General features: G+C 33.3%; 3 protein-coding genes and 1 long non-coding RNA gene across 5 annotated transcripts; 1 reads left to right on the top strand and 3 right to left on the bottom strand.

Annotated features, from left to right (window-relative positions):
• Positions 1-2: 2 nt before the first annotated feature.
• On the top strand, positions 3-3,588 carry LOC132721716 (uncharacterized; the record flags this gene model as incomplete). The annotated part of the gene is given in 4 exon segments (XM_060706089.1): positions 3-116; positions 372-491; positions 969-1,106; positions 2,636-3,588. Coding segments are annotated over 4 exon segments (588 nt in total). The 3' UTR covers positions 2,858-3,588.
• A 17-nt stretch (positions 3,589-3,605) lies between these two features.
• LOC132721717 (uncharacterized) lies at positions 3,606-5,943 on the bottom strand. The gene is made up of 2 exons (XR_009624503.1): positions 5,792-5,943; positions 3,606-3,737 (listed from the first exon to the last, which is right to left on the bottom strand). It is a non-coding gene; the product is annotated as an uncharacterized LOC132721717 (long non-coding RNA).
• Positions 5,944-16,437: 10,494 nt separating this feature from the next.
• LOC132721718 (uncharacterized) lies at positions 16,438-21,011 on the bottom strand. Its single transcript, XM_060706090.1, has 6 exons — positions 20,852-21,011; positions 19,737-19,863; positions 18,709-18,921; positions 17,947-18,095; positions 16,664-16,772; positions 16,438-16,442 (listed from the first exon to the last, which is right to left on the bottom strand). Exons 1-6 carry the CDS (start codon positions 20,852-20,854, stop codon positions 16,438-16,440), a joined length of 606 nt encoding a protein of 201 aa, XP_060562073.1. The 5' UTR covers positions 20,855-21,011.
• A 5,992-nt stretch (positions 21,012-27,003) lies between these two features.
• LOC132721715 (uncharacterized) lies at positions 27,004-52,206 on the bottom strand. Of its 2 annotated transcripts, XM_060706086.1 has the most exons (15): positions 52,089-52,206; positions 48,307-48,467; positions 46,907-47,014; positions 42,048-42,110; positions 40,465-40,588; positions 39,527-39,700; positions 36,487-36,596; positions 34,622-34,691; positions 32,954-33,190; positions 32,391-32,630; positions 31,376-31,612; positions 30,691-30,777; positions 30,383-30,484; positions 28,711-28,806; positions 27,004-28,338 (listed from the first exon to the last, which is right to left on the bottom strand). In XM_060706086.1, the coding sequence occupies exons 1-15, from the start codon at positions 52,114-52,116 to the stop codon at positions 28,199-28,201; spliced, it is 1,977 nt and encodes a 658-aa protein (XP_060562069.1). In that variant the 5' UTR covers positions 52,117-52,206; the 3' UTR covers positions 27,004-28,198. The 2 variants fall into 2 exon arrangements, with proteins under 2 accessions (XP_060562069.1, XP_060562071.1); XM_060706088.1 differs by lacking the exon at positions 30,383-30,484.
• Positions 52,207-55,052: the final 2,846 nt, after the last annotated feature.

Raw genomic sequence — 55,052 nt, 5'->3', positions numbered from 1 at the left:
AGAAGATCATGGAAGAAATTCCGTACAAGTTCCGTATTCAGGTGTGCCTTTCATTTGTCCTCAGTTGTGACATGAGAGAGTGCATGTATGGGCCGAAAAGAAAAAGGCCAGAAAAAGTAAATATGAGTATGTTTTACTAAAACATAGTATAGGAACACTTTGTAATAAAATTTCTGAGTTAATTTGTAAAAGTATAATGCACTTGTTTCATATTTTGAACTAGTTATTAGCAATAAAATCGGTGTGTATGTGAAATAGTTTCGGGTTTATGACAAATTAATAAAAGAAAGAAATCTTTTCTTTATCATGTTAGAGGAATTTTTAGTATAAATATTTTACTTCAGTACGATAATAAACCATTAATTTTATAGCCATTGGTACATGATGACCATGCATTTTCAACAAACAGGCGCCTCATTCAGCCTTCCAGGAAAATGGGGTGTTGTGCAAAAGTGAAGTTGAGGCGGATTGTTAGTTTTCCTGAATACAAGGTAAGGATTTAACTTTATAAATGAATTGTCTTATAATAGCAGATAAATATGATGTAAATTACAAAATATATCTTAAAGTTATAGTCTCTATAAAAAGTCATCAGTAAAGAATACCGTATGTAAAGTAGGCAGAATTAATGAAAACTGTTCCATAGATTTTTTTGGTGTTGCTTGCTAAGGAGAAGTTGAGACACGTCCAGACTACTTCTCTTTTACTACTTACACAATTTAAATGAAATGTTACATTATTGATGGTTACTTCAACAACTGGAGATATTCTCCGGAAGTGTTTAGCATCAACAGTTAGTTAATTTTTTCTCTACATTAATAAAAAAACAATAAAAAACACTCTGTATGGTCATCTAAACAGTCCATTTTCATTTCCAATATTATTTCCAAGTCACATTGTTATTGTTTTTAGAACTGTCCATATTAATCCATATTAATCTGTACATTGAAAAGATTGCGTTTTATTAGATTCAGGGCTGTGATAGTAAATGGAAGCGAAGAGCTATCTCGGACAAGTTAAGAGATGAATTCAACAATCGCACCAGCCAACAATATTGTATTTTCATACAGTTTGTTGGCATTCATACCAACCATGTGTCTGGAATGGTAGGAAAAATATACTTTAGAGACTTTGAAACTTAATACTGTTTTACCAGGTATAAGCATTTCATTGACTGTTACCATGATTTATAGCTCATATGAGCTTAAAACCTCGTAGATGAATAGATCATACTGAGGAGGAGTGCAGTGCACAAGAATGATAACCTTACCATGCATAATTTTTCAGTGTTTGCCCTTTGTTATTTCTCAAATTTAATTTCTGTCCAGAGATATCATCGTGAAACTTCATAGGTGGTTAGATCTTATTGAGGAGGAATGCTGTGCACAAAAGTGATAACTATTCCCTTTATATTTTTAGCTCACCTGTCACAAAGTGACAGGGTGAGCTTTTGTGATCGCTTTTTGTCCGGCGTCTGGCCGGCGTCCGTCAGTCGTCTGTAAACTTTTACTTTAAATGACAAACTTTACAGGAATGTTCCTTTGGTGGTCACCTTTAATAATTGTTCAAAAAATTTTAATTCCAAGCAGAACTCTGGTTGCCATGGCAACCAAAAGAAAAAACTTTAAATATCTTCTTTTAAAAAATCCTAAGAGCTAGAGCTTAGATATTTGGCATGAAACATCTTCTAGTAAGTGTCTACAAAGTTTGTTCAAATAAAAGCCCTGGGGTCAAAATTGGCCCCGCCCCAGGGGGTCATTGATTTTCCCTATATGCATATAGTAAAAACTTAAAAAATCTTCTTTTAAAGAACTCAAAGAGCTAGAGCTAAGGTATTTAGCATCAAACATGTTCTAATAGGTGTCTACCAAGTTTGTTCAAATAAAAGCCCTGGGGTCAAAATTGGCCCCGCCCCGGTGGGTCATTGATTTTCCCTATATGCATATAGTAAAAACTTAAAAAATCTTCTTTTATAAAGCCCAATGAGCTAGAGCTTAGATGTTTAGCATGAAACATTTTCTTATGGGCGTGGGGGGGGGGCTATATACAGGTGAGCGACCTCAGGGCCATCATGGCCCTCTTGTTTGAGTTATTATCCTTTGTTATTTTTTATACTTTTTGTCTGGAGCTTATCTCAAAAAGTGTTAGAAGTATCAACTTGAAACTTCATAGGTAGATAAAAATCTCATTGACGAGTGCAGCACTCAAGAATGATAACCTACCCTGCATTGTTTTTCAGTTATTGCCGTTTGTTTATTTTCAGCCATCAGTTTTCATACAGGTTTCAAATCTGTAAACATTTCAGTCATCAGTTGTCATTACCAAAAGACCTCTTAAAATTGAATTATTCTGCTCTACAATATATACATTCTTCCAATGACCAAACAAATTCTACAGGGGATGGCCATGTAAACATGGCTCTTGTGTCTTCAGTTGTTGTGTTAGTATTAACCAGTACTATGGCTTGTTTAAATTCTTATTGTTTCACTTTTAAAAACAAAAAAGTCAACCTGGTGACAGCAGTATAACTTGTAAAAAGCTATAAATTTTGTTAAACAGTCTTCTTTGTTATCTTGATATATTGAGAATAATGTGAAATATTTTTTTGATAAATGATTTTAACTTTTTCATTCAGGCTGCAAAGTACTGTAATTCTTTGGATAAACGGATAATAAAAAACATAAAGTCACAGGTAAATGATGGCTCAATGAATGTAGATGATATTCAGAGAAGGAGTGAGATGTTTGGAAAAGAATTAAATGAACAATGTGAAGCTACCAAAATAGATACAAGATTTAAACCCAAAAGGAAAGATGTGTATAACCATATTTACAATTCGGTTTCAGATTCAAGGTAGAGAAACTTGCCAATAAATCATTTAATATATTAAAAAAAAAAGTTAAAGATGAAAGGGCATCAGCAGTCCGTCATTCTTAAAATTTATGGTTTATAAATGTGATATATAGTTGCCAAGTCCTGGACGGACAATTTAAAACTATTTACAGTGTATTACAGGTCATTGATTTTCCTTATATGTACACATCTTTTGGAACTGTTGTTTTCCCTTAGTAATAGCATATTATGTAATGTTTTTACACATGCACTTTTTATACCCCCGCACAACAAAGTTGTAAGGGGGGTATACTGGAATCAGCTTGTCCGTCCGTCCGGCCATCCGGCCGTCCGTCCATCAGTTTTTTTCTTGTCCGCCCAATAACTTAAGATTCCTTTGACCCTAAGTCTTCATATTTGGCATGGAGGTTAGTCATGATAAGTAGATGACCCTATTGATTTTGAGGTCACTAGGTCAAAGGTCACAGGGGCCTTGACTTCAAAAAGCTTGTCCGCCCAATAACTTAAGATTCCTTTGACCTACAGTCGTCATATTTGGCATGGAGGTTAGTCATGATTAGTAGATGACCCTTATTGATTTTGAGGTCATCAGGTCAAAGGTCAAGGTCACAGGGACTTTGACTTCAAAAACTTTGTCAAAAGCTTTTCTTCTCAATTGCTAAAGAATGTCCTGTCCGCAATGTATTGATTTTGACATTTTCACATTTGAAGCATGTAGAATACATAACTTAGCAATGCACTGGCTTAGTTACCTCAGATTTGGCAGGGAGGTTGTCCTTGAGCTCTAAATGGCCACTGTTGATTCTGACAAAGTGGTATGCGGGGGTATTCACGCCATGATGGTGGCAGTTCTAGTTCAGATAAAAATATGAACTTTGTGATATCTGTAAAAGATTTATATTTTATATCTGCTTTTGTTTATAGTTTTCAATATTACTTGTATAGTTATAGTGAATAAGCATTTTGTATGGAAGTCAAAATAATGCTTTGTTTAAATTTTGCTACTTTTATGACCAATTTTTTTACATATATCGCTACCTTTTCAAGTAACAAGCATCTTACATACACTAAAACCATCATTTAAACAGTATAACATTAATGTTTGCCCTTTCAAAAGAAGTGATCATTTATTTGTTTCTGAGGCATAATTTGATTTTCTAATTATTGCACCTATATGCATCTTAATAGGCCATTTACATAAAACAAACAACTATTTGGTCCTTTCAAACAGTCCCAGTTCATGTTAGGTCATTTACATAAAAGAACTGTTTGGTAATTTACAGCAAACTCTTTTCCTGTTGGTCCCTTTCATAAATTTAAAAGAAAGAAACAACAGCTACATGGTAATTAACAGCAACATCAGTTCCTGTTAGATTTTTTTCATTTAACAAATAACTTTTTGGTAATTTACATCCGCATTGGTTCATGTTAGGTCATTTACATAAACAAACAAAAATTTGGTAATGTACAGCAGGCTCAGCTCCGGTTATTTGATTATTTACGTAAAACAAACAACTTTTTATTTATAGCAAACTCAGTTCTGTTAGAACATTATATCAAAATAAGTTTGTGTAAGATTATTTATTATGTCATGTTAATTACACATGCACTATTTCAGATACAAGGTTTGTGATATCAGTTTGAGATTTAGATTTTATAACTGCTTTTGTTTATAGTTGACAATAATAATAACACATGGGTTTGTGGGTAACAGTAAAAATATCATCCCGAGAAAAATACTGTTGCCGAGGGTAACAGTATTTTTACGAGGGATGATATTATTACTGTTACTCACAAACCCATGTGTTATTTATTTTATTACCCCGAACAAAAATATTGCGATGATCTGAAATTGTCGAACTAAATCTAACTGTAACAAAAATAAACCAAGAGTAACAATAACTAAACTGTCCTTACTTTTTAAGTTTTAAGTGTACTTTAGGCCTACTTGAGAAGTTTTCTTTTTCTTTATTCTTTAAGCAAGTGATGATATATACAAATCATAAACATACAATAAGCTAGGTTTTATTTAGAAAACAAAACACTAACCCATTTATAAGGTTATGATCTGTGAAATCCGGGCCGGTGAAATCCGATCCTTCTGTTTCCAGAAAATTCTTAGCATGGTTTTTAACAAAAGAACGATGATATCCTTTGTCTGTCCACTATATCTGAAACGTTTCACTTATTAAAAATGTTACATAATCCTTTGTTTCATGCTTAAATCGTCTGCTTGTTCCAGTTTGACACATACTTATTTACATTGCCATGACTTCCATTGAAAACGGATGTTCACTTTTTGACTATTCAACAAAAAGATATTTTATACGCGAAAAGCACCCTAGGGTGCAAACAACTAAACTTTATGAGTGTACTAGGTACTCCAGAGAAGAAATTGATGTCGTATCGGGGTTTAACGTCGAAAATAAGAATGGAGCGAGAAAAAAATGGCGGCCACTTTATTTAATTTTATTTAGAAAATACATGTAGACCACATGACCAGATATTATACTGTTAAAAATACTGTTACCTATGTAACAGTACAAAATTCTTAGTCACGTGGTACACTTGCTTTAACAGTGAATATAACACCCAAAGGCCTATGGGAAATTAGCATTACGAAAAAAGTGAGGGGTAATAATATTAGTTGTTCCTTGTCATGGAAAGCTAGATGAACTTACCATCATGCCCTTTTGTAAAATGTTGCAAGTTCTCTAGGGTAACTTAAAACAACAGGAAGAAATTCTAGACATATAAATCACTGCTATTTTAACTGCTGTGTTGCATAGAAAACAAATATCTCTCTGATTAAAAAATTAAAAAAAATATTAAAACCCAATTTTATTTTTATTTTAAAAAGGAAAAATGTGAAAGCCATTCAGGGGAACATATGAACAACGTTATATTTTTAAACTCCATTGTTCTCCATATAACTTACTTGTATATAAATCACATAGCATCATATTTACGACAACTGACGGACGCTCGTCTGGATGAAGTTTGGACAACACGCAGTATCCGGTATCGAAACAATATGAGAACGAATTGCACACCCAGGATTGTTGTGTTTACACACGCAGACGCACAGTCGTCAATTTTGCAATACCGGTTCCCAGAATTGGGCGTTCGTCGTAGCCGGGAATGTTCTTGTTGATTTGCGTGTTGAATTGATTCATAAGAGACTCTGTGTATTACAATTTATAAATTCATTCAGATATTAATGCGCCATGTACACTTTAAACATTAAGTTTGTCTAAATTCCACTCGAATAGATCTTACTATAAAGTTAAAACCTAAAGGTTTAAATTGTTAAAGATTTAATTATCTTATCATAACTTGTGTATAAGACATATATACATACGTGTTGTAAGAGTACGCTGGGCATTTTGTATAACGTTATCATCTATAGTACCAGCAGTAAATGTTGCTGCCTAAAATACAAACATGTTTAAATCACCTCAAAATTTCAAAACCGTTTTAAAACATATAATGTATATTATTACCCCTCACTTTTTTCGTAATGCTAATTTCCCATAGGCCTCTGGGAGTTATTTTTACTGTTAATGCAAGTGTACCACGTGACTAAGAAGTTTGTACTGTTACATAGGTAACAGTATTTTTAACAGTATAAAAATCTGGTCACGTGGTCTATTTTCTAAATAAAATGAAATAAAAATGGCCGCCATTTTTTTTCTCGATTCATTCTTATTTTCGAGGGAATGGGGCATCACCGAAGTAACTTTTAAACTTTCTTTAAAATTTAGTTCTTTGAAACCTTTTGGTTGATTTGGGTAAAAATATTTTTTTGTTAAAATAGTAAAACCGGGAAAACATCCGTTTTTCAACGGAAGAAAATTTTTTAAGGGTAAAAAAATTTTTGTAAAATGAAAAATGCAAAAGGGTTAAAAAGAAAATGAAACCCAAAGGAAATTTTAAACAATTTTAAAACCAAAAGTAAAAAGGGGAACAGAAAAAGAGTTGGGGGGACAAAGACATTTTTTTTTTAAGGATATCACGAAAATTTTCAAAAATCCCTTTTGGTTAAAAAACCCTTTGGGGGAAGAATATTCGGGATGCAAAGGTTTCAAAATTTCACAGATCAAAACCCGTTAAAGGGGTTTAAAGGTGTTTTGTATTCAAATAAAAACCTAGTTTATTGTTTTTGTTTATGATTTGTAGATATCATTTTTGTTTAAAAAGAATAAAAAAAAAAGGAAAAATTTCCCCAAAAAGAAAAGGCCCTAAAGTACACAAAAATTTAAAAAGGTTTAAGGGGAAAACCAGTTTATTAGGGGGTTTCCTTCCTTGGGTTTTATTTTTTGTTTGGGGTTAAAAATTTTAATTTGGACAATTTTTCAGACAAAACGGGGATTTTTGTTTCGGGGAAATTTAAAAAAAAAACACAGGGGTTTGTAAATAACAGTAAAAATATACCCTCGTAAAAAAAACTTTTACCCCCCGGCTACGCCTGGGGGATAACAGTTTTTTCCCCCTGGGGAGGGAATTTTTTACGGGTTCCCAACCCCCCAAATTTTGTTTTTTTATATACTGTTGGTAGTTAAATGTTTGCTTTGGGGAAACCCAAAATTTAAAAACCCTTTGAAAACCCCAAACCCCAGAAAATTTCATGTTTGCTCCTAATTCAAAGCAGGGTAAACGCAGTACTGAAGTCGTAAATTTCTATCTTGGTAATGGACAGTCTAAAAATGAAAACTGGACATATTCATTTAAGAAATACCAACATACCAATAAATGGGTTGCGTTTCATATCAAAGATTTATTGTTTATTTATTTTACACACACCATAAACTTATGGGAGCAACGTTCACAAATCCAATTCAATATACTACAATTACTAGGCAAAATATATATGTGAGTTAATTAAAATACTGACCTGTCCATTTATATTGACCTTGATTTGAAAGTTACCAGTAAGCACGTCGTTTTTTATGTTCACCCAGGCGTTATCGAGTGCTAAGTTAAAATTTGACGTCTGCGTCGTACCTGTACGATAATTAAAATAAAACACGATTATACGTCATCAACAACAACCACAACAACAACAACAACAATAGAAAACAACAACAACAACAATAATAATCATAAAATGAACAAAACAACAGTATGAACAGAAACAACAACAACAGCAACAACAAGGGGAGCGGTGGACTAGTTGTTTAAGTGCCTGCCTCTCAACCCGAGGATCATTGGTTCGAGCCCTAATCAGGTCACGACGAAGGTTTTTTTTTCATATGACACCAGTACTGGTTGGTTCCAGGAAGAGGACTCGAAAATGATTAAGTTGCAAGAACTTCTTTCGCAATTGAGCTTGAATAAGTACGTTTAAATTTACTATATAAAACAACAACAACAAAGTGGTTACGAGTGTAGACCGACCGTACAAATGATAAGAATAAATAATTTAAAGGGGGTGGTTCAGCATTATAAAAGTAAAATTGTGTAGATTCCATTTTAAACTCAAATTGTCATACTTATTTTTCCTGTCACAAATTTTCAAAACACTGTACCTAAAGAAATATAAAACTTACAGTTATTCCCTATACAATTACTAACTTGGCTAATCATTTTGAAAGTTGAATTAACTTTGGCCTTTAATGAGATTAATGTTTATTGTCAACTGATTAAACATACAATCAAATTTTTAAATCCTTAAAAATATGAACGACTTTGCTTCGATCATTAATATACCACGTGTCTTCTCTTATAAAAGAGGACGCCATTGTGAACACCGGTCTTACTGACCGATAAACCGGTGTGTATACAATGAAGCGGACCTTTTAAAAGTTTACAATGCATGTATATATGTATATAAGTACTTACGGACGTAGTGGTCACATTGTCCGGAAGATGTTACAATAGCAACCCCGTCCTCAGTGTGAGATTTACTTAGACCACACAGATTTTGGAAAGCGCAGTAATCAAAACTGTTACATTGTCCTAAAGTACCCGGATCATTACATTGGCGGGCACAATCAGCAGCACTCGATACTGTTACAGACAAGTCGTTTGTGAATTGCCGGAAACGACCTGTAACCTTTCTGAAATAAGCTGAAAAAGAAGGAAACACAATTGTAAGAAGACCAACATAGACGATGTACGTGGTAAATAAAACTCAATTAGTCAATCTTAATTCAATACTCCTACATTATATTTTTTTCTTTATCATTAAAGACGTTTTTTTTTTGACACGATGGGAATGGGTTTTGTTTTCTAGATAAATATTCTATCTGATGTAGATCTAAGTCTGAACCAATCACTTGTGTGAAAAATTTCAGATCATTCGCTCTTTCCGTTCTTAAAGAAAAAAATAATCCATAATTATGTGGAAAATGACCCAAATCGAGCTAAAAACAGCACAAAATATCAATTTTCAATTATTTACTGAGTATATTTCTTTATCATCTTTTACATGTTTTTCTGTTTTTAGTTCCAAAGTTGCAATAATTTCAAATCATGTTTTCTTTGTTGTTATTTATTTTTATTTTTTGACCTCGGTGAAGTTCCTTTTAATAAAATTATTTTATCTATATTCGGTATGAAGATAAAAAAAAGTTAAGTTACCGATAGGTGGTGGTAAATCTAGAAGTGTAGCAACAAAGTAGAACTGGTCTGATTCTAACCCGGAACTGAGCGTTCTGTACCCGTATATGAGAGATACGTGCCGACAGGTAGCTAGTCTGTTGGTGATTTGTGTAATAAATTGATTTTGGTATTGTAACAGACTGTTGTCCCATGAGCCTGAAAAACATAACAAATATACTGTGACTTTTATTTTTCCTAAAAAAAAAAGAAGCGTTGAGCAACGTATTTAGTTCTTTCACATAAATTTAAACACAGTCTGTCCCAATTTTATTGAGAGATATCACAAATTTCCTTTACGTGTTTGTTTTTGGTGTTGTTTGTAAACATGTTATCAACAATGTTTGAAAAGGTCCAAATTTAAACGTATTTCCAATTGCCTCTAAACTGTGTGTAAGAATGGATCTTTAATTTCGACTGTCTCATTAGTTGCATGTCTAAAATTTTAAATTCAAAGATTATAGCAAATATTCAAGTACTGGAAACTCTAGAATGACGCCTTCTTCGAGAAGTCATCGTAACAGTTGGCGATGGTCTGTTTATAAGACGGGTCCTCGGAATCAAAATTGTGTGTAAATATTGTACGTAGCCTGGTATCCGACCGAATGTAAATCAAAAGAAACTGAAAGCACAATGACAACTTGTTGAAATTGCGGGAATGAGTATGGTCAGGAAATAAAGACATACAGAGGATTAAGTTTAAAATAGTGTGTGTAAAGCACCATTGAAAACACCGCATATGGATGAAATACATAGTATGTAAACATCTTTCAACACTGACGATTCGACGCCTTTCGGTCCAGATATATGTTGTTTTTATCTTGAAACGCTCATTTATTTCAAACTTTACTGTTTTTGTAAATACATCATTTACGCAGTGGTAAATTAGAGAAATTTCATATATTAGAAAATTGACAATATCCGAAAATAATGTACACATATAGTTTTATAAAGACTGACATACACTTTTCTTTTGCATACTTTAAATAATTTTGCCTGCAAAACACGCTGGGGTTAGTAGTTCCTCGTGTCATATTCAGAGACGTGTTTTTTAAACAAAGTTAGCATACACATACCTTTACATATCTTAACATGTCGTCTATTTAACGGATAGGTGATTTAAATTGAAGTTGTTAGAAAATTGATGGAATGAATTAATTGAAGTTTTAAATAAGTCAGACTGTTTATGGTATGTGCTGAGTACAAAGTTGACGCGCTGTTTAACCGAAGTTAAAACATTGTCATTGTAAAAATATATTTCAAAATAGAGTAAAGTAAAGTGTAAATTATGACGAACTTACCCAGTCAGCTGCTGTAATTCGTAGTTGAACTGGAATGTTTGTATTTGTTTTGGATTTAGCACCGAGAAGATGTACTTGCTGTCCACTGGTTCTGAATTACAATATAAAAATTACGTAAACAAAATTATAGTAAAAAATGGAAGGGCGTGACTTTAGAAATTGTGTTAAAATCCATATATGATTTTTTCATAATCAACATAAATTTTTATTATAACTGCACTTATTTTCCTTTTTAAGCGAAGTCACGAGGACTTTAGTGATGAATTAACAAAATAAATTTTGAAGTTGAAACAAACCTGGCTATTCTTCTACGGTCTTATGACAGATAATCAGTAAGACACTGTTCGCGATAGGCTGTCCCTAAATACTTTGTGCTTGTACATATCAGTTTCCGAAACTCGTTTTTAAAGGCAAAGTAAACCCCAAAAATGACATTTACCCTTGAGAAAGGTTTATACTCTTTTATGATGAAATTTATAGGATGTTTGAAGATAATTACCTGTAGAACGTAGAAACACTGAATGTGAAATAATTTGTATTAGCCAAATGTAAAGATGTGGTATTTTGACTTTCATACAAAATACTTATTCACTGTAACTTTACTTAATTACAAAATGAAAAAGAAACAACAAATAGTTCAGCTGTTATAGATAGAAATGAATAACTCTTAGGAAGCGATAAACAGGACACCGAATATATAAAGTTTTTGAGAAATAAAAATAATATCAATTTAGGGTTTAATTGGCCCTATAAGACAACTTTTCTTTAGACTAGATATCTCTTTTAATAAGCGTGTCAAATATACCTAACTGATTTCATTATAACATTTGGCTTACATTCATAAAGTAAAACTCGAATGTAGATGTGAAAGTATTGTAGTTTGGCAAGTGGAAAATCAGTACGATTTGAGATAAATACGTCACAGAGTATACCTCGCACCATTCTCTGAAAAAAGTATAATAATTATCTACATAATATCATGAAAATAGTTCATAAAGTAAAGTAATTATATACCGGATGAAAATACTAAGTACTAAGGTTGTTACGAAAGGAAAAAGGTAAAAGAAACAGTTTTAATACGAAAAAGGAAACAAAAAAAAACACCACATGGGAATTATATCCTTTAACTAATATGGAGAGAGCTATGTATAAATAAGAATTATCTTAATATATGTATAAAGATAATCGGTCGAAGTAAACGTTGCTTGATAATTTCTGAGTGCTATATTAAAATGAAGGAATATTATTAATAATTAGCAAAATTGTAAAGCACAACGAGTTGCCTTCTGTCAAAAACCGGAAAAGGGATGGCAAAAGCACGTATATTTACCAACCGACGGACTACGGTTTTGAAAACAGATATTTTTTTTTTTACCCGTTCCTTCGTAAGTTATATGGATGTATTATCGAGGATAGAAGAGCTGGGATGGAGATTTCATTTGAAATATAGGAATTGTTGACTCTGGTTAGCGTTCACAGAGAGTTTGACGGGACGCGTCGAATGTCGTGTTTTTGTAATGGGGATCATGGAGCAATTACCCAAATTTAATTGTCGATAGCCGTAGGCAATACCTGAAAATATATCAAACATAATTATTGATATACGTGAATGAAATGAAGATCAAAAATATCTTTATCAATTTTGTTTTGTAATTTTTCGATGTCTTACTTTTTCTAGTGTATACTCAGATTTTGTTTAATATTATTTAGAACTGAATGTTTTAATGAGTTTTAAGTGTAAAATTTTTATTACGTGTTTTAAAACCAGGGCATGCATGAATTAAAAGAACCCTAACAAGTAGTGAAATCTGAAACGAAACTGGTTTAATGAAAGTCAAGGGGAAAAACGTAAACATATATGATGATTATTATTTAGTTATATATTTTTTTTGAAAGGTTATATTTTGGGGCCCTAAAATAAGAACATTTTGTTTGTATATAATAACCCGAGTCGTTTATATAAAAATCCTTTTTATAAATAATAGAAAGGCACCGAAACACCGGAGGCTAATCTGATTTTGTACGATTTGCCGAGTGTTTTGGTTTCTTTCTTTTTTGGGAAATTAATAAAGTCAAAACATGACAGAAACGTACCCTGTTCTAAATAAATAAACCCCTAAGAAAAAATTTTAAAAACCAATGAACGAGTTTTGGGAAAATTTTGATATTTCTCCCCCTTTTCCCCCTTTTCTCTGCCGTCAAAAATAATTTTAAAATAAGAAAACCCCAGCAAAAAAATTGAAAAATTCAAGGGGCATAATTGGGGATGGGGGGTAACTAATACCTGCACTCAGTTAACCCCGGGCACTGTGAAATTGAAATATTTTTTACTTGTATAAAGGGTTTGGGGACCTTTTCTTTTAAAAAAAGTTTTCAGATTTTAAAATCGTATACTATACTTTTGGGCCACAGTGCGGAAACCCTCGAGTGCGGGACCCCAATTTCCCCCGGGCATTTCCAGATAAGCCCGTTGTTTGGTTCTTTTTTTGCGGGGGTTTTACATTTGTGACGGCAGGGGAAAAAGGGGGGAAAGGGGCAAAAAAATTTTCCATTTTAAAAATGCCCCCTCTTTTTGGTTTTTTTTTTCGGGGTTTTTTGGGGAAGTGCTGTTCATTTTTGACTTTGAAACAAAAAGAAAAAGGGAAACCCAAAAACCCAAAAAAAACCTTCGCCAATCCTTGATTTAAACTCCGGGGGCAAACCCCCCTCGTACAAATCAGATAGCTTCGGTTTCGGGGGCTCTTTCTTTTTACATAAAACCTTTTATGAACCCACTTTTTAACGTTTGATATTTCCCAAACTTTTTTTTATAAAGAAAAAAAAAAAAATTTCATAAATTGGGGACTGCGCGTTATAAAAGGATGATAAAAAACGCCAAAATTTTAATTATTTTAATAAAAAATGCCCGTTTTAAAAACAGGTAATATAAAAATTAAATGTCCTGTATTTATAATTATTTTTAAATTTTTCCTTTGTAGAATGTTTTGTTTTTTCACGGGAACAAGGGTTTTTGTCCCCATAATAGGGTTCTAGAGGAAGGGGGGCTTTTATCAAATCGAAAACCAGATTATATGTATAATCTTTGTGACCTTTTAACTTTTTTAAATTAAATCTTTAATTTTTATAAAAAGTTTTCCTTTAGAAAAAAATAAAAACTTAAAAGATTTAATTGGGGTTGGAAAAAAAAAATCAAACCCTTTGTGTTTTTTAAGCAAAAGGTAAGGGTCTAGTTTTGTAAAATAGAATTTTTTGGGGTTTTTTTTTAAAAATTTTGGTTTTCCCGGGGGGGGTTTTCCAAAATTAATTATGTTAACACTTTTGTTTGAGGACTTTCTAAATGAATTGACACATTCGGGGAAATAGTTTTGATATAAAAAAAAATTTTAACTTTCTGTTTTCGGGAAACGCCTCTTTTAAATTATTTTAAAATTTCTTCTCTATAGAATACTGTCCGGATAGTACTGGAACCTTTCTAGTCTGAGTTCTTCCTGGACAAACCATTCCTTGTGGTGTCTATAGTTGGTGACAATAATAATATATTATTAACATTTCAAAGGTGGTTTACCTGATACGGCGCATTCATACCAGTATCCACTATAATATTTATACAAAGTATGAACGTTACACACGTATGGTCGAAATGAGTTACACGTGAAACACATGATGTGATTTTGTATAAGTAGAAAAAGTAAATAATTTAATTTAGCAAAAACTTTTAAAACAATCCCATGAATAAACAAAAGGAACATACAAAGCCTTGGAAAACACGTATAATTATAGTTTATAAACCTTGGATACATATTACTTGGAGACATACAGCAAACCTTAGATACACATTGTTAACCTTTGAAAATCTTGAATACTTACATCAAACACACATAACCTTGAATTCTTACATCAAATACATATAACCCTGAATACTAACATCAAATACATATAACCCTGAACACTTATGTCAAACTCATATAACCTTGAATACTTACATCAAATACATATAACACTGAATACTTACATCAAATACATATATAACCTTGAATTCTTACACCAAACACATATAACCCTGAATACTTACATCAAATACATATAGCCTTGAATACTTACATCAAATAAATATAATCTTGAATACTTGCATCAAATACATATAACACTGAATACTTACATAAAATACATATAATCTTGAATACTTACATCAAACTCATATAACCTTGAATACTTACATCAAATACATATAACACTGAATACTTACATCAAATACATATATAACCTTGAATTCTTACATCAAATACATATATAACCTTGAATACTTACATCAAACACATATAACACTGAATACTTACATCAAATACATATAATCTTGAATACTTACATCAAACACATATAACCTTGAATACTTACATCAAACACATATAACCCTGAATACTCACATTAAACATTTATAACCCTGAATACTTACATCAAATACATATAATCTTGAATACTTACATCAAACACATGTAACACTGAATACTTACATCAAATACATATAATCTTGAATACTTACATCAAACACATATAACACTGAATACTTACATCAAATACATATAAATATGAATTCTTACATCAAACACATTTAACCTTGAATGCTTACATCAAACACATATAACCTTGAATATTTACATCAAACACATATATAACCTTGAATACTTACATCAAACACAGAATCAGCGTCCCAGATATGATTCCTGTAGTCAAAGTATTCATATGTGTGATGAAAGTTTCCAGTAAGACTAAGCCTTGTTATCTCCCCATTACTGGAACTTGATTGGATAAATCTGGCGATGTCCAGTTATATTACTGAAATGTTTAATTTACATTTGTTCATGTTTAATGGGATTACTTTTAATTTTGGGAAGTGAGTTGTAACTAATTCGTGTTGTCCAGATATCAGAATATCCCAAAAATGCTTGGGAATGGTCGTTTTATTTATAACTACTACCGCAAATATTTCTATAAGATTAAAAAAAATATATATTTCATTTACTAATCATATGTTATACTATTACTGTTAGCTAGGCACGGGTTATATGCAAACAGCCATTTATATACGGTCATATAACCTGTCGTCAGTAATTTCAATAAACGAATTTTATAAATTTGCCCAGCATCATTTTTAGCGAGAAAAGTGAGATTTTTTTCATAAAAATTGACCAGCAGTCGGTGTACATTATTAGTTATAAAGATTTTTGACAAGTTATAAACGGTTGTTTGTAAATGATGTACCGAGCCGCTTAGTTTATCAACTATTATAGATGTCACGATTATCCAATGGAAAAGGGCGACGTTATAAACGTGCACTTTTTATAAAAAAAAATCTGTATAATTTACTGCACGTTTGTAAACGTCGCATTTATTGGATAATGCGTGACGTTTATATTAGTTTTATATACACTGGCTACTGCCGATTCATGAAGAAATTTTACCTTTTATGTATAAAATGAGCTGCTGTTTGTATTAGAAATTCCCGGTGGGCGAGGGTAAACAAACCAAACACACACACAACACACACACACACATAAAATTCATTATAAAGAATTGTTGACAGGATATATGGCCGTTATAGAAACGGCTGCTTTTTATTTGCAATATAAACCCACGGCCTAACGGCTCGGGTTATATTTACAAACAGCCGTTTATATAGGGCCGTTTAACCTGTCAACAATAATACATAAAGCATCATTTTTAGAGGATATAAGTTTGATTACTTCATAAATGGACAGCAGACGTGTATATAAAACTATAAACGTCACGATTATCCAATGAAAAATGACGTTACAAACCTGCATTATTATAACAATTATATATATACTGTATAAAGGTCACTATTGTGTTGCATACGGTACAATAATAATTATGTATAGTAATTGACTTACCAGAGAAGTAATAGTCGAGTGTAAAGTTGGCAAATAAGTTTGGCCAGAACATACAAGATTGCCACCAGTCACATTGTATCCCTCGTATAACCTTGGTTCCTTTATACATCTAAAATATAATACATCTAAAATATAATACATCTAAAATATAATACATCTAAAACATAATCTAAAACATAATACATCTAAAATATGATACATCTAAAATATAATACATCTAAAATATAATACATCTAAAACATAATACATCTAAAATATAATACATATTGGCATGTGTGTAATATTGTTGGGTTTTATCATTTGATAGATTCCTACTCTCACCTTTTATTTGAATAACAATAGATTAAATGACCACAAACATGTACATGTGCTCTTTTGTTGACAAACATGTTGTGATGAAAAAATCGCACTGTATCCACTAATCTCATAATAAGAATTAAACAGATCAGGGATCTATGCATTCTGACAACTTTAGGGATAATAAACATTTCCTTTAATTTGTAAACTTCATCTTAACGGAAGGATAAACAATAATCTGAGTATATTGATTATCACATATGTCGTTTCTCTCAGACTGATAAACAACGTGTTTAACCCATTACGCGATATATACTCCTTTAAACGCCATTTCACCCCCCCCCCTTTTGGTGTCTCAAATGGTAAAAAATGCCTTATTTAGGCCCCAACACTTTTTGTTTAAGAAATGTTGTTTAAAAAAGTGACCACTTTTTCGGGGCGACCCCCAACCAAAAGATACATCAGGGGGTTGCCAGAAGGGGGATGTCCCCCCTTCTGTTTGGGGGGTTTGAAGGGGGCGGAGGAGTCCAAGAAAATTTTGGACTTGTGAGAGGCTAAAAATGACCGCAGATCGATAATAAGGTAACGTGTAACCAACGCTGAAAAGCGTTTGACTCTATCTCAATCCATTGAGAAGTTGCAGCACTTTAAAGTCAATTTTGATGGAAAAAATCAACGCAAAATAGTGATTTTTGGCAATTTTGAGATGTCCCCTCGTTGCCATGGTAACAGGAAATTTAAGCCTGACATGTTGTTGCAAATGCAATGGTCCAGTAAACATTTGTGCCAAGTTTGATTAATATTGAAGCAGTTTTTATAGTTTTATAACAATTTTAACTTGTAACGGGAGACTTTTAATGAAAACAGCCATTTTTCACAAAATTCTCATGAAGTGATGGGTTAATAAGCCATCCATTTTAATGTGTGAGTTCAATGCTTAAAAAATGAAACAACGAAATGGAAAATAAATTGAAAGATATTCTTACCAAACCATTCGATTTAGCGAAATGAAGAGCTGAACTAGTCGTATATATATGAGGTATCCCGCTCGAACCCCCTCCTACTCCCTTCATGCCAAAAATAAACTCATTTCCGTAAGGGTCTCTATTCAAGGTCGTCACAGAACAATTATTGTCTGGTGATAAAAATAAAGATATGTTAAAATGCTAAATAACAAGATAACTTGAAATGTATGAATGTTCACCAAAAAGGTTTATACTCATTTATTTGGTACTTTAACTAATTTTGCTGCGGTCTCATAATGCACACTTACCTTCATAGTGAATCAACTATTTTGCTCAGTGGTATTTTTTTTATGTATTTCGAGCAGGAATATTCATAAGTATTAATATTTTCAAGTTTTGTCGCCATTGTCAAAGTGGCTGTATACGTGGAGCGGCAGTCAAAATGATTCATTCTGTACATCACAAAGTGACCATTGTTAGGAATTGCTGTGTTTCTTGTCCGTAACTTCATCCTCCACTTACTATTGTCCGTAACTTCATCCTCCACTTACTATTGTCCGTAACTTCATCCTCCACTTACTATTGTCCGTAACTTCATCCTCCACTTACTATTGTCCGTAACTTCATCCTCCACTTACTATTGTCCGTAACTTCATCATCCACTTACTATTTAATTATACTTTTAGCCGTTATTATTAAGCACGTTGTATATACGACAAAATTATTTGTTTAAATAGATCTTGACTGTACTTAATGTAAAGTTAAAGTTATAAAGTAACTTACTGACATCGTATATGATCTGATTTGTGGAGTAATCGAAAATCATATAATCCATTGAGTTATTCCTTAGCAACCGGAGTGCCGCACGGTTATTGATGTCATCATAGTATTCCTCAGTAGACCAGGTTTGTTGTTTATTGATGATGTTTGCTTCTACCCGTAATTGAAACGTGTCCGGGATATTAGGTAACGGTGGTTGAGGCGTGTTAGCCGGTACTTTAAATAAAACAAAACTATAATACACTATAAGGTAACGGCGGTAGATTCGTGTTAGACGGTACTTTAAATAAAACAAAACTATTATACACTATAAGGTAACGGAAGTAGATTCGTGTTAGGCGGTACTTTAAATAAAACAAAACTATAATACACTATAAGGTAACGGCGGTAGATTCGTTATAGACGGTACTTTAAATAAAACAAAACTATTATACACTATAAGGAAACGGCGGTAGATTCGTGGTAGACGGTACTTTAAATAAAACAAAACTATTAAACACTATAAGGTAACGGTGATAGATTCGTGGTAGACGGTACTTTAAATAAAACAAAACTATTATACACTATAAGGTAACGGCGGTAGATTCGTGGTAAACGGTACTTTAAATAAAACAAAACTATTATACACTATAAGAATATGGCGGTATATTCGTGTTAGACGGTACCTTAAATAAAATAAAACTATTATACACTATAAGGAAACGGCGGTATATTCGTTAAATAAAACAAAACTATTATACACTATAAGGAAACGGCGGTAGTTTCGTGGTAGACGGTACTTAACACTATTATCACCATAAGGTAACGATGGTTGTTTTGTGGTACTTAAGATAAAACAAAACTATAATACACTACCAATCAACTTCACATGTCATTAGAAAGTGCCATTAATGTTATTTAGAAAATGATGAAACCTGCATGATAGTGATAATTATAGTCTAGTATTTTTTTAATTTTTGTGTTGCCTATACATGAGGCTGTATTGTGACTTTTACTATCTCTTGCTGTTGCGATGATACTATGTTACTTACAAGATGGATCGAGAATGGTCGAGTTTGCTGGTGCACAGGTGGAAGGGTAGTTGTAATGGGGCGGAGTCTGTCCAAGTACAGTCACTACAACACCCAGACATAACCACGTTATACTTAGAGGTAACCTCTGAAAATAAAATCAATATGTGAACAGTTTTTTTCCTAGGGGATAGAGGTATTTAACCACATTAAAAGTTCTCGTGAAAGACCTTCCTCCGTGATATGTTAAATGTAGTTTTGAGTATGAACTTTATTTGGATATCTTTCCAAGATGTTTTAGATTTTATTTCTGTAGATTAAGAATGAGTACTTTGTCTTTGAGAATACAAACTGGCAGATATTCTAGAAATAGAATTGTTAGAGAAGAAAGATATTGTTTATGCTGTAATACCTCAGACATTGAAGATGAATTTCATTTTGTTTGTATATGTCGTTGATATTCAGAGTTAAGAAAAAAATATTTGAAAATTAAATATACCAGAAATATACCAGAAACCCGTCAGTTTATAAATTTTTACAATTACTGAACTCAAATAATAAATATGAATTAATTCAGTTATCCAAATTTGTTAAAGAAGCACTTGCTTTGAGAAACACACTGTTAAATGTTGAGCGTTAAACATCATAATAGCTCATTCTCCTTTTCGTATGTCTTTGCTTCTTTAGTTCGTAGTATACATATTTATCATTTAATTTTCTTGTTACTAGATAAATTAAGATTAAGAATTTTGAAATAATGTCATGCTTGCTATTACCATTACAATGATGTTATGCTTGTAAAAAATATTGTATTATAGATGATGTACTATGTACAAATCTTAATAAAAATCTTCTGATATAACGTTATACCATACATTAATGTTTTTTTACCCTATAATGTTGATAATATAATGTATATAAAGTATATAGAAAAAACTTAAGATAGTGGCTTGAATCCGAATTTCAACTCGCCATCAAGCATATACCCCACAAAAATTGATACAGAAATAATGACCTACCATCATGACCGCAAAAAATCTTATAAAATACTTTAAATTATAAATCCTTTTAAAAAGAGTTGATCTTCTCGATAAAGTAACCTTCCAAAATTAACACTGTTTTATTAAAATACGTACCATATTTCTGCAATTTTACATAAGAATAAGATGGCGCGGGCCACGTTACATGAGTGAGTTTGGACTCTGTACCGGGGGAGGTTTCTAACTTTATCTATATACGATGATATACTCTGACCAACACCGGCATCATGTAGAGTGGTTGTTATCTATAGAAGGGAATGATAACATGACATTGATCATGATAACAAGAATTTGATAACAGACAGTTTATCTCAGTAGCCTGTCTATAAAATGGATACAGATTTTAACTTGTTGTTATAAAATAATGATTATAACACTGACCTTAAATATAACAATATATTAAACATCTTTTCTGTTAAAAGTTAGGTAAAAATACGTGTGTCTAAACTTATTTAAGTAAATACCGGCACACTAACACATTTTATTGAAATATTGAGAAATATTGATGAAATAAAATGCGTATTTTCATTTTCCGTATTTTCACTGTAAAAATTTATTTTTCACTGCAGTGAAACATATTTTCCGTATTTTCACTGGTGTCTTGCCGGACTACTTTCTTTTAAATTCTACCAGTGCACAACATTTAAGGGAAAGTTTTTCAAATTTTATCGCAAAAAAAGAGAAAAATGTACATAATAAACAGAAAATTCAAGTTTTTTCTATAAATACATGATTTATTTTCATCTTGTGGCATGAAAATTACCATATTTCACTCGTGGCTACCGCCACTCATGAAATATTTATTTTCATACCACTCGATGAAAATAAATCATGTATTTATAGAAAAAACTTGAATATCCTCTATTTACTTAATCAAATAATAAAATAACTTAACAATGAGATCATCATTTTGTACAAAATATTTCCAAAATTCAATTCCTGTAAATCAATTAATTGACTGATTGACTAGATACTACGTATGATGAATCTTTGTTGTAAATGTTTTAGTTTTGTGTCTAGAGTTATTTTAATCAATTATTTCATGTAGCAATATATCGGTATGTTACAATTAAGGCCAGAAACCAACAGAAATTATTCACATACTGATAACATGCCTTCCAATTCATAAAATCGCTGCTAAAAATGTGGAATTTCCAATATTAGTGGAATCAGTGCCGGAAACATCTTACAACTAAGAAAGCCAACTTGTCAGATAAATGAATAAAAAAACACAATAAAAAATAGATCTAATTGAAAATGCTTGTATGATATTTCTTTTTGAAAATAAATGACCAGAGAAAATATTTACATGACCTTAAGGCAGTACATACGGTGTCGGCAAATTGTATTCCCTAGAAATATTTCAATCGGACATAATTCACTTCATTATAAACGATTATATTAAAATGACTGCCTTTGATATAGAGTTATATTATTTTTTTATAATACTGTACGTTTGTAACGTCACTTTTCATTGGATAATCGTGACGGTTATATAGTTTTATATACACGGCTGCTGTCGATTCATAAAGAAATTTTACTTTTTTCTCTAAAAAATAATGCTTGCTGTATTATAAATTCGTTTTAAAGATTGTTGACAGGTTATTTGGCTGTATATAATCGACTGTTTGCAATATAACCCCCGCCTAGCGGCTCGGGTTATATTTACAAATAGCCGTTCATATAGGGTCATATAACCTGTCAACAATCTTTATTAGTCGCTGGTAGAAACCGGCGACTATATTTGTAACAGTTTAATATTATACCTATGGTAGGAGAAGGCATTAATTTCTGTAAATAAAAGCATATCAATTACTGAACAATTAAATACTACAATTGTTTCCAGTACTCTCAAAAATTCAAACATACAATAATGTTGCTCAATGAAATGAAATATTCAAATATTGACATCGTAAACAGCAACATTACATTTTTTATAAAATGAATTAATGACGTATCCCTATGGCCCAGTCATTGAATTTAGGGATGATTTTACTTTTTCTAAAGTGTTAAGCGTTGCTATTTTATGATAAATAAATCATGCATGATATTTGAAATGACACTTTTAAATTATCTGGTTGTTTGAATCTGGAACATACGATACGGGGACGGGAAACACAGAGATTATCGCTCCTTATGTTTTCGTCCAATCAGGAATCAGCGCCGCCATTTTACAATTTTAGTTCAGAGCGGAGGAAATGTTCGGTCAGAAAATCGATCGGTATGTTTACTTATAGTACATCCCAGTTTGAATCTTATGAGACCTTTTCTATTTTTTTTATTATAAACAGTTTCTCCCAGAATCACGTGACTACACGTTGTATGTTATTGTTATCTGGAACATGATGTTATAGTACATCCCAGTTGTTATAAAATCTATTAATAGTAACAAATGGCTGGTAAGACAGATATACAGGTAACTTTTGAATGGTTGCCAGCTGTTAAGTGCAAATCAAAGTAATTTTGTATGAAAAATCTCGTTATGACAGTAGGGGCCGGAATCGTATTGGATACAAAGAGAATACATGTGTTGATAGTTTATCGCACTGAAAGGCAATTAACAGGAATATCAGCTAAATAATATATTTTTTCGATAGTGCATAAGATTTTTTTTTATGCAGACACCACATTTATAGTAGAATTGCATTGTTTTATGCAATAATTAAGCATATATATTTTCATAGTCACTTTGCAAATATTCGATGATCGGTAATAATTTGTCGGTAATTATCGGATGCTGAATAAAACCATACGGATTTCAAATATATGGTACAACGGTATATGTATAAAGTAGAATTACAAGCAGAATTATAATCATATCACTTGCTTTACAAGCCTCGATGACAAGGTGTTAGATTTTAAGTTAGTTTCAAATTTAAGACTGTAGGTTCGATAAAGTGATCTTTTATGTTTTCTTTTATAATACTTTTTGTATTTTGCAAAACTTGACAGTTTATCAAAATTATTTAATAAAAAAGTGCTAGAAATGAAACACACTATTTATCAACTTATGTTTCATAAAGTTAAAAGATATAATAAAAATCAATTTATGAAAACTACACACAGGATTTGTCCGAGATTCGAACTTGCGCCTACTACATGTAGGTTACAACTTCGTCATACTTACCACCAGGCCATCAAGCAGTATTAATTGATATATGACATGTAGTTATACTTATACAATAAAATCGTAACATTAATAATAATAAGTTATGTAAGCAAACGAAACAGAAAACGAAACAGCTCCCGAAAATTAGTGATTGCAAAACAATACTTGCTTATTTAATAATGATAACAGTTTCTTGACAAAACTGCTAGGCAAGTTTGCTTCAAATATGATGTTTTATTATAACATAACATAAATTTATTGCATAAAACTCTCAGCAAGAAAGATATAATCGTGGCAATTAAATGAAAACGTGTTTATGAATAAACATTACTCAACTTATTGTTCCTCTTTTCTTTATACCAGAACCATTGAACTGATTTTTTATTTATGATAATACAATCATATATCTATCCGGCGACTTGATGCTTTAGCATCAAAATCTCTACTTGTTACTAATAATATTGACTATGTTCAACATTGTAACAAACACTCAACAAGTATGGCGTCAATGTTATATGGACAGCGTCTTGGACCTCAAATTTGGTAAGTTTCCTTATGTACATGCCAAAAGCTTTGTTATTAAAGACCATAGCCACCAAAGCAGCCGAGGCAAAAATTACTGATATCAAAAGTATCATTCCTTGCTTATGTTTATAAAATTTGACTTTGAGTATAAGATTTTTGTAAAGGATAAAGAATAAAATAATTTTATCTGTGAAGGACTGCTGGAACACACAGAACATTTGAATTCTGTTTTTGTTGAACGAACGATAAAATAATAATAATATATCCATATAGATTTACCTTAAAGGGAGACACAGGCAAATTTTCATTTCTTAGTTTTGAAGTTTTCATTCATTATTCTGTAGATCTAAATGCCCTCAAAATGAATATATTAGACAGCCAATGGAACAAAACTTTTTTTCCACATAAAGAATAAAATGGGGGTTTCCTAACTTGACCCGCGTGGTTAGAGCGCTATGATTTCGCAATAATTTTCAAAGTGAACTCTGGAATTGTTAAAGAACATTTCAAATGAATGACATTGACTTAAAAAATATCCAAAATATCTGTTATTGTAACTTAAAGGGTTGGTTCAAGTCACCTGACTTGTTTTTAAACTATTTGGTGATTCTATTGGCGTCTAAATTTTGTTCAAACATAATATTATATAGATATATTTACGTTTCAAACTCAAAATATATAAAATTCAAACAGAAATTCATGCCGGAACTTCAAGAAACGTCATTTTAGCCTGATTTGAGTACATAAGATCATTTTAATATTTTTGTCATTATTTTACCTGAATATCCCTTTAACTCTTAATGCCCTTTTCCTTTGGAAATTTAGTTGAGTGAGAGCAGATACTTTCCATTCTCTGTACCGAAGAAAATTTTGAGTGTGACGTCATAGACAATAGGCCTATTTTACACACAAACAAAAGTGCAAGAATAGTTTCAGAATCTACCGACAAACTGCTGCTTGTTTCTTCGAAAATAACTGTTTCTTTGTACCTGTTAGTGGTAATGTGTGATAAAGACTCACAATCAAGTTCGTTATCTAACTTTCAGTATACTACTTAAGAAATAATATATCCCAAACTGTGATTTTATCGCTCAATAAAATCACTGTTTGGAGTTCGGATGCGAGGAATTATATCACGAGGGCGTAGCCCGAGTGATATAATGATGCGCATCCGAACGACAAACAGTGATGTTATCCAGCGATAAAATCACCGATTTTGGATATATTATTTCGATTCTAACACGACATAAACAAGAAAATGCTGCCGTACCTGCTATTAAGCAAAATTTTGCGCCTGATTTGTTTCCGTACTTATTGTCAGCGCGTCGGATTTTATAGTGGTTACGTCACATGTATAATGATTACGTCACATGTCTAAATATAGAGCGTCAAACAGTGACTCTATTGCATAATAACACACACTTTCGGTTCTTCTATGTTCAATAGGGAAAAATGCGGGTCGTGTTAGAATATATGGTATACTGTTTGAGGCAGTTAAGATGTCGCCCTTTGACATGCAAAATGTGACTAAATAATATCAAATTATCTATAAACATGAAAGGGTAGTTATTATCATTTAAGTGAATGTGTCGTTATTATTAAAATGATAATACGTGAATCTGTTGTTAATGTTAATATATCATTATACGTGAATGTAATTCATGGATTGCTACAACTGAAAAGTGAACATGTTTTAAGTAAGAGAAACTCCTCAAACTCACACTGCCCTTTATATGAGAGAATAAACAGATCTCAGCACAGTGCCTCGATCTGTCCATTCTCTCACGTAATTGACAGTTTTTGGAGTTTCTCTCTCACTTTAACATTTGCATAGTGCAATAAAGAGAGATATTTAATATTGTGAACTAGTTAAATCGAGATTGAACCTATTACTATTTCGTTTCATATGACAATGCCGATAATGAAGGCTATACAAAATTTGAACAGAACCATCAATGATTTTTTTTTGATGAGTTTCCTTAAAAATGCCCGAGGGGCTAATTTAAGCTCTGGTGACCATCTTGATTAGACGGAAAGATTTACAAATAATAATTGCTATAGTTTAATCAAAATGGGATATGCCTCTGTTTGTTAAACTCTGGTGACCAACTTGTCCAACAGACCGCTGTAGTAACTTGTATATCATATATATATTGACCATTCATCACTATTGTCACATGTTAATCTTATCAAAATAGCAGGACAAGTATACGCGTCACTTTCTTGTCTTGTTTTTTACGCTGCACCAATACAGCAGTATAGGTCATATGTCGGTTTTCCAGCTTTACTGGCGGAGGAAGACCCCAGGTGGCACTTTCTTTGATTTAGTTGTTGTTGTTTTTTTACGTCGCACCAACACAGTATAGGTCATATGTCGACTTTCCAGCTTCACTTGTGGAGGAAGACATAAGGTGCCCGTCCGAGCATTATTTTAGGTACGAACGGGCACCTGAGTAGAACCACCATGTTTCAGTAAGCTGGCTGGAAAGCTTTACCACATGAATGATTCAAAGACCCTGCCGGGATTCGAACCTGCAGCGGTGAAGGGTTATAGGTTTGAAGTCAACGAACAAATAAATCGAACGAATCAATTAACACAGAAATGAACTATTAAAACAATACCAGTAAGAGATTTATTCTAATACTTTATCAAGTGAAACAGACGAAAAAATATTGAAAATAAATATCAAATAACAATGATACATGCAGTACATCTAAATATTAAAAAATAATTTTCATAAAATAAAAAGGAGTTCGTCTGTTTGGTAAAAGACTGTTTGAATGTCGAGCCTAATTTTATGAGATTATATCATAGCAAATATTCAATTTATTTTATATTTTATTCATGAATTTGGTAAATTAAAACTTACAATTTGATTTCCTTTATATATGAGAAATATAAACAGAAAACAATCTATATCCTTTAAGTATTCTGCATTTCAGACTTATGATCTGTTCCCTTGTTTTTAATTTTGCATTACATGTAACAACATTTTTGAACCGCTACAAGTTTTTATCAATATGTGATCTAGTGTTATTCACTCAAATAATACATACGAGAATAAAAAAAAAGAATTTAATTTCCTGCAAATATATCATAATGCAACACACAGATGATAATTTATGTTCGGAAGCTACAGAATAAAGCAAAACAACAACGCAGCGTCCAAATGATATTTTATGTTACAAATGCTACATATAGCAACAGTAACACACATAAACAGATAAAAAATCAAATTATCGGCAATTAATTAAAAATAAAAAAAACAGTAATTTCCAGTATGAAGTAACACAATCAACTGCTCAGTAAGAAAACTTGTGCAAGAGTGGCCAGCATGTCACATGACCACGATAATTGGTTCAAAAACAGCAGGAAATCAAATGATTGAATAACAATTCAAATCTATAATCAAAGGGAGGTAATAGACAACTCTGTAAAAATAAAATGCGAAAATGTTAAAATAAACGAAAAGACCAAAAATAAACATGAAAAGATCAAAACCAAGAACTGGTAACAGTACTTTGTCAATACTTCAACAGTTGATTGTGATAATATAACATTTTCAATAGATTGACAAATCCGTTAACATAACACTAACAATTATAATTTTATAGAGAAGAACATCTAATTTAACAGATAAACATGGCAAATTATAATTATTGCAAATATTCTACAAACAGACGTGGTAATGTAGCATAGAATTTCATGTAAATTTGTTATACACTGGAGCTTATAATGATGAAGGCTGTGGAAAATAACGATAATTGTAACCTTTTGGAAAAATAATTCAATTTTAGCAACACTAGCTTTACTCTAACTCGTGTTCTGTTAAAGTTGACTTCATTTCATTGGTCTGTTTCTTTTTGATACGTTTTATTCCAGCCAATGCAATAAGAGCAATAAGTAAACCAGCTGTCAGCATACCAAAGGCCACGCCCACAACTCCGCCTTCATAAAAATACAAAGACATGGACATATTAATAATGTTAAAAATTGTTTCAACTTTATATTTAGTTTCACATGATTAATCAGTCATTCACGGACAGTTTTATTATCAAAATTTTGTTGTTTAATTACGTATTGAAAGAAAATGGGGGAAATCCTTAAGACAGTTTAAGCAGAATAAGAAGATACCCCATTTACTTTAAAGTTAAGTACAAAGAGTTGAGAAGGGGGAAGCAAGACGGGGATAGAATATAACGCCTCTATATTTAAAATATTCAAGTTTAGAGAGTTTATATAATTGTAATTTAACACAGAAAATATGCAGCATAAAGTAAAGATTATGTGGTTTTGAAATCTTGGTTACTATGATAATACCTGCAGACAGTCCCTTCTTAACTATAGGCGATGAACTAGAGTCCTTTAAAACAATCTTCTCAGTCAAACCTTCTTTATAATTATTAGTTGTTTGTCCTGAAAGACAAAAAAGTACTTAAACTTGTTTGCATTGTAACAGTGTTTGCTTGTTTTATAAACAATGTAATCAAAAATATATAAAGTACAATCTGTTACAGATAATCTACACTTCCATTGGTACCTTATATTGTTATATACTATATTCCACAAGTTAGTTTACCATGTTATATACTATATTCCACAAGTTAGTTTACCATGTTATATACTACATTGTATATTCCACAAGTTAGTTTACCATGTTATATAATTAGTTATAAAGATTCTTGACAGTTAAAAGGTCCTATATAAACGGTTGTTAGTATATATTGGAAACAACTGTTTATATACGGCCATTTAACATGTCAGGAATATTTATTATATACTTTTAAATGAAATTTTGAGAAATATTGATGAAATAAAATGCATATTTTCATTTTCCGTATTTTCACTGTAAAAATTTATTTTTCACTGCAGTGAAACATATTTTCCGTATTTTCACTGGTGTCTTGCCGGACTACTTTCTTTTAAATTCTGCCAGTACTCAAAATTTAAGGGAAAGTCTTGCAAATTTTTATATCCAGAAAGAGAAAAATGTATATAATAAACAGAAAATTCAAGTCTTTTCTATAGATACATGATTTATTTTCATCTTGTGGCATGAAAATTACCATATTTCACTCGTGGCTACCACCACTCATGAAATATTTATTTTCATACCACTCGATGAAAATAAATCATGTATTTATAGAAAAAACTTGAATATCCTCTATTTATTACGAATTTACAGCAAGCATAGTTATTTTAGAGCAAAAAAACAAGATTTCCTCATGAATCGACAGCAGCCGTGTATATAAAACTATATAAACGTTACGATTATCCAATGAAAAATGACGTTACAAACTTGCAGTATTATAAAAAAACTTTATAATTCTGCACGTTTGTAACGTCACTTTTCATTGGATAATCGTGAGTTTATATATACACGGGTGCTGAGAAGGTTGACAGGTTATATGGCAATATATAAACGGCTGTTTGCAATATAACCCTCTTCTAGCGGCTCGGTCTATATTTACAAATAGCCGTTTATATAGGGCAATATAACCTGTCAACGATCTTTATAACTAATAATATAAACGTCACGATTATCCAATAAAAAACGACGTAACAAACGTGCAGTATTATTAAAAAACTATATAAACGTCACGATTATCCAATGAAAAGCGACGTTACACACTTGCAGTATTATAAAGCCATTCAAAAAGTGAGTTTACCATGTTACATAGCCATCCTACAAGTGTGTTAACCATATAAAGTGTTAGATCTGGTTAACATACAGATTTAGTGGGATTCATTTTGTTACGATAATCTCAGCCATTCTGTGATTTTTAATGTTGCAGTAGCATATTTGTTTTGTTATTTTGTCTATTTTCTTATCGATGAATTGTAAATATAATTCTAAGTAGTAAGTATGATATATTGAACTTTGTATGGTCCAAGTTTGAACAAATATCCACAAATAACCTATTTATACCGAAAAAAAATGTAAGTGTTGGGTTATAAGTGCCCCTGAGTGTACTTGTAATTTATGCCTTACCGTCTTTTGATGTAGGTTTGGTAGGTTTGGTACTAGATGACTGTACTTTCGTCTGAGTAGTAGTTGAAGTATTTATAGACGTTGTGGGTCCGGAGGAAGAGACTGAAAAGCAACATTTCTTTTTTTATATATCAGTTGAACCCGTGCCACTTATCCGGTCAATAAAAATGAATATAATCAATAAAATACATCTTTTGTTTATGTTTTCTGATTGGTTAAAGCTAAACTTATATAACAATTGAACGTAGTCGGATAAGACTTTTAATTCATAAGATCTTTCATGATAAACATATTAACAAAACAAGTACCAGTTTTCGGGGTATCAGTTGAAGTCGGAGGAATGGTAGTGCTGGAGGAAATTGACGAGTACGGTGTTCCGTCACGATATGTCTCCCCTGAAGAGCAAAGTAAGCATGAATTAAATTTAATACATGTTTTAAATATAATTTCATGCAACTCGTTCAATAAATTTAAAATTGGATCTACACTCACTCGATATCCTATATATATCAACTGAACACAAAACGTTATGTCGACTGAACTACACAAGTTATGTTGACTGAACTACACAAGTTATGCCCACTGAAAGACGACTGTAACGTCGACAGAACAACACACGTTAAATCGACTTAACCACGAATGTGACGTCGACAGAACAACACACGTTATATCGCCTGAACCACGAATGTGACGTCGACAAAACAACACACGTTATATCGACTGAACCACGAATGTGACGCCGACAGAACAATAAACATTATGTCAACAGAACAACAAATGTTATATAGACTGAACCATGAATGTGACAGTTGACAGAATATTAAAAGACTCTTGGTACACGTAACTATGTAAGCAAATGCATGTAAAGAGTGGTGTGCAATAACCTGAACAAAGTCCACTAGAATATACAATATAATTACAATGAAGAAATATAGTTTTGGAAAACTGAAAGATTTCATAAAGTATACTAAAACATATATCAAATGTACTTACTATTGTAAACGTTACACTTGGGAGGTATTAACAGAGAGGAAACCTGACTTATATTCCGTTTTCTTCTGGGTCTACATTCTGTTGTATTGAAACAGTAAGCGAAACTAGCACACTCCAGTCCTTCTTCCTCGACACATAATTTAGCACACTGTTCAACATTGACACCACTTATTACACGGTCATATACGGGGGTTAAATACAGATTACCCATTGGCTTGAAATCAGACAAATATTTTCCTGTAAATCATATAATCTGAACCATGAGTGACGGCAGGTATTACATTTATATTTCTATAGCTGAAACATTGCTTGAAATATAGCATGAAAATGACATATATGTTCTGTCGGTTAAACGAAGTGCCTTAGACAGAAAATATTTCCTTTGAATATGCAAAGATCTTTGTGCTCGGTATTGGATTGTCCAATCAAAACTTGTTTTGACATGTCTTCTATGGTAATGCTTGTTATGCGAGGTATCGTTAAGTCAGCCATTCAATGCTGGGTAAAATTTGCCTAAACAACGAGTAATCTTTTAATTATTTTTTATTGGTTCCGTGATAATTTTTAGCTTTTTCAATTATCTGTATGATTATTAAGGTTCAGACTGCTGCTATGAAAAGGGCCTTATATTTTCCCGACATATGTCTGCTAGTTATATAGACCTATATATACATGTATAAACTTTATCATAAAATTCCATTATATGGAATATTTCACTTATTTATTTAAGTTATACATGTACAATTGATTATATCATATACTTATAAACCTATCTTATACCCATGTACTAAATACAATATACATATTGAAATGAATGTATTGTTTATATTTGTTATGAGATAATGGTAAATGATTTAGGAAGGGTAAATAAAGGTTGTATTCTTAGGTTTTTCCTCTATTATAACAAAGAAAAAGGAAAGAACCATCTTTGTAATAATTTGTGCAAGTTTTGAGTTATTTCACTTTGAGTATCAGTAATCTTGAATTAAGAGAAATGTTAATCGAACGTACTTACTTGAATAGTGGTTGCAAATGGCTGAATCTTTCATGTAAGACTTTGGAATATCGTAAAAATGAGAATGGCCTAGGACACAGGTTGATGTATTATCACAGAATTCAAAAGATTTACAGCTGAAGCTTTTATAACTGATACATAACTTAGCACACATTTCTACAGAATTAACGTGATAAACCGTATTCGAACTTGAAAGTACTGTAGTTCCTGGGATCATCTCAAAGTCAACTGTGTATTTTTCTAAAATAAAGAAACTATTAATGTTAAATCTGTCTCTCAGAAAGAAAAAACATTCTTATCATAAAATATCGATTAGCTAAAATAAACATTTTAAAACACGTTTGTCAAAATTTTCATATGGATAAATAGGTACAACGAACTCTTTTTCATTGGAATTGATTTAAACTTTGCATCATTTAAGGAGAAAAATAATGACGCAGTAATCTGCCCTTGAATTTGGTTATTTTTGCACGAGGATGCGTATCTCATTATAAGGTAAACAATCAACTTAAGCTTATTGATAAGTAGTACAAGATAATGAATAAGTCTCTGAAAATACTTACTTATATATAAATAAGAACTCATTGTGTTTTGTATGATGGCCGGTACTTCGTTAGGACGAATATTCAACAAGGAACAGTATCCTGAGGTAAGCGAATATGTAAAAGCATTGCAGATAATAAGGAGCTCATTCAGACATCGGGTTGCGCACTCATCGATAGATAAACCGGTAAATATAATTCCGGAAAATCCAGGCACGGCTTTGTTGACCTGCACGGTAAACTTGTTCATCCAAGTATCTGTATAATTAGAAGACATCTTACTAATATTATGTAACCTGACTCTAGATCCACACATATTATGTCTCGTTCTGTTAATGTATCTATTTTCGTATGAACTGTACCGTGTCAGCATTTAGTCTGTCTGTTTGTCTGTCTGTCAATATACGATAAACATAATACAAAACCTTACCTTACTAAGAATCTTTTTATGTGTCATAAATTAAGTTTCCTACATGTATCTATTCAAAGTTTGTTGTTAATATTTAGTTGATACTAAAACTAAAGACATCTCGCGACCGTCAAACTATTGCAATATGTTCGCTTTATGCCTTCATATATGTTCGCTTTACGCCTTCAGATCTGGTTGACAATATGTTCGCTTTACGCCTTCATATCTGGTTGACAATATGTTCGCTTTATGCCTTCAGATCTGGTTAACAATATGTTCGCTTTAGGCATTCAGATCTGGTTGACAATATGTTCCCTTTACGCCTTCAGATCTGGTTAACAATATGTTCGCTTTACGCCTTCAGATCTGGTTGACTATATGTTCGCTTTGGGCCTTCAGATCTGGTTGACAATATGTTCGCTGTACGCCTTCAGATCTGGTTAACAATATGTTCGCTTTACGCCTTCAGATCTGGTTAACAATATGTTCGCTTTACGCCTTCACTTCTGGTTAACAATATGTTCGCTTTACGCCTTCAGATCTGGTTGACAATATGTTCGCTTTATGCCTTCAGATCTGGTTAACAATATGTTCGCTTTACGCCTTCAGATCTGGTTGACAATATGTTCGCTTTACGCCTTCAGATCTGGTTAACAATATGTTCGCTTTAGGCCTTCAGATCTGGTTGACAATATGTTCGCTTTAGGCCTTCAGATCTGGTTGACAATATGTTCGCTTTATGCCTTAAGATCTGGTTGACAATATGTTCGCTTTACGCCTTCAGATCTGGTGAACAATATGTTCGCTTTACGCCTTCAGATCTGGTTGACAATATGTTTGCTTTACGCCTTCAGATCTGGTTGACAATATAGAACAGATAACAGTGAACATGTTCCTTTCATATGCATGGTGGCTGATTTGGTACACTTTGCACGTTGTCAATAGCGACAACACAGCTTACATACTTACATGATTTATCTGACAAACTGTTACATGTAAAGTTTAATGAATCGTTGATAACATTCAATATGTTCCTTGATAATATAATATCCATTGTACATGATTCTAATGACTGAGAGACAACAATGTACAAGTATCTTATGTCATGACCTGTATCTTACGGTATAAGCAACATGAATTTTATGACCTGACCGACAGTTTTTCTACATGCTTTAAAGACAAATTATAATATATGAGTGATTTGTTTAAGTCAAAAAAACAAAGTTTTATTCTGTAATTTAAGTATTTTATGAAGATACAGAAATTTTAGAAAATCGTACTTGACGATAATGTTTCTAGCTCACTCCCATCTATATTCTCTTGAATTGAATCTGCTTTGATCATTCTCAACTGAAAATATAAAGCAAAATACGGTTATGCTAAAATACGGTAATAGTAAAACACGGTTATGCTAAAATATGGGTATGCTAAAGGAAATGATAAGATCAGATAATTTATTTCAGATCACGTAACTTACCTAACATTAGGTCATTAACGTCATCAAATTATTTGTTTAAGTCGGACTTGCATCATAAAATTACCTTGTTCGGATTGTTTTCATTGCTCACTTTTATCTGTTACTCTATGACTCAAGTGAGGAAGCTATCCAGCTAGCTTACGGAACGTAGGTGTTTCTACTCAGGTGCCCGTTCATGCCTGAAATAATGAACGGAGGCCACCTGAGGTATTCCTCCACCAGTAAAGCTGGAACGGCGCGATATGACCTATGCTGTGTCGATGTGACGTAAAACCCAAAACAAACAAACAAACAAACACTAGGACTCATTCATAAACTCTGATATGTCAACTATATTTTATCAGTCAAATTTCCTTGTATAAACCCCTTAAATAATTATATTAGCTTGGAATAAATATCACTGGGATAAGAAATAAAAGGTGCTCTTATACACATTGAATTACGTAGGCTTGTTGTCACTATAATGATAGAATAATGGACGTGTCACATTGAAGGTTCCATGATAACCGCCGTATGAACACATTCGATTTGAGTGGTTACAATATTCTTACTTGGATAATGTTGAATCACCGCCTGCTTTTTAACTTTGACGTCTTATCTGTGATATGCAGGCTTCATAACCCCTGATCCCTTTTCAAAATTCCATTTTGTTTAGTTCCGCCCATTGATTTCTCGTTTATGGCACACGCTTTCTATTACTTGGGAATTCATGGAATGGCACGGAAGTGTCACATTGAATGTTCCATGATAACCGCCGTATAAACACATTTACGGGTGTTTCTTAATTCATAAATTTGCCATTTTATGTTTAAATGTTGAATTCTGTTCTTTAGCCGGTTCGGGGGGGGGTGGATAATAAGCGGAATTCATTCTGATATTAAAGATCCCGGTGACCTTGACCTTTGAACTAGTGACCCCAAAATCAATAGGGGGCATCCACTAGTTAAGACCATTCACTATGTGAAATATGAAGACTTTTTGAAAAACAGTTTTCAAGATAATGAGCCGAAACCATACTTACTTCAAGGCCACTGTGACCCTTGACCTTGTGACCTAAAAATCAATAGGGGTCACCTACTAGTTATGACCAAGCACAGTGTAAAATTGTTTTCAAGATAACATTTAGCTGAAATTATTCAGACATGGAATTATCTACTAGTTATGATAAATCACTATGTTAAATATGAAGACTTTGTGACGATTAGTTTTCAAGACAATCAGAGGAAACCATTTTGAAATTAAAGGTCATGTAAGCTTGACCTTTAACCTAGTGACTGCAAAATCAATAGGGGTCATGTTCTAGTTATGACCAATTACTGTGTGAAATATGAAGACTTTATGATGAATAGTTTTTAAGATAATCAGCGGAAACCATTTTGACATTTAAGACCCCTGTGACTCTGACCTTTGACATAGTGACCACAAAATCAATAAGAGTCATCTACTAGTTATGACCAATCAGTATGTGAAATATGAAGACTTTGTGAAAAATAGTTTTTAAGGTGATCAGCGGAAACCATGTTGTCTACCGACGGACAGACCGACCAACTGTCCGACCGACAGACCGACCGACCGACATTAGAAAAACAATATACCCCTCTTCTTCGAAGGGGGGGGGGGCATACAAATGAGGTGATATTTATACTGAACAACAGAACTTTGTGTTACCTGTCCGGATATGTTGACAGTCAGTGAAAAGTTTCCAATAATGACGTTATTTTTAAGTTCCGTCATAGCTGAAGTCATAGACACATTGTCAGTCGTAAATTGCGTCAAACCTGAAGTGTACTTGAACAAAATTTCATGCAACAAACATGCTTTGTTTTTGATATTCATGAACTTTATATTTTTAAAAAGGAAACTACTAAGAGTAAAACATACGGTGGCATAGAGGTGACATTTGCAGTCTTATTTTATCTCGTGGCCACGACTTATTATCTTGAGGCCTCAAGATATTATCTCGTGGCCACGACTTATTATCTCGTGGCCACGACTTATTATCTTGTGGCCTCAAGATATTATCTCGTGGCCACGACTTATTATCTCGTGGCCACGAGTTATTATCTTGTGGCCTCAAGATATTATCTCGTGGCCACGAGTTATTATCTTGTGGCCTCAAGATATTATCTTGTGGCCACGACTTATTATCTCGTGGCCACGAGTTATTATCTTGTGGCCTCAAGATATTATCTTGTGGCCTCAAGATATTATCTCGTGGCCACGAGTTATTATCTTGTGGCCACGACTTATTATATTGAGGCCACGAGTTATTATCTTGTGGCCACGACTTATTTCAGCCAATGAAAATGGTCGTTTCATCTTGAACAAAAGTTAATATCAATAAGACCTTATATCACACTGGCCACAGCTTTCACAAGAGCGGCGGGTGAAGAAAGGGAACGTTTTATAATTATTATTCTTCTTGTTTTGTATGGTCAGGTGTTACTTTCATTCTTCTTTAAAGATATACTTTGCTTAAATTTAATATTAGAAAATATTGATAATTGTTACATTGTCCCTTTGTACATGTAAACATAAAATGAACATGTTTTGACTTCAAATATAGTAGATATGTTATGTTTAAAATTCTACACAGTATAGGTGTTCACCATGAATATATATAGTTTTTTAAGTAAAGATTACCTGACCTGTTATAGGGAACGCAGCTTCCTGTACATAGTTTATTGATTTCTTTATTCAAGTTAACCGCATTAAGTTAGAATACCATAGATTTAAAAAAAATCTGTGATTTTAATTTTCAAGGATGAGCACGGTATATCTAATTTAATTGAGATTTAATTAAGAAATATATGCGGTTGATGTATACTTTTAAGGTCGTTCATGGAAATAACTTGCCCCTTTTCCCTGTGGATTCGAATCCCATTAAAGACTTGTATCTAGATAGTTATTATTGAAGATATACTACAATATCACAATGATAAATGAGTATCTTTGACGGGTTATCTGAATCTTTTTCTTTATTATAAAAACTGACATACTAGTATACAAGTTTCAAAGACATATGTCAATTCTTTTAAGATCTCCTCTTTGATTGGTACTGCTTATGCTGTGCTATTGCTACTGCCAATTTCACGTTTTATAATTTTGTCACTGCTAGTTCTGTGCTACTGCTACTGCTAACTTCATGTTTTATAATTTTGTTACTGCTATTGCTCAATGCTACTGCTAACTTCCTACTGGTGATGACAACTTATAAAAGTGAGTGTATTTTATGAAAAACTGCATCTATAGAAACTTGATCCTTAAACGTTAGGACCATAAGATAAGAATACAGAGGGCCAATTAGTGATGACAAGACTCTACTCAGTGGACGTGTTAATGTGGTCAATACAGTTTATAGTGATATACTAACTGATAAGCCTTACTGAAATTCAGCACGTCTCTGGGAAAATGCGTGAACTTAAGAAAATATATGGTGGTGATTGACACGCCCCTCCTGTGACTGCTATTGCCAGTGTGATATTAAATTTTGTTCAACATGAAACGACCATTTTCATTGGCTAAAATAAGTCGTGGCCACAAGATAATAACTCGTGGCCACGAGAAAATAAGTCGTGGCCTCAATATAATAAGTCGTGGCCACAAGATAATAACTCGTGGCCACGAGATAATATCTGGAGGCCACAAGATAATATCTTGAGGCCACAAGATAATAACTTGTGGCCACGAGATAATAAGTCGTGGCCACGAGATAACATCTTGAGGCCACAAGATAATAACTCGTGGCCACGAGATAATAAGTCGTGGCCACGAGATAATAAGTCGTGGCCACGAGATAATATCTTGAGGCCACGAGATAATAAGTCGTGGCCACAAGATAATAACTCGTGGCCACGAGATAATATCTTGAGGCCACAAGATAATAAGTCGTGGCCACGAGATAATAAGTCGTGGCCACGAGATAATATCTTGAGGCCTCAAGATAATAAGTCGTGGCCACGAGATAAAATTAAACTGCAAATGTCACCTCTATGCCACCGTAGGTTTGACTTCAGTCTGCGATTTATTTTAAACATGAAATGATATTATTTTTACTGTTATTGGTACAACAAAATATGTAGAGAATGTTCAATGTTTATTTTTGCAATTTTTAGGGTTTACGTATAAATTGTACCAAAATGTAGTTTCTTCTTGTGCCTATACATGGTTTTAGTATAAAATAAGTACCTGTTTCTCTGATTTTACTTTACATATTCTAAATGATGAAGTTAATAATATATAAGCAAAAACGCTAATTTAAATTTGCCGCAGCTTTCGGCATTGCGGCCTTCTTCAGCAGCATTTATTTTACATATAAATATATCAAAACAAAACAATGGAAGTGACGTAACGTCAATGAACGACGCCCGCCGGTAAGACGGTACGTCACTTCCATTGTTTTGTTTTGATATATTTGTATGTAAAATAAATGCTGCTGAAGAAGCCCGCAAGGCCGAAAGCTATATGACAAATTTAAATTAGCGTTTTTGCTTATATACGGCAAAATTGTAACCTTGGTAATGGCGTGTTTTTACCCGTTCGTGTAGAAATCAGATAGTACTGACGCTTTCAAATGAAATAATAAGAAACATGATACAGACCAAGTAGAAGGAATTTATATGTGAAATGATATGATAATAATCTTTGTAAAATTGCAATAATATTTGTTTTTGTTATTAACAAAAATTGACAAGAAGTTTAAAGTTACCCGTAGAAGGTGGCTTGTCTAGTAATGTGGCAATGAAGTAGAACGAATCTGTTGAAATAATGAGTTGTCTGTCCTGAATACGTAGTTGTGGCACGTGCGCTACCGTTGATATTAATTCGGTTATCTTTAAGATTAACATATTTTGATATGACGTCAAACTGTGGTCCCATAAACCTTTAATTCAATAAAAATTTGGTTGATGTAAATATCAGTAATATAATATTATCATTCCTACAGGTCACATCATGTAAATATCAGTAATGTATCATTCGTACAGGTCACATATCATGTAAATATCGGTAATATATCATTTGTTCAGGTCACATACCGGTATCATGTAAATATCGGTAATATATCATTTGTTCAGGTCACATACCGGTATCATGTAAATATCGGTAATATATCATTTGTTCAGGTCACATACCGGTATCATGTAAATATCGGTAATATTATCATTCGCACAGGTCACATTTCATGTAAATATCGGTAATATAATATTATCATTCGTATAGGTCACATATCATGTAAATATCGGTAATATATCATTCGTACAGGTCACATATAATGTTAATATAGGTAATATATCATTCGCAAAGGTAACATATCATCTAAATATCCGTTATATATCATTCGCAAAGTAACATATCATGTAAATATAGGTAAGAAATCATTCGCAAAGGTAACATATCATGTAAATATCGGTAATATATCATTCCTACAGGTCATATATCATGTAAATATCGGTAATATATCCTTCGTACAGGTCACATATTACTGTATGTAAATATCGGTAATATATTATTCGTACAGGTCACATATTATGTAAATATCGGTAATATATCATTCGCAAGGGTAACATATCATGTAAATATCGATGAATTATCATACATAATAATGTAGGTCGTTTTTATAATACAATATCTTAAATTCATACTGACCTGGAAATGAAATCTTAAATGATGTCTGTGATTTATGATTAAAACATGATCTTATAGAAAAGATTTCATTTGATCGTTGTCCTACAGTAAAATCATAAAAGTTGTAGGTCCAATTGATTCCAGCCTAAAATAAACGACTTTTAGTTAGTGTCACCATTTTAAGTTGAGGACAAGTTTTCATAAGAGCAAGAATTCCCCCATAAACCTATCTATGTCTTATTTCCTGCACGAGAGCGCACACCTTGGTTCACACCTGGGTACAACCATCGATTTTCTACATTTTGCTAGATAGTTACGTTTCAGTCAACACAGGAGTTCAAACCAAATGAGAAAGTTGCACTCGCCTTGCAGTCTCTATTAAGAACACAAATCGTAGTTATGGCCTTGTGGTAAAGGTGTTTGCCTCTCAACCCAGGAACATGGGTTTGAGCATTACATGAATCACGGTTCATAAATGACACCGGTACTAGTTACTTCAGGACGGCGAACTAGTTACTTCAGGACAGTTAACTAGTTACTTCAGGACAGCGAACTAATTACTTCAGGACAGCGAGCTAGTTACTTCAGGACAGCGAAATAGTTACTTCAGGACAGCGAACTAGTTACTTCAGGACAGCGAGCTAGTTACTTCAGGACAGCAAACTAGTTACTTCAGGACTGCGAACTAGTTACTTCAGGACAGCGAACTAGTTACTTCAGGACAGCGAACTAATAACTTCAGGACAGCGAACTAGTTACTTCAGGACAGCGAACTAGATACTTCAGGTCAGCGAACTAGTTACTTCAGGACAGCGAACTAGATACTTCAGGACAGCGAGCTAGTTACATCAGGAAAGAAAACAAGTTACTTCGGGACAGCGAACTCGTTACTTCAGGACAGCGAACTAATTACTTCGGGACAGCTAACTAGTTATTTCAGGAAAGCGACCTAATTACTTCGGGACAGCGAACTAGTTACTTCAGGAAAGCGAACTAGTTACTTCAGAACAGCGAACTAGTTACTTCAGGAAAGCGAACTAGTTACTTCAGAACAGCGAACTAGTTACTTCAGAAAAGAGAACTAGTTACTTCAGGACAGCAAACTAGAGAGTGCTATAAGCTACAAGCTTTGTTCACAATACAATTTAAACAAATATTATTTAAAGTAATTAAACAATGAAAAAAAAACACACACACAACCAAATACAATACGCACTGCACATACAAAGTCCAACTATATAATAATTATTATTTTTCTTGACGTGTTAGAATGGAAATAGATATTAATTCTTCGTGCATTATTGTATAATAAAGCACGTGTTTTTTCCGTTCAAATGCTTTGTAATTAATCACTCAAGTCTATCGGCCTTCGTGATTATATTACTACGCATTTGAACTCAACCCGTGCATTATTCTACAACAATGCACTCAGAATTGATATCTATTTACGTTTGTTTTCTTTCAAATGCTTTGTAATTAATCACTCAGGTCTATTGGCCTTCGTGATTATATTACTACGCATTTGAACTCAAACCGTACATTATTCTACAAAAATGCAGTCAGAATTGATATCTATTTCCTAAATAAAAGCTGACTAAACATACGTAATGAGATGAAATTCGCATCTGCACTGGTACAATCATATTACTGGCATGGAGCCATTTGTCCTGTAAGGAAATAAAATTAAAGTAAAATCTTAACACAAAGTTTTATGTCAAGAATAGCATTTGTATTTGAAAAAAATCATCACTTTTCTTAACTTAAATAAGAAGTCATCCTTAATATCAACATGTAAACTTTTTTATCCAGCTAAAATGTTAAGGGAAAAAGCAACTAAGATGCTGAATGAATTCATATCGCTACATACATACATACATATCATATAAGTAAGTAAGTAAGTTAGTAAGTAGGTAAGTGAGTGAGTGAGTGAGTGAGTTAGTGAGTGAGTAAGTGAGTGAGTGAGTGAGTGAGTAAGTGAGTGAGTGAGTTGCGTGAGTGCGTGAGTGAGTGAGTGAGTGAGTGAGTGAGTAAGTGAGTGAGTGAGTTGGTGAGTGAGTGAGTGAGTGAGTGAGTGAGTGAGTGAGTAAGTGAGTGAGTGAGTTGGTGAGTTGGTGAGTGAGTGAGTGAGTGAGTGAGTGAGTGGGTGAGTGAGTGAGTGAGTGAGTGAGTGAGTGAGTGAGTGAGTGAGTGAGTGAGTGAGTGAGTGAGTGAGTGAGTGAGTGAATGAGGGAGGGAGCCAGCCAGCCAGTCAGTCAGTCAGTAAGTTAGTAAGTAAGTAAATTCTTTATTAAAGTGACATGTGTTATAAGTATATACATACACAAAAATACACAAAGATGAACACCCGGCCCATTGCACCTATAAGTCACCTTAACAAAATATCATAATCTGAGCATGTGTTATAGTTTTTAACATGTTATTAACATATATGTGTCTTGTCTGTGATGTGCACATACAATTCGAAGCTATACCATTTCCCACATGTGCTGTATCTCTCTCTCTGTGATATGTACATTAGTACGGAATCTTGTTACACGTTTTATGTGTCGTGTCGGTGACGTGTACATTAGTATTGAAGTTTCTAACATATCATATATGTCTTGTGTCTGTGACGTGTACATTAGTATTGAAGTTTCTAACATATCATATATGTGTTGTGCGTGTGACGTGTACATTAGTATTGAAGTTTCTATATATCTTATGTGTGTTTTGTATGTGACGTGTACATTATTATTGATGTTTCTAACAGATCATATATGTGTTGTGTCTGTGACGTGTACATTAGTATTGAAGTTTCTAATATATCTTATATGTGTTATGTCTTTGACGTGTACATTAGTATTGAAGTTTCTAACATATCATATATGTGTTGTGTCTGTGACGTGTACATCAGTATTGAAGTTTCTAATATATCATATATGTGTTGTGCGTGTGACGTGTACATTAGTATTGAAGTTTCTAATATATCATATATGTGTTGTGTCTTTGACGTGTACATCAGTATTGAAGTTTCTAATATATCTTATATGTGTTGTGTCTGTGACGTGTACATTAGTATTGAAGTTTCTAATATATCATATATGTGTTGTGCGTGTGACGTGCACATTAGTATTGAAGTTTCTAATATATCATATATGTGTTGTGTCTTTGACGTGTACATTAGTATTGAAGTTTCTAATATATCATATATGTGTTGTGCGTGTGACGTGTACATTAGTATTGAAGTTTCTAATATATCATATATGTGTTGTGTCTTTGACGTGTACATCAGTATTGAAGTTTCTAATATATCTTATATGTGTTGTGTCTTTGACGTGTACATTAGTATTGAAGTTTCTAATATATCATATATGTGTTGTGCGTGTGACGTGTACATTAGTATTGAAGTTTCTAATATATCATATATGTGTTGTGTCTTTGACGTGTACATCAGTATTGAAGTTTCTAACATATCTTATATGTGTTGTGTCTGTGACGTGTACATTAGTATTGAAGTTTCTAATATATCATATATTGTGTTGTGCGTGTGACGTGTACATTAGTATTGAAGTTTCTAATATATCATATATGTGTTGTGTCTGTGACGTGTACATTAGTATTGAAGTTTCTAATATATCATATATGTGTTGTGTCTTTGACGTGTACATTAGTATTAAAGTTTCTAATATATCATATATGTGTTGTGTCTTTGACGTGTACATCAGTATTGAAGTTTCTAACATATCATATATGTGTTGTGTCTGTGACGTGTACATTAGTATTGAAGTTTCTAATATATCATATATGTGTTGTGCGTGTGACGTGTACATTAGTATTGAAGTTTCTAATATATCATATATGTGTTGTGTCTTTGACGTGTACATTAGTATTAAAGTTTCTAATATATCATATATGTGTTGTGTCTTTGACGTGTACATCAGTATTGAAGTTTCTAACATATCATATATGTGTTGTGTCTGTGACGTGTACATTAGTATTGAAGTTTCTAATATATCATATATGTGTTGTGCGTGTGACGTGTACATTAGTATTGAAGTTTCTAATATATCATATATGTGTTGTGTCTTTGACGTGTACATCAGTATTGAAGTTTCTAACATATCATATATGTGTTGTGCGTGTGACGTGTACATCAGTATTGAAGTTTCTAACATATCATATATGTGTTGTGTCTGTGACGTGTACATCAGTTTTGAAGTTTCTAATATATCTTATATGTGTTGTGTCTGTGACGTGTACATTAGTATTGAAGTTTCTAATATATCATATATGTGTTGTGTCTTTGACGTGTACATTAGTATTGAAGTTTCTAATATATCATATATGTGTTGTGTCTGTGACGTGTACATTAGTATTGAAGTTTCTAATATATCATATATGTGTTGTGTCTGTGACGTGTACATTAGTATTGAAGTTTCTAATATATCATATATGTGTTGTGCGTGTGACGTGTACATTAGTATTGAAGTTTCTAATATATCATATATGTGTTGTGCGTGTGACGTGTACATTAGTATTGAAGTTTCTAATATATCATTATATGTGTTGTGTCTGTGACGTGTACATTAGTATTGAAGTTTCTAATATATCATATATGTGTTGTGTCTTTGACGTGTACATCAGTATTGAAGTTTCTAACATATCATATATGTGTTGTGCGTGTGACGTGTACATTAGTATTGAAGTTTCTAATATATCATATATGTGTTGTGTCTTTGACGTGTACATCAGTATTGAAGTTTCTAACATATCATATATGTGTTGTGTCTTTGACGTGTACATTAGTATTGAAGTTGTGTTGTGTCTTTGACGTGTACATTAGTATTGAAGTTTCTAATATATCATATATGTGTTGTGTCTTTGACGTGTACATCAGTATTGAAGTTTCTAATATATCATATATGTGTTGTGTCTGTGACGTGTACATCAGTATTGAAGTTTCTAATATATCATATATGTGTTGTGTCTTTGACGTGTACATTAGTATTGAAGTTTCTAATATATCATATATGTGTTGTGTCTTTGACGTGTACATCAGTATTGAAGTTTCTAACATATCATATATGTGTTGTGTCTTTGACGTGTACATCAGTATTGAAGTTTCTAACATATCATATATGTGTTGTGTCTGTGACGTGTACATTAGTATTGAAGTTTCTAATATATCATATATGTGTTGTGCGTGTGACGTGTACATTAGTATTGAAGTTTCTAATATATCTTATATGTGTTGTGCGTGTGACGTGTACATTAGTATTGAAGTTTCTAATATATCATATATGTGTTGTGTCTTTGACGTGTACATCAGTATTGAAGTTTCTAACATATCATATATGTGTTGTGTCTGTGACGTGTACATTAGTATTGAAGTTTCTAATATATCATATATGTGTTGTGCGTGTGACGTGTACATTAGTATTGAAGTTTCTAACATATCTTATATGTGTTGTGTCTGTGACGTGTACATCAGTATTGAAGTTTCTAACATATCTTATATGTGTTGTGTCTGTGACGTGTACATTAGTATTGAAGTTTCTAACATATCTTATATGTGTTGTGTCTGTGACGTGTACATTTGTATTGAAGTTTCTAACATATCTTATATGTGTTGTGTCTGTGACGTGTACATTAGTATTGAAGTTTCTAACATATCTTATATGTGTTGTGTCTGTGACGTGTACATTAGTATTGAAGTTTCTAACATATCTTATATGTGTTGTGTCTGTGACGTGTACATTAGTATTGAAGATTCTAACATATTATGTATGTGTTGTGTCTTTGACGTGTACATTATTATTAAAATTTCTCACATATCTTATATGTGTTGTGTCTTTGACGTGTACATTATTATTAAAATTTCTAGCATATCTTATATGTGTTGTGTCTGTGACGTGTACATTAGTATTGAAGTTTCTAGCATTTCTTATATGTGTTGTGTCTGTGACGTGTACATTAGTATTGAAGTTTCTATCATATCATATATTTGTTGTGTCTGTGACGTGTACATTAGTATAAAAGAGTCTAGCATATCTTAATGTGTTGTGTTTGTGACGTGTGCATTAGTATTGAAGTTTCTAACATATCATAATTATATGTGTGGTGTCTGTGACGTGTACATTAGTTTTGAAATTTCTAACATATCATATATGTGTTGTGTATGTGACGTGTACATTTGTATTAAAGTTTTTAGCATATCTTATATGTGTTGTGTCTGTGACGTGTGCATTAGTATTGAAGTTTCTGGCATATCTTATATGTGTTGTGTCTGTGACGTGTACATTTGTATTGAAGTTTCTAACATATCTTATATGTGTTGTGTCTGTGATGGATACGTCAGCTTAGAAGCTTCTTATCTGACATGGGTCTTACATATTATAAATGCATTGTGACTGTGTTTAGTACGAAAGTAAGAAAGCAACTTAAATATCCTATTTGCGTCGTGAATATTTATTGAATAACTTACATGTGTGAAATACATCTCGAATGTTGAATTGAACTTAGGATAACCTGGGAAATGAAGATATGTGTTCCGCGAGATGAAGACGTCGCATAATATCCCCCGTATAGTTTTCTGAGAATAAAAATAACACAAACAAAATTATATCATAAAACTACATGAAAATATTGAGACTATTTTGTTAATAAAACTATTTGACTTGATCAATCTAGAAGAGGTTGTTAATAATAAACGTGGAGAAGTCGTTCTCGGGTACATTACTCAAGCCTCCATTTATTCCTATATGCCTTGATTAAACTAGATATGTATCAGGAGTGACCTTAACCTTGAGCTGGCACAGCTTCAAAATTGTTTTGAACATCATATTTTACGAGGTAAGCATTCGGGATGTCTAATATCGACTTTGACATTGCGGCCGCATTGCGGCGACATGGAATCTGCACATGCGCTTGTTGATAGATAATTGAAGAAAATCCTTCGAGTGGCCATAGTAAAGGATAAATAGAATGGACATGAACTTTTCCGAAATTTGATCTTCAAGAGTGACCTTGACCTTGAGCCGACAAAGCAGCGATATGGGAACATGCCATTGTTGGCGAGATCCGTATTTTGATTATTTTAACAATATTGGTAGATGGTCACCTATGGCATTGACATCAAATTTTAGCAAACAGTTTCTTTACAAGTAAGAGTTTTAAACGTTTCCCTTGGTACAAATAGAGAACAAGAACCAAGGAACTATGCTCAAATGAAATTAATTTGAACAATAGTGCAAAATTTGACGAAGATTTCCGAAATTTCGCAATTCACAAATATGTTTCGAAAAAAGCCACCCCACTTCCAGTGATTAAATCAAAATAATTTAAACAATGTTGGTAGGCGTTCAACAGTTGTTAGATATATCTATTGAAATATATAAAACATTTTTAGAAAAATATCTCCCCTGTTTTCCATTTACATATACAAAGAAAACCAACATCTTCACCGAATAGCGGCTATTGTTGTTGTTATTGTCGTTGTTATTGTATGTGTTATAAAATCAATATATTGATATTAGGCTAGTGGTTTACAAGGAGACGATGTTTAAATGAGGTCAGGATGGACGTACCGAGATTTAAATATTTTGGGCTTATGGTCGTTTTCTTTTATCTTTATTTGAACTTAAATTGACGAGTTAAAGGGTTTCCCTCTTTTTTGAAACTTATATTAAAGATGGAATAAAGCTCATAAGCCATTGGATGTTGACCCGGACAGACGAATGGCGGATATGTTGTCAGAGTGATAATAATGTCCCACTTTGTAACAGGTGGCGTATGTGTATATAGATCTATAGCGTTAAGTTACAAACATGCAATATTTTACCTAACATAGCACCATTTTTTATAACAACAAAATACATTAGTTACCGTCCCAGTGTATGCATAAGTTGTGTTGTCAAGGAAAAATAGTTCTTGGGCAGTCCTCATTCGGAAGTGTTTGTTGTTCAAACTTGTTGTTGAAAACGATGTATTACTTATAGGGGATATAGTACAGTTACCTCTTTCAGTGTCAACAGTATACGAGTTTCCTTTATAATAAACAGACTCCATTAATTAGAAATTCTGAAACAAATCACGTTTTAAGAGGTACAAAAAACCTGCATTACTAAACATGGTGTTTAAAGTAGCACGCCTCCAGAAGATAACAGAAAAATGCTGTCTAATACTTATCCTTAAAACATCATTTAGTTCATGACATTTTAAAATGTTCGTATTTTGACATATTTTCTTCAAGAAAAGATCGCCTTTTCGCCTACGGGATACACCTTCTTTTATTCTTTCATCTATCAGTTGATGGTACAGGACAATACCGCTACCTGTGATTCCAAACATAGAGGAACACGGATAACTGCGTTGGTTATGATATTTGTTATATATTTTGGCACTAAAATAATAATTGATTGATCATATCATATATCACAGGAGATTGACATTTTATCAATAATTGAAAAATATATGCAATCTTTTTAAAAAAAAGGAAAATATACCCCTCTATACTATAAATATTTATAGTATAGAGGGGTATATTTGCCTTATTCTTTAATTATTTACTGCGTCCTTACTGCGACCTTGCTACGACCCAGGACGCAGCACAGTCGCCATGGACGCAGCAGGGACTCAGCGAGGTCGTAGCGAGGAACCCTAGGACGCACAAGGTCGCAGACCGTCGGCGACTATTTTGAACATGCACAAAACAGTCGCAGAAACTCTGCGTTCTTGCTGAGTCCTGGTTAGGTCGCCGTGGGATCGCAGTAGAGTTGCCATAGTCGCAGCAGCATCGTAGTAAGGGCGCAGTAAGAACATAATAGAATTAGTTCACTCGTACTAAGGACGCCGTAGAGTCACCGATGAAATTAAAAGAAATTGCTCGGAAACCTTTGGCGACGCTACTGCGTCCTTGCTGCGACTATTGCGTCCTTACCACGTTCTTACTACATCCTTGGCGTTCTTGGTGCGACTTCAGTGCTATTAGAACAGAAAATAAGAAAAATTCTGCGATCTTACTACGTCCTTAGTGCGTCCCTTCTGCGTCCATTGCAACTCTACGGCGATTGTACTGCGACTATGGCGACCTTTGTACGGCTGCACTGCGTTTCTAGTGCGACCCTAGTACGATTACCATTTTCATTAGACTTTTGCTTAAAAATCTAGAATTTCAGTTCGCTTTCAGCAGTCAGTGCTTTAACATCGGTGTGTGAAAATGGATAATGTAATACTGGCTCAATACATGATTCTTGTTCAGGAGCAACATGATATTGACCATCAGCTTGTTTAAGTGTGCTTAACCTATAGCTCTTCAGCGCTTTTATATGTAAAATTCTTCCAAGTATAATTTCCAATAGCCGTAAATTATACCATACCCAGACTATGGTATAATTTTCATCGAAGGAGTAAGTGTTTCTGGGCGGAGCTATAGGTTAAAACAGATACACCATTAGTGCATAGACGATTTCTGGGTTTGCGTAAATTATACCATAATCACGTGACCTTTTTTATGCAACCTCACTCGACTTCGTCTCGTGAGGTCAAGGCATAAGAAAGGTCACGTGATTATGGTATAATTTACGCAAACCCAGAAACCTTTTTTATGCAACCTCACTCGACTTCGTCTCGCGAGGTCAAGGCATAAGAAAGGTCACGTGATTATGGTATAATTTACGCAAACCCAGAAATCGTCAACGCAGCAATGGTATATCTATTACTTAGACAAAGGAGAAGGGCCAGGCGGAGACGATGTTGGGTGAGGCCATGGCTAGGGGAAGTACGGAGAGAACTGTTTGGCCACTACAGCCGTCTTGTACCTGAGCTTAGGCTGGAAGATCCTGCCTCATTCCACAACTTCTTTCGTCTCCCACCACAAATGTTTGATGAACTGTTGTCTAGACTTCGCCCAAATATCACAAAGCAGGATACGCACTTGAGGAAAGCTATCGATCCGGGGACAAAGCTGGCAGTAACTCTGGCTCCGGCTGCCGGATAACACGATAATTGTCATTGTTAAGGAAGTCTGTCAAGTCATTGTAGACGTGTTCAAGGACGAAGTAATGAAGTGTCCCACCACTCCTGAAGAATGGATAGAAGTGGCACAAGGCTTCGAGCGTTGGTGCAACGTCCCTCATGCATGTGGTGCGCTAGATGGGAAACATGTAGCCATAAGAAAGCCGCCTGACAGTGGAAGCCTGTATCATAACTACAAGGGGTTCTTTACCATTGTGTTAATGGCGCTAGCAGATGCCGACTACAAATTCTTGTGGATAGATGTTGGAGGAGACGGCTACATGTCTGATGCCATGCGGGTTTTCTCTCAACCACTCGACCATGGATTCTTCATCTTCAGCTGTGAGGTCACTTCTCATCATCAACCTGGACTTATTTGCCTTTGAAGAACTGTAACACTGTTCACCACTGGTAGATTGAGTGTCCGACTCGGAGACTTGGTCTGATAGCGGTGCCGCTGTTTCAACAGACTGTGGACCACTAGAAGACTGTTTGTATGCGTCTCCGCCAGTGGATGAAGCCGCGATTTCTACACACTGTGAACCACTACCAAACTGCATATCTGAAGCGGCGACTGGGTCAACTTGTAGCACTTTAGAGACCCTCGCTCTTTTGCCTCGTCCGCCTCTCATCTTTGGAATAATATGGATGATTTAACTTAATACTAATTAAATATATGTCGTCAGACTCAGAATGAAATTTACTGGTAAAAAGTATTGTTTTTATTCGACGTAGCAAGAACGTAGTAGGGTCGTCGTACAGTCGCAGGACAGTCGCCGGACAAACGCAATAGTCGTCGTAGAGTCGCCGTAAGGACGCAGAGAACACAGCACAGTCGCAGCTGGGTCGCCGATGATCGCCGTGGGGTCGCCTTGGGGACGCAATACAGTCGCAGTGGAAACGCCATGGACGTAGAAGGGTCGTATTGAGGACATAGAGAAAACGTACTGAACACAAGACTGCAGAGCCCCGGACCGTCTGCGAGAGAAATTTCGAAATTTGAAAGAAAACCAACGATTTTCGAAAGAAAAATGCTATTTTACTAGTTTTCAGGTCGCAGTAAGGTCGTGGTTTATGTGCGAGGGCAGCATGTTTATAGAACGTCAATTTCCTGTGCATATATGTACGTATATGATGACAGTATATAGTTTGAAAAACGAATATAGTGCCTACTCATGAACGAACATTGATATATGACCCGTGCGTACCAGATTCCTGGATTTTTCCGCACAACTTTTTTGATACGTGACCATGTTGAATAAATTATCACCCCTACTTATATTGGCTACTGCGTTAGTAACGCAGTACTTAGATTATGCAAAGAAGGATCACGATATTTAGTCAACATGTTTCAATGATAATGGATTTTGGTAATAAACCTAACTAAACCAGTTTTTACCGTTTACTTTGGATTTTGTTTTATTTCTTTTTTTTTCATTCTGCCATCTGGAGGCGAGTGGCTTTAAACACTGAATGAAGTTTGAAAATATTTTTACAAATTAATGTTAATAGATATAAAACAATACGTCAAGTTATAAGGTCTACTAAAACGAAAGAACTTTTAAAGTGAAATAGCCAACTTCAGGACAGCGAACTAGTTACTTCGGGGAAATATATATAAATCTGTAAAATTTAACAGAATAACAATATACCTGTGTTAAAATCTTGTATTACAAACATGAGATTTGAACTAAATAACGATGTATATAAATAACGAACAATTTTAGCTTTCCTATCGTAGTACACCTGAAAAAGAGAACAATATTTTGATATTTAGCAAATACATTGCTGAGTACTGAAACTCTCTCCACTCGATAGCACTGGGTCCTGGCGCGAGTAACGACATTTGTTTCTCAACGAAAGCGCGAGATGGTTTCTCTACGAAAAATCCAAATACATACAAGTACAAATGTTGTTGTAATCCAAATACATACAAGTGCAAATGTTGTTGTAATCCCAATACATACAAGTACAAATATTATACCTCATTTGCATACGCCCTTCTATATTTAATATGACGTCATCCGGTCCATAAACCGCATACAGACCGGGGTCGGTCCATAAATCTTATGAAGACCGTTAAAATGTAACTTTCACGACGTGCGAATTTCACGACACAAAACAGGCGATAACTGTCAAAATGGCTAAACGATTCCCCTCTTTATCAGAGATTTATTTAATTTAATTAATAAAATGCAATATTAAAAGATGAGCATGATTCTTTGCTGCATCGCTTGAAAATAATAAAACAGAATCCGACAAGGGTTTGAGATATTGAACTGAACAATTAAAATTATTATTTAAAAGCAAATAATTGTAAAAATTACAGCAAAAAAAAACAAAGGAATAAAAGGATTAAATTCGGTATAATATAACAAATAAAACATGGCCTTGAGGGCAAAATGCAAGTTTACGGACTGGTTGGTCAGACCTCGGAAGGTATATGGCCCTCAGCTGCGCTTCGGGCCATATGCCTTCCTCAGTCTGACCAACCAGTCCGTTAACTTGCATATTGTTCTCAAGGCCATGCTTTATTTGTTAAATATATTACCTCATTTGCATACGCCCTTCTATATTTAATATGACGTCATCCGGTCCATAAACCGCATACAGACCGGGGGCGGTCCATAATTCTTATATGGACCGGATGACGTCATATTAAATACAAAAGGGCGTATGCAAATGAGGTATAATATTTTATTTTGTTGATAAATGAGTCTTTTTACTAAATTTATTGTTTTGTTTCACATAAATTTATTACATGTTGATCAAAAGTCATGATTTGTCTTTAAATTAATTATAAATTTTATTAATACAGTTTGTGAAAATCTGAAAGTTCGGGTTTTTTGCCAGTTTAATTTGATTAACAAAAATTTGAATAACAAAAGAAGAGCATGATTTTTTTGCTGTATAGCTTGAAAATCTTGAAAATAATAATAAAAAATTCGACTAGGGATTGAGATATGTCACACACTGAACAAATAACTTATTATTTGAAAGCAAATTATAGTAAAAATGACAGCAGCAAAAGGGACGAAAGAGTTTAGATTCGGTATAGAATAACAAATAAAACATGGCTTTTCGTGCAAAATGCAAGTTTACGGAGTGGTTGGTCAGACCTCGGAAGTTATATGTCCCTCAGCTGCGCTTCGGGCCATATAACTTCCTCAGTCTGACCAACCAGTCCGTAAACTTGCACATTGCCCATAAGGCCATGTTTTATTTTTTAATTGTTGCTGTAATACACCATTTGAGGAGCACATTACAGATACCCTACCAAATCATTCCTACACATAGATCATGTTCTATTTAGATTAAATACTATTGTACATTATTCCGGATGTTTTGTAAATCATTTAAATTTGCATAATTCTACTTATCGTATGCACTGTCCATGAGAGAGGGACTAGATATTAAATTTAAAAAAAGTACGCTTTTACTGATGCCTACCTGCTAAGGGAAAGTAATTCCAACAAGACTTGTAATGTGACTTGAGAGCAGTGCAACATTGTTTTGTTTGTGTCACTACTGTAGTCAGTAATATTAGATGATAAAAATATCAAAGCATGTACATTTTCTTTTTCACCTGTAATGCTACTCATTTTCCACAAATATCAACACCTAATCATGGATCTTCAAAACTGAAAATTATACCATAGTCTGGGTATGGTATAATTTAAGGTTATTGGAAATTATACTTGGAAGAATTTTACATCACGTGACCTTTATTAATGGTATATCATGATTTAACCTATAGCTCTTCAGCGCTTCTTATGTAAAATTCTTCCAAGTATAATTTCCAATAACCGTAAATTATACCATACCCAGACTATGGTATAATTTTCAGTTTTGAAGATCGAAGGAGTAAGTGTTTCTGGGCGGAGCTATAGGTGAAAACAGATACACCATTGGTGCGTTGACGATTTCTGGGTTTGCGTAAATTATACTATAATCACGTGACCTTTCTTATGCAACCTCACTCGACTTCGTCTCGTGAGGTTCAGGCATAAGAAAAGTCACGTGATTATGGTATAATTTACGCAAACCCAGAAATCGTCAACGCAGCAATGGTATATCTATTATATATACCATTAATAAAGGTCACGTGATTTTGGTATAATTTACGCAAACCCAGAAATCGTCAACGCAGCAATGGTATATCTATTACATAACAAGGAAGACATTGCAAAGCATCAAAGGGCGTCTATTAAATTCTTCTTTGAATTTATTAAGATTAACATTATATATTGTGTTACATAGTTACATTTTTTCTCTTTCTTACATCTTTTTTATTCACATAATATCGTTTTCTTATTTAGTGACATTTTTTGTTACCAAATTTAACGTTAACGTTTGGCGCGGCTTAAGACGCCGCGTTACGTCATATTTTATCTGGGCGGAAATGCAATGATCAAAACAAATTTAAAACGTTCATACAGTTTATAAGCATCACGACGATACATTTAAAACGCCGCAATAGTTGGTATGTTTATTTATTTGTTTAAAAATGATAATTTATATTAGGATTTTATTGAATGTATCTTAAATAAGATTATTTAAGTGTACTGTAATTAGAGCTCTATTTAAGTAAAATATGTTTAGTTTATTTGAGAGGT

The sequence above is a fragment of the Ruditapes philippinarum genome, unplaced genomic scaffold, assembly GCF_026571515.1.
Source record: "Ruditapes philippinarum isolate M1 unplaced genomic scaffold, ASM2657151v2 ctg6035_1_1_1_1, whole genome shotgun sequence".
Taxonomy (NCBI): domain Eukaryota; kingdom Metazoa; phylum Mollusca; class Bivalvia; order Venerida; family Veneridae; genus Ruditapes; species Ruditapes philippinarum.
This window is presented reverse-complemented; position numbering and strand designations above follow the sequence as displayed.

Coding starts and splice junctions, on each gene's coding strand:
- LOC132721718 (XM_060706090.1), bottom strand. Junction 18,922..19,736: donor GACCATTCTCGATCCATCTT/GTAAGTAACATA, acceptor TTTTATTTAAAG/TACCGGCTAACACGCCTCAA. Junction 18,096..18,708: donor TCAGATCATATACGATGTCA/GTAAGTTACTTT, acceptor TTTTATCACCAG/ACAATAATTGTTCTGTGACG.
- LOC132721715 (XM_060706086.1), bottom strand. CDS start 52,116: ATGTTTGTAATACAAGATTTTAACACAG. Junction 42,111..46,906: donor TCGAGATGTATTTCACACAT/GTAAGTTATTCA, acceptor ATTTCCTTACAG/GACAAATGGCTCCATGCCAG. Junction 31,613..32,390: donor CATTTGCAACCACTATTCAA/GTAAGTACGTTC, acceptor TATGATTTACAG/GAAAATATTTGTCTGATTTC.